Source organism: Arachis ipaensis, chromosome B3 (assembly GCF_059453495.1).
Source record: "Arachis ipaensis isolate K30076 ecotype BB chromosome B3, ASM5945349v1, whole genome shotgun sequence".
In the NCBI taxonomy this organism is placed as follows: domain Eukaryota; kingdom Viridiplantae; phylum Streptophyta; class Magnoliopsida; order Fabales; family Fabaceae; genus Arachis; species Arachis ipaensis.
The window spans coordinates 41,998,041-42,070,129 of NC_142438.1; the positions used below are offsets into that span (position 1 = coordinate 41,998,041).

The window sequence follows — 72,089 nt, forward strand, 5'->3', positions numbered from 1 at the left end:
AGGGAGGAAAATAAAAAAAAAACAACAAAGGCAACAGCTAACACCAGTAAAAATATGGATCATCAAATCTATTCTCACTTACTATATATTTATCTATTTCCTCTCGCCGCTCAGAGTGTGGGCCATTGTGCACGGAGTCTAACACCAATAGGTTTTCAGTATGCCGTTGAAGCACATATAGCCACCAGTGATCATCTTGACACACTGGAACAAACCACTTCATCGTTGAATAAAGCATGCTAGCATATAGTTTTTTTCGCATTCTTGTAATGAAAAATAGATTTTTTGTATAGATGATAAGTAAGTATGTGAATTACTTACATATTTAACTTGTTTCGCCTTCCTCGCATCGAACCAGTGTTGCCCGCGACCTATGAAGCTACTAAGAACAGGGACAAATCCAGTGTTCCTGCCCACACATCGTTCAATATTATTATCAGTCAATATTAAGGCCTACAATCCCATTTTGGATTAGTTAAACACCTAAGGAAATAATTAAGACTGATAACTCATAAATATAGATTTCGTATATCTTCAACAGTATCCTTTATGGAGGCAATTATGGATATTAATTAATATTAAGTAGGTAAGGACAAATTACACTAACCATTAGTCTCAGTGGAATACAGTAAAAATCAGTATAAAACCTTGCGTTGCTCGAAGCATTGAACATGGCACAACAGTAATCAACCACCTGAATAGAATAAACGCATTGCATTTCATAGCACTTTAATGCAGAATACATACTCACCAATTGATTACGATTTTTTTCGGTCTTACCGTATCGCTTACTCTTCTACGCCATCCCAGTGATTGCAGGTCCACTTGCTGCAACTGAATATCATCACTATTGCGAATACATGCGAGCGTGGCATTCTGTGCAGCCGTACGATCTGTCGCCCACTTGTATATCTTGTTCATGTCATCACCTGTAGGCCTTGCAGCAACCTCAGATGGCATTGGTGTGTTCACCACATCTTCTGATTTTCTTATATTTTCTGGTGCTTCAGGTTCCAGAGTCGCATTTCGTTCATTTGTTATCGGAGATCTGTGCGATGAGTCTGGTATGTGCATCTGAGTGATGCCAAGCGAGAATGACGGGATTGGAAAGTCAACCTGGATTGGGTCTTCTGGTGCAACATACACTACTATTGCAAGTTCTTCGGAATTCCTGCACATTCATTAACAATTAAGTGCTTTTAAGTGAGTGCTTATTGCAAGTTCTTGTGCAATTCTTTAATACTTTAGTTTAGTAGGAAGCATGCATTTCCAAAAAGGGTGTTAGCGTGAACTAAAGTAAAGAAAGTTGTGTAACCAGCATACGATTAGATAGATAACATGTTGATGGTAATCAGTGGCTAAGAGAAGGGGAGGTTGAATCTTAGCTTCCCTTTTCACAGAATATAACTTTTACTTTTCTAAAGAACCTCAGGAGATATTTTCACTTTTTGTCTCGTAACAAGTTAAGAGACATTTTTATTTTGTCTCGTAACAAGTTGAGAGACATTTTTCATTTTGTCTCCAGAAAACCAGAAATAGAGAAGAAGCAGAGAAGAGAGAATCACACCAAGATGTATCCTGGTTCAGCTGCTAAGTGCAATGCAGCCTACATCCAGTCTCTATCACAACAATGACGGAATTTTACTATCTTTAACAGATTACAATCACCAATTTCTTTCCCTAGGATCTACCCAATCCTATCTGGGATAAATCCAGATTCTAACCCCAATCTGAACTTGACTTGGACTGAAACCAAGCTTTTCAACTGCAAAGTGCTAACCCAACTTGCAAGGGAATCCCCACAAGATCATGAAACACAACAGAAAGATGTACAAAGAAATTCTGAGACATCTATGGCTTTTTCTCTAATTTTGATCACTGCCTTTTTTCTCTCACTGGCTTTTTCTTACAAATCTCACCATGTTTGCCTTTTTCACCATGAGACATAGACAGAAAAAACTAAGAAAAAGAAAACAAAATGAACATCATTGAAGGAGAAGAACTCAGGAAGCTCATGTAGCTATGAGAACTATGTGCTTTCACTTACTCTCCTTGATCTCAACCCTTGGCCGTTCACCCTTAATATAGAAGGGGAAGCTTCCAAGGTTGAAACCCTAACCCAGCAACTTCTTCTCCTACCAAAGAGTAGCAGCGGCTTCAACAGAGAGGGTTGAGAAAGCCGAGGTTGATGCATGCAAGCTTACCTCATCACTCTCATCTTTTTTCTTCAAGCTTCTTCCATCTTGGCCATTGATCTTGACTTTGGCCCCAAGAATGGATTCTGATCGTTGATGGGCTTCTGACTCTGGACAGCTTCAACTAACAACACAACTTATTAAAATTTTTAGAAAATTTAGCAGAATGTACCCTATAATTAGAATCTCCTGCCAAATACAATTATTACTTTCTGACAAATCAAATATGTTTTAAACAATAAATGATAAATAAATATAACATTTTCCAAAAAGAAAACAGCTGCAGGCATAAATTGTAACATGTATGCATTCAATAAAACATCAAATCCTAACCATTTTAGTGCGCAACCCCTTATAACTCCACAATTTTCAACAAATTTAACCACATATTTAACCAAATTTAACAAAATTTAACCACTAATTTAACAAAAATCCTAACAAAATGCTAAACTCATAAAATAATCTAGAAAAATAAAATAACCATAACAAAAATAAATCTGGTAATAATGGCTACATGGTCACTTTAACGTGGTGGTGACAGAGGCGGAAGTAACGGCGATGTGAACAGCAACTGTAGAGGATGCGGCGGGAACAGCAGCAGCAGCAGAATCAACGACGACGTGCAGCGGTGGCGACAGTGGGTGTTCTAGGAGGTGGTGACGATGATTACGTGCCCCAGCGGTGGCAATGACAATGACGTGCTCTCGGCAGTCGTGACGGTGACAGCTTCGACGATGAGGGAAAGAAGAGAGAGAAAGAGAGAGAGAGAGAGTGTGTGTGTGTGTGTTCGCATAAGTGAGGGAGAAGGGTTTCGCGTTTGAATTTTACCCCAATTTTGCTGTCGGATTTATTGGCGGATTAATCTGCCAAAACGACACATTTCACTAAATTGTGATACCGGCGGAATATACCAACGGTAAAATTGGCCCAGGTAAGTTACTTTTTCGCGTCAATAATTACCGTCGGCTTTAGTGGTGAAAAATTTGTTCCAATCGTAATCTTTTTTGGTGACAAATTTCTCCTCCTTTCCGTAAGAAAACCTAATGCTAAATTTGTCCGTACAAATTGACGCTAAATCTGATGGTAATTTCGACGGTACTCAGTGTTTTTCTTGTAGTGCAGATAATACGAGAGTTAATAGTATCATGTGAAGGAGTTCTAATACATTTTACATTGTGGTCTTGATGGGTTTGTAAAACGTCGTCCACGGTTAAATTGGGCTCTATGCTCCTTCTATCACTTTGACCTCTTCTTGAATTCGCCTAGAATAATGATGAAGACTGAGCCAGATTGTCTAAAGCAATGCCTTGTTTAGGCTTTCGAAATTTCAAGATTTAGCTTCTTGAACTAAAAAACCGGCCATGTTTCACGTTACAGATGTCATATAACCTTGATATTTCTTGGTTAATCCATCTAGTATGGCTTGAATGTGATCGTCCTCATTTAAGGGGGTAAACCAATAACAAACAATAAATCTACCAATTCCCAAATGGTTTTAAATAAGAGTGAATTTTTTCTCATATTTCATAGAAGTGAGAGCAATGTACTACCTTATTCTTGAAGGTGACTGATAAACCATTATTTTATGGTTTATATTGTGTTTAATTGTGTGGTTTTATCAAAATTTTACCCACTTATTCATTAAATAAGCATGCATTTATAATTCCTTCCTAAAAATACTTTATGGTTGAAAACTTGCTTCCTAGAGACTTTTAATTTTGTATTTTAACTCTCCTTTATTCCACTCGATGCCGTGATCTGTGTGTTAAGAGTTTCAGGCTTTATAGGGCGTGAATGACTTGGAGATTGGAAAGGAAGCTTGCAAAAATGGAAGGAACACAAGAAATTAAGGGGATGACCAGCGAGAAGTGACATGGACGCATAGCTCACGCGACCGTGTGATATAGACGAAATTGCAGTGATGCGGACGCATGGCTCACGCGACCGCACGGATTGGAAACTACACCAGTGACGCGAAGGCGTGGACGACGCGTACGCGTGGCAAGGCAAAATGATGGATGACGCGAACGCCTGGATAACGCGATTGCGTGACGTGTGCGATCTTCAGAATCTGTAGAATTCACTGGGGGCGATTTCGGGCCCTGTTTTGACCCAGTTTTCGGCCCAGAAAAGCAGATTAGAGCCAGGGAATATACAGAGACCGAGAACAACATTTATTCCACATAATTTTAGTTTTTTAAATCTAATTTTACCTCTCCTCTAGGTTTTCTCTCTACACATTCATAGTTCTTAGGATTTGATTTTATTGCTTTTTAGATTGGAACATTGGGAAGAGTTATTACCTCCGTCAAGACTTCGTCATTCTAGTTCGTTTCCTTACTTGTCACTTACTCTTTCATGTTCTTTATTTACTCAGAGTTACTCTTGGATTATTTCTAGAATTTATTTATACAAGAACTATTTTTATTTTTAATTGATCCTTTTAATTATTATTTATTATGTCTTTCAGTATTTCTCTTCCTTATTTTGTGAATTTTACATTCATAATGAGCGAGTAGTTCCATAACTTGATTGGGGGATGATTGAAAGGAAACCTTGAGTTGGATTACTCAAGAGAAAAATTGTAATTGGGTTTATTGTTGGATCGTCCTCTAGTTATTGACACTAGTCCTTCTCAAGGGAGAGGATTAGGACTTGTGACTAGAAATAGTTTTCCAACTTGCTTGACTTCCCTCTACCTAGTAAAGGGTAACTAAGCAGAACAACCTCCAATTATCAATTAATCTTGAGAGTACTCCAACAAGAATAGGGCTTCCAACTAATCTACTCCCAGTCAAGATTTTTATTTAAAATTACATAATTTCTCTAATTTAATTTCCTGCTTATCAACTCAACCCATTTTGGAAAACATCTGATTAATAAAATAGCACATCTTTCTGCAACTCGTTGGGAGACGACCTGGGATTCATACTCCCAGTATTTTTAATTTTAATTTTGTGACAACCCCATTCTAAATTGATAAGTGGATTTTTGGCTGGTTAAGAACTGTACTTGCAACGTATCTCTTATAATGATTTCTTAACTTGCCAATTTTCGCCACGTCAATTTTTGGCGTCGTTGCCGGGGAGTTGCAATAGAGTGCTAAGTTATTGATTGGAGTTTATTTATTTGCATTTTATTTTATTTTTGCTACTATGAGCTACATGTTTCTTTCGTTAAATGACGCGTTCACTTCCTGATCCAAGCTTGCCAGTATTTGATCCTGAGATTGAAAGAACCATCTCACGAATAAGGCAAGCTCGGTGTCGGTTAGTCCTCTCTGAGGGCGAATCTGAAACGTCACTTGAGAAAGAAACAAGCTCCCTTTCTGCTGATTCGGTTGATTTACGTGTAGGTGACATGGCAGCACCTAGGAGAATTACTATCCAGGAGGCTGGAGCCCCTGATTTCACAATGCAACCATTTCAAGCGCATCACCCAGCAGTGGCTACAGACTTTGAAATAAAAACTGCACTGCTCAATTTGATGCCTAAGTTTCATGGCTTACCTGCTCAAGAGCCTATCAAGCACCTGAGAGATTTCCAAGCAGCCTGTTCTACTGTCAGGCGTGATGGTGCAGATGAAACTTCAATTTTGTTAAAAGCCTTCCCATTCTCTCTTGAGAAAAAGGCGAGAGAGTGGTACTACACTCAACCCGCAACAACTGTTTCTGACTGGGATACGCTCAGAAGAGAATTTTTGGAAAAATTCTTCCCAGCTGAAGTTACTGACAAACTAAGGAAAGACATTTCCATGATTATTCAGGATGAATCCGAGACTCTCTATGAATATTGGGAGCGCTTCAACAACCTTCTGGAAGCATGCCCCCACCATATGATTGACAAGATAGTGTTGCTCGGCTACGTCACACAGGGCATGAGGCCCCAAGATAAGACCACATTGGAAAGTGCTAGCAATGGGTCTATGAAAAAGTACAAGACCACTGATGAGGCATGGCAATTGATCAGCGACTTAGCTGAATCTACTCGGAATCACAGGCAGAAAGAAGGCCGTTCAAAAGCTGTTGCAAAAGTATCCTCTAGCAGAGAGAGTGCTAGTCTAACTCAGAGTATCTGTGAAATAACCAACTTACTGAAGCAGATACAATTGAATCAACAACAAGTTCAGCAAGCTCAACCTTCTCCACCACAGCAAAGCCAACAGTTAGTCCCATAGAGAATTTACGGAATCTGTGCTGATTATAGCCATTACACTGATGAATGTCCGCAGCTCCAGCAGGAAGACAACACCGTGGCAGCCACTCATAACTTCTATGACCGCCCCAACCAAGGATACAATCAAGGTGGCAGTTACAACCATGGATGGCAGGACAATTCTAACCAGAATTGGAGAGATAATTCTAACCAGAATTGGAGGGACAGCAATAACAGAGGAGGCAGAGACAATCAGGAAAATCAGAGGTGGAATAATAACAACAACAGGCAGCAGAACCAGAACCAACCTTATAGGGCACCTCACCTGAGGCAATTCCAAGGATCATAGCACAACCAACAGCAGACTTCTCAGATCACTTATCCTTCTTCATCTTCTAATGATGAGTTACTACAATCTATTGACCGGAGACAACAGGCCATGGAAAACAACCTTAATTCTACTCTAAATGGTCTGAACTCTACCTTGCAAGCTCTTGTCTTATAGATTGGATCAATGAATAACTCCAATAACCAGCCTTTGAGCTCCAGTGAAATCCCCTCTCAACCATTACCCAATCCAAAAGGTGGCATTAATGCCATCACCCTAAGGTCCGAAACCACATTGCAAGAGAGGAATCAGGAAGAACCAAACCCACCAGAACACGCCTCAGCTGAAGAGGTAGTAGAAATAGAAGATGTTGAGGAGGAAGAGGACATACAGGACATGGCTGAAGAAGAAGAAGCTCAATCACAGGAAGAAGCACCAAAGGGCGCAGACACTGTAGAAAATGTCATTCCTATTCCATTTCCACAACTTGCAAGGAAGCCCAGGAAGCAGTTGGAACCTGATCCCAAAATGGTAGAAATATTCAAAAAGGTTGAGGTAACTGTTCCCCTTTTTTATGTTATTCAACAGGTACCTAAATACGCAAAGTTTCTAAAAGATTTATGCATACATAAAGACAAAATTAATGAATTAGAAACTATTCCTTTAGGTAGCTCCATATCTGCTTTAATGGGAGGTATCCCTGAAAAGTGTAGTGATCCAGGTCCATGTATGGTTAATTGTACTATTGGTGGTGTGGTATTTTCTGACTGCATGTGTGATTTAGGAGCATGTGTGAGCATAATGCCTTTGTCTATATATGATATTTTGAGGCTCCCTCCCTTAAAAAGGTCGGCAGCTCATTTTGTGTTAGCAGATAAAAGCATTATTACAGTGGCAGGAGTTGCTGAAGACGTATTAGTGGGCATTAAGGGACTCACATTTCCCATTGATTTTTATATCCTGGAGATGCCCCAAAATGACTTAGAGAAGCCATCATCAATCCTACTCGGAAGACCATTCCTGAAGACCTCGAAGTTCAAATTGGATGCTTTTTCAGAAACATACTCTTTTGAAATAGACGGTCGAGTAGTAAGCTTCAATCTGAATGGAGTTATGAAACACCCTCCAGAAGATCATTCTATCCTCCAATGGGACATCATAGATGAAACCGTGGCTGAAGTTCACCAGGAGGAGTTCGAAGAGAAGTACACAGGACAAGGTCCGAGTGTGGGGACACTTTCTGAGGACAATGAAAGTACTTTACCATTGTCACCAGCTCCAGACAATCCAGAGCCTGACCATGAGCTGAAGTTAGAATTAAAACCCCTCTCTCCACACCTCAAATATGCTTACCTTAAGGACAAGCAAAAGTTCCCAGTTATCATTGTACGGGAACTCACTTCTCAACAAGAAGAACAGTTACTTAGTGTGCTGAGGAGGCATAAGAAGGCAATTGGGTGGAGTTTGGCAGACATAGTAAGCATCAACCCTCAAGTTTGTGAGCACAGAATATTTTTAGAAGAGGGAGCAAGACCTGTTCGTCAACCCCAGAGAAGACTGAATCCTACTATCTTAGAAGTTGTTAAAAAGGAAGTAACCAGACTACTTGAGGCGGATATCATCTATCCCATCTCAGACAGTGAATGGATAAGCCCAGTACAAGTGGTGCCCAAGAAGTCTGGAGTCACTACAGTGAAGAATGAGCATGGAGAGCTCATAGCAACCAGAGTACAGAATGCCTGGAGGGTCTGCATTGATTACAGGCGCCTAAACCAGGCCACTCGTAAGGATCACTATCCTCTTCCATTCATTGATCAAATGCTGGATCGCCTGTCAGGTAAGTCACATTATTGCTTTTTAGATGATTACACAGGCTATTTCCAAATTCATATAGCTCCTGAAGATTAGGAAAAGACTACTTTTACCTGTCCTTTTGGGACTTATGCTTATAAGAGAATGCCCTTTGGCTTGTGCAATGCACCAGCTACTTTCCAAAGGTGTATGATGAGTCTTTTCTCTGACCTTATTGAGGACTGTATGGAGGTTTTTATGGACGATTTTAGCGTTTATGGTGATTCTTTTAGCCTTTGCTTAGATAGCTTATTTAGAGTATTAGATAGATGTGTCAGTACAAACCTTGTATTGAATTTTGAAAAATGTCACTTTATGATTAAACAAGGTATTGTACTAGGACATGTTGTGTCTAATACTGGCATTTCTGTAGATCCATCAAAGGTGGATGTTATTTCTAGTTTGCCTTACCCCTCCTCTGTGAGGGAAGTCTGTTCGTTCCTTGGCCATGCAGGTTTTTACCGAAGGTTCATTAAGGACTTTAGTAAGGTAGCACTTCCCTTATCCAGATTACTGCAGAAAGATATTGATTTTTCGAGTTCAGTGAGGATTGCAAACAAGCGTTTGATAAGCTGAAAACTGCCCTGACTCAAGCTCCAATTGTGAGAGGACCAGACTGGAGCCAGCCATTCGAAATCATGTGCGATGCTTCCAACCATGCAGTAGGAGCAGCGCTGGCTCAGCGTGAAGGTAAGGATCCTTTTGTCATTGCTCATGCGTCTAAGACTTTAGACGCCGCTCAGTCTAACTACACTACTACTGAGAAAGAGCTTCTGGCTATTGTTTTTGCTCTGGATAAATTCAGAGCCTATTTACTTGGTACTAAGGTAGTAGTGTATTCAGACCACGCAGCTCTAAAGTATTTATTAGCTAAAAAAAAATCCAAACCAAGGCTTATACGTTGGATACTGCTACTACAAGAATTTGATTTAGATATTAAAGATAGGAGTGGTAACCAGAATCTAGTGGCAGACCACTTGAGTCGCCTTGAGCACATTAGGGATACTGCCACTCCTATAAATGATAATTTCCCATTTGATGACCTGCAAGCAGTATCTGAGGTAGTCGCTTGGTATGCATCTGTAGCTCATTATCTAGTTAGCCGCACCTTTCCTCCAAACTTTACTAAGCATCAAAGAGACAAGATGAAAAGCGAGTCTAAATACTATATATGGGATGACCCATATTTATGGAGATGTGGCGCTGACCAGGTAATTAGAAGGTGTGTACCTCACTCAGAATTCCAGTCCATCTTAGAGGCCTGTCACTCTTCTGATAGTGGAGGACATTTTGGCCCTCAAAGAACAGCTAGAAAAATCTTAGACTCTGGATTCTGGTGGCCTACTCTTTTTAGAGATGCTGCTGAATTTTGTAAATCTTGTTTCCCATGCCAAAAAATTTGGTAATATATCCAAGAAGGATGAGATGCCTCAACAAATTATGCTTTTCTGTGAAATTTTTTATGTTTGGGGCATTGACTTCATGGGTCCGTTTCCAAATTCTAATGGTTATTTTTATATATTGTTAGCGGTGGATTACGTTTCTAAATGGGTGGAAGCAATTCCTACCCGCACTGATGATGCTAACACTGTAGTTTTCTTTGTTAGAAATCATATTATTTGTCGCTTTGGATCACCACGAGCAATCGTGAGCGATCAAGGCACCCATTTTTGTAATAGGAGACTAACAGGATTACTGAAAAAGCATGGGATAATTCATAAAATAGCAACAGCCTACCACCCTCAGACTAATAGGAAAGCCGAGGTATCTAACAGAGAGATAAAGCGCATATTACAGAAGATAGTCAAACCTCATAGAAGAGACTGGAGCACCAGGCTACAAGATGCACTTTGGGCATACAGAACAGCATACAAGACACCCATTGGGATGAGTCCCTTTCGCTTAGTTTATGGAAAAGCCTGTCATCTTCCAGTTGAAGTATAGCACAAAGCCTTTTGGGCAGTAAAGGAGTGCAACATGGGATTTGAGGAAGCCGAAGCTGAAAGGAAGTTGCAACTGCAAGAATTGGAAAGCCTTCGCTTAGAAGCTTATGAGAACTCAAGACTGTACAAGGAAAAGATGAAGGTTGTACACGATCAGCAGATCAAGAGGAAAGAGTTCCAACTTGGAGACTTAGTCCTCCTTTACAAATCTAGACTGAGACTCATGCCAGGCAAGTTGAGATCAAGATGGGAAGGTCCCTATAGAATAGAGAAGGCTGAGCCATACGGAGTCTTTCACCTAAGTCATCCTTCCAGCTCTGAACTCATCAAGGTTAATGGACATCGTTTGAAGCAATATCATGGCGAGAGTGATAAACCACTATTTCATAGTTTATCTTGTGCTCAATTGAGTGGTTTTTATCAATTCTTTACCCACTTATTCATACTATTTGCATGATTTTACATTTGCCTTCCTAATTATGTGCTTAAATTGAAAACATGCTTCTTTGGCCTTAAGTTTCCTATGTTTAATCCTCTCTTATTACCATTAGATGCATTGATATGTGTGTTAAGTGATTTCAGAGATTACAGGGCAGGAATGGCTCAGAGGATGGAAAGAAAGCATGCAAAAGTGGAAGGGATACAAGAAGTTGGAGAAATTGCTAAGCCGTCCAACCTGACCTCTTCGCACTCAAACGGCTATAACTTTAGCTACAGAGGTCCAAACGACGCGGTTCTAGTTGCGTTGGAAATCTAACGTCCCGGGCTTCGATTTAATATATAATATGCTATAGTTTCCGTGATGATAGATGACACAAACGCATGCTCTACGCGGACGCATCGCAGTGACAAAAAATCAGTGTGTTTGAATTCGCAACCAGCGAATTCTGGGCTGTTTCTGACCCAGTTCTCGGCCCAGAAAATATAGATTAGAGGCTATAAAGTGAGGGAATGCATCCATTCATAATCAGGCTTTCATATTCACAATTTTAGGAGTAGATGTAGTTTTTAGAGAGAGAGGTTCTCTCCTCTCTCTTAGGATTAGGATTTAGGATTTTTCTTAGTTTTAGGAGTGCCTCTCAATCCTAGGTTCAATGTTTCTTTTATTTATTTTTTCTAATTTAATTTATGAACTTTTCCATGTTAGAATTGATATCTTAATTTAATATAATTTGAGGTATTTCAGAATTATGATTGCTCTCTTTAATTTATTAATGCTCTCTGTTTATCCAAATTATTTTCATTCAAGTAGACTTTTTTTCCTTTTGGCTTTGGTTGAGTCATTAGAGACACTTGAGTTATCAAACTCATTGTTGATTGAAAATTGGAATTTTTCAAGAATTAATTTGAAGTTCCAATAACTCTAGCCTTTCCCAAGGAAAGACTAGGACCTGAGGAATCAAAATTAATTCATCCACTTAACTTACCTTCATAGTTAGAGGTTAACAAAGTGAAAGAAAAATCCAATTCTCATCACAATTGATAAGGATAACTAGGATAGGACTTCCAGTTCTTATACCTTGCCAACAGCTTTTTTATTTATTATTTTAACGACTTGTTATTTTACATTACTTGCTCCTTCTTTCGAAAACTCCCAATTTACAAGACTCATAACCAATAATAAGAACATACCTCCCTGCAATTCCTTGAGAAGACGACCCGAGGTTTAAATACTCGGTTATCAATTTAAAAAGGGGTTTGTTACTTGTGACAACCAAAACTTTTGTAAGAAAGGTTGATTGCTTGGTTTAGTAACTATACTTGCAACGAGAGTTTACTATGACTTCTAAACCATCAATCTTTCAGTTCTTCAAAATGGTGCCGTTGCTGGGGAATTGCAAACGTGTGCCTTATTATTGGTTATTGTAAATATTTGCTTTTTACTTGTTTATTTGTTTTTATTTTTATTTTTATTTTTTTTCGTAAATTAAGAGGTTATTATTTTTCATTTAGTTATTAAAAAAATTTTTTTCAAAAATTTGTTCTGTGTTCATCTTGACCTTCAAGTTGTTATTCATGTTCATCTTGACTTTCAAGTTGTTCTTAGTTGTTTTCTTTGTTTTGATCTAAAAATTTATAAGTTTGGTGTCATTTTATTGTTTTTCTCTTTCCTCATTAAATTCAAAAAAATTCAAAATTTAAAACTCAAATTTCAAATTTCAAATTTCAAATTTAAATTTTCAAAATTCAAATTAAAAATATTTAAAATTCAAATTTCAAATTTTCAAAATTTCAATTTTCAAACTTCAAATTTAAAAATTTAAATTTCAAAATTCAAATCTTTTTCGAAAAAAAATCATATTTTTTTTTCAAAATCTTATCTTATCTCATTTCAAAAATCAAATTTCAAAATTCAATATTTAAATTTCAAATTTCAAATTTCAAATTTCAAAATTCAAATTTCAAAAATTTAATTTTCAAATTTCAAAATTTAAATTTCAATAACCTTTTAATTTAAAATTTGTTTTTATTTTCGTTTTTAATTTTTATTTACTATTATGAGTTCTCACCCCTCTCGCTTTGAGTTTGGTTCCAATGTTGTTGTAAGAAATGGAAATTATAACAGGAATCTGCATCAAAGTCAAAACAATCAGAGATGGAAGGAGCCACGAGGATCTGATCAACCCTTCCGGCAACAACACCTTCCGCAGTACCACATACAAAGACCATTCCACGATGCATACCAAGACAATAGTTATGGTGAACCTTTCTGTGACAACCAACATCCACCAAATCACTATGGTCAAAAACCATTCCAAGGTACATACCAAGATGATAGATATGATGGACTCCCATCATATGCTTATGAACCACCTCCCCAACATACCTTTGAACCACCAAACTCACAAGCCCCTTTACACCATTTACCTCCATATGACCCTAACCCACATCCACCATACCAACCACCCTATGAACCAAATGAACCATACATAGATCCACCCCCAACCTCCATTGGATAATAATACACTCATCTCTAACATTATTGGTCTCACATCTACACTCCAAAATCTTATATCCCGCATGAACCAACCCTCTACCTCCAATATTCAACCCTCAAGCTCTAGTGCACTTCCTTTTCAACCACAGAATGATTTCTCCATCCTATCACCACCATCCATGGAAGAGCACCCACATCCATCAATCCAAGAGCAAGATGATCCCAATTATGCTATTGATATGGAACAGGAAAGAAGGAATCATCTTCGCGAATCCATACTTCATAAGGAGCTAGAGGAGGCCCTACGGGTAAAGGTAGGAGAGACCCTTGAAGATGAAAGAGTAGTTGAAAGGAGTTCTCATGGAAAGAAAATCATCAAGGATGAGTATAATTTTATACTTAAACAACTGGACAAAGCAGCAATTATTAAAAAGGAAGAAGTAGTTGCAGACTTAAGAGATGTTGTACCTCCATTGGAAAATCTAGTCATAGAGCCTCCTTCCACGGTGTTTGATGTTGATGTTGAGGAGAGCGTACAACCTCCAAGGCAGATCATGGTTGAAGACTTGGTAGAGGTTGATCAAGAGATAGAGATTAAAGAAGAAGAAGCACAGCCTCCCATGCCCTTGGAAAGCCGTGAAGAGGAGATTGAATTAGAAGAAAGCTACCAAGAGGAAGAGGTTGAAAGTGAAGAAGCTTGCAAAGAGGTGGAAGCTGTCAGAGAAGAGCACACGGGAGTAAAGCCTGCAACTACCTTGCCAAAGTTGTTGGAGACCCCTCACCCTAAGTTGCCATCATCCTTCACAACATTCAAGTGGGTAAAATTCATATCCCTTAGCTTTCTAATTCCACTTGAATATGGGCTACTGGAGACGGATGGTCAACTTAGAGCTCTTTGTGGCATAAAGAGTAAGAGGAAGATGGTCAGTGGTAAGAATTGTCCTGCAAGGTTCATTATGGTTGGAAGCTTTAAGTTTAAACGCAAAGGTTGGTATAGAGCTCTATTGAATGGGTCTGGGAAGTTGTTTGGACGCTTCAGTGAGAATTCTAAGGCTAAACCACCCGGATGGAACAATATTGCTCAACAAGAAGATGGGTACAAAAGCAAGATTTGGGACCCCGGAATTCATTCTGGCAATCAACACTCTTGGGGCCTTGTCACTTGCTTTAACTTATTTGAAGGCTTTCTGCGCCTAGTTTGGGATCCCGGAGGCTACTGGAATTACAAACATTGGTGGAGATTCCTGGATGAGTTCAAGCACAAGCCACCATAACAGGGAGCTCACCAAATGTCCAACTTAAGGACTTTAACTAAAAGTGCTAGGTGGGAGACAACCCACCATGGTATGATCGTCCCTTTTTCAGTTTTAATTCTAGTATGTTTTGTTTGTTTTTGAGTTTTGATTGGACCTGGAATCATGCATAACATTCATATTAGTATTGCATTCTGCATACTGCATTATTAAAAAAAAATGGCACGCGATGCGACCGCATCATTGACACGTCCGCGTCGCTGGTGATTGGAGAGACTAATAAAACAAACAGAGAGTCACGCGAAAGCATGGCTGGAGGCGTGCCCATGGCACAAATCGTCCCACGCGATCGCATTGCTGACGCGTCCGCATCGAGTGGGAACACTGGCCTCCCACGCGACCGCGTCACTCACGCGGCCGCGTGCCTTGGATTTCGACGTGAAAAGGGTGCACGACCGAAAGTTGTGCTAGAGTGGTGCTGGATTGGTGCTGAACGCATAATTCTTCCTACGCGGACGCGTGACCGACGCGACCGCGCCATATCCTCCTAATGGCCACTCACGCGATCGCATGCCCCACGCGATCGCGTCACCCAATATTTGGCAATTAATGATTTTGAACAGAGAGTTGTGCGAGTGCGAGGCTGCCCTCGCGCCAGTGGCATAAAACGGGTCACGCGACCGCGTGACCGACGCGACCGCGTCAATTAGTTTAAGCGCAAGTCACGCGACCGCGTGCCTCACGCGTCCGCGTCGCTTGCGCCGCACAGCTTATCCTAATTTGCCAATTAGCTTATCTTTTCTTCTCTAATCCTAATTTTTCCTCCCTCCTTTCTTACTTACTTCTTCTTCCCTCCTTTGCCTTCTCATTCTTCTTATCTTTTATTTTATTTTACTTAATTTATTTGCATATTTCATTCATTGCATCTTAATTTTGTGCATATTTTTTCTTTCTTTTCTAAATTCATTATTTTTCCTTTGGTGTTAAAATTTTCTTATTTAACTGTTGCATCTTCTCTTGAATTATTTTGGGTGCTTAGTGACTTGTTTTATTTTGAATAGGTAATATTGTTTATATCAATACCAATCTTTTATACCTGTATTACTTTTACATTGATATGAATTTATATTATCTCTCCTTACCCACACCCGCTTCCCTATTGTTGCAAATTTTTGCACTCTTGATTTGCCATGTACATCTACTGTTTTCTCACTTGCATGTTGTAGCTACCATGTAATTGAGACCCTCATTATTTGACATTAACCCAACCATATTTTATTTGTCTTCTTATCTTTATTTCTGGTTACTGTTCTTCTTTTTTTTTCTTCTTTCAGGCTGGCCACCGAAGACGGAAAAAGGGAGAAACTTCTATAAGGGGAGACAGACAAGTCCGTCTGCAAAATCTTTGGAGAAAAGCGCCAGTTGGAATAGCCCGTCCACTTGCACATCTTAGCATGCACCGAGGACGGTGCAATCTTTAAGTGTGGGGAGGTCGACACTGACTTCCAGGGGTTAGTTACCTTCTCTTCAACACCAATAATCTTATTTTCTTTATTTGTTCATTGTTGCATCTGCATATTTGATTGCATGTTTATTTGATTTTGTGCATTTAGTTACTACTTGGTTAAAGTAATAAATTCCTTTTTAGGACTCTATTTTTGAAAAATTTCACTAAATTAAAAATTGAAAAATTTTTTATGTTAAAACTTGTTTGGAAGTTGTATTTGGAACATGAATTATAGCTAAAGAACACACAACCTGTGAGATTTGAGCTTATTTACATGGTTACATTATTTAACCATAAATTTTTATTCTTGTGTGTTTTCTTCTCTATAATTGCAATCTTTGCTTTGTTCCATTCTATATGTCCATTATTTAGTGTATCTACATGTTTGCATATGATTGAGGCCATTATTTGTTATTAGCTCACTTATCCCAAATAAGCCTATCTTTTACATCACCCTTGTTAGCCACTTTGAACTTTTTAACCCCCTTTTATTTCATAACCACATTACTAACCTTAAGCAGAAAAACAAAATAAAAATCCCAAGTTGAATCCTTGGTTAGCTTAAGATAGATATTGTGTACAATTTAAGTGTGGGGAATTTTATGGGAATATGGGATGATATGAAAAAGTAGGGAATTAAATTGAATAAGTTATTTGAAAATTTGGGAAGCATGCTCATGTGAAATCAAAAAAATTAAATCACCATGTGCATTGAAAAAAAAATTATTAAGTAATTAAATAATGGGATACAAAAAAAAGGAGAAGAAAAGAAAAGAGAAGAAAAATAATATTACCCCAAATACAAAATAAAAAGAATCAATGCACATGGGACAAAATTCAAAAATAAGTTTGATACTTGAGCATGTAATACAAAAGTGGAAAAAATTTGGGTAGCTAGGTAAAGTATTTTTTAAATTATATAAAGTATGTATATGTTAGGTGAGATCTTAGACTAATCAAGGATTCACTTTGTTAGCTCACTTAGCCATATATATATATATATATATATATATATATCCCCACCCTTACCTTAGCCCTATTACAACCTTGAAAATACCTCATGATGTTTGCATTGGTACATTAAATATTTGTTGATTGAATAGATGAAGAACAAAGTTTAGAAAGCATGATTAGAGAAGAGTGGAGTGAATTACCCTATACACTTGAGTGATTAGAGTGCATATACACTACCAGTAAGGGTTCAATGCTTAATTCTATGTTCCCTGCTTTCATAAGCTGTCTTCTTACAAGTTTACTTGTCTTTTATTGTATGATTTAAATTAGTGGAATTTGATTTATATTTGTCTTGGAGAACTTATTTGCTTTTAACCAAGTAGGTAGAAACATTTTGCATGTAGTTGCATTCATCTAGATAGGTTGCATTTCATACATTCTATCATTCCTCTTCATTCTTTATAGCTTCTCTTGAGCTTAGCATGAGGACATGCTAATGTTTAAGTGTGGGGAGGTTGATAAACCACTATTTCATGGTTTATCTTGTGCTCAATTAAGTGGTTTTTATCAATTCTTTACCCACTTATTCATACTATTTGCATGGTTTTACATTTGCCTTCCTAATTATGTGCTTTGATTGAAAACATGTTTCTTTGGCCTTAAGTTTTCTATGTTTAATCCTCTCTTATTACCATTAGATGCCTTGATATGTGTGTTAAGTGATTTCAGAGATTACAGGGCAGGAATGGCTCAGAGGATGGAAAGGAAGCATGCAAAAGTGGAAGGGATACAAGAAGTTGGAGAAATTGCTAAGCTGTCCAGCCTGATCTCTTTGCACTCAAAAGGCTATAACTTTAGCTATAGAGGTCCAAACGACGCGGTTCCAAGTGCGTTGGAAAGTTAACGTCTGGGGCTTCGATTTGATATATAATATGCCATAATTATCCTGATGATAGGTGACGCGAACACGTGCTCCACGCGAACGCATCGCAGTGACGAAAAATCAGCGTGTTTGAATTCGCAACCAGCGAATTCTGGGCTGTTTCTGACCCAGTTCTCGGCCCAGAAAACACAGATTAGAGTCTATAAAGTGGGAGAATGCATCCATTCATAATCAGGCTTTCATATTCACAATTTTAGGAGTAGATGTAGTTTTTAGAGAGAGAGGTTCTCTCCTCTCTCTTAGGATTAGGATTTAGGATTTCTCTTAATTTTAGGAGTGCCTCTCAATCCCAGGTTCAATGTTTCTTTTATTTATTTTTCTAATTTAATTTATGAACTTTTCCATGTTAGAATTGATATCTTCATTTAATATAATTTGAGGTATTTCAGAATTATGATTGCTCTCTTTAATTTATTAATGCTCTCTGTTTATCCAAATTATTTTCATTCAAGTAGACTTTTTTCCCTTTTGGCTTTGGTTGAGTCATTGGAGACACTTGAGTTATCAAACTCATTGTTGATTGAAAATTGGAATTCTTCAAGAATTAATTCGAAGTTCCAATAACTCTAGCCTTTCCCAAGGAAAGACTAGGACATGAGGAATCAAAATTAATTCATCCACTTAACTTACCTTCATAGTTAGAGGTTAACAAAGTGAAAGAAAAATCCAATTCTCATCACAATTGATAAGGATAACTAGGATAGGACTTCCAGTTCTTATACCTTGCCAAGAGCTTTGTTATTTATTATTTTAACGACTTGTTATTTTACATTACTTGCTCCTTCTTTCCAAAACCCCCAATTTACAAGACTCATAACCAATAATAAGAACATACCTCCCTGCAATTCCTTGAGAAGACGACCCGAGGTTTAAATACTCGGTTATCAATTTAAAAAGGGATTTGCTATTTGTGACAACCAAAACTTTTGTAAGAAAGGTTGATTGCTTGGTTTAGTAACTATACTTGCAACGAGAGTTTACTATAACTTCTAAACCATCAATCTTCCAGTTCTTCAGAGAGGGTGACAAAAAACAAGGAGCTAGAAATCTTCCTCTTGGAAGATCCACTCACAGCAGAAGACTGAGCTAGTGGAGCGTCCAACTTACGGACATTAAAGCAAAGTGCTAGGTGGGAGACAACCCACCATGGTATGATCGTTCCTTTCCTTATTCTTAGTTTTCTTATTCCATGACTCTTCTCTTTATTAGTACATTTAGTTTGCATCTTCATTTGCATATTTTTATTTTTTTTTAAAAAAAAAGGAGAGCCGCGACGCGACCGCGTCGCAGGTGGCTCAGAGAGAATAATAAATCGAACAGAGAGTCACACGGGAGAGTGGCTGGAGGCGTGCCTTTGGCAAAAATCATCCCACGCGTCCGCGTTACCCACGCGGACGCGTGACCTGGAAATTGACGTAAGGAAGGGTGCACGACCGAAAGTTATGATAGAGTGGTGCTGGAATGGTGTTAAACGCACAAGCCTTACCATGCGGACGCATGGCTCACGCGTTCGCGTCATATCCCTATAATGGCCACTCACGCAATCGCGTCGATCACGCGACCGCGTCACCCTGAATTCTGGCAATACTAAGTTTTGAACAGAGAGTTGTGCGAGCGCGAGGCTGCCCTCGCGCCAGTAGCACAAAACGCGTCATGCATCCGCGTGACCGACGCGACCGCATCGATTACTTTAAGCACAAGTCGCGCGAACGCGTCCCCCACGCGTCCGCGTCGCTTGCGCCGCACAGCTTATCCTAATTTGCCAAATATCTTATCTTTTTCTTCCCCAAATCCTACTTTTTTCTTTTTCCCCCTCATTATTTTCTTCCCCTTTCTTCCTCCTTCCTTCTTTCTCACTTTCTACTTACTCTCTCTCACCACCATTGACAAGGTTTTCTTTTCTTCTTCCCTCTTTATTTTTCTATTCTTCTTCTTAATTTATGTTTTCTTCTTCTTTTCTTTTCCTTTTTACTTGCATTATCCATGTTTTCTTTCTCTTTCTTTTAATTGGTGTTAGATATTTAGTAGGGTCATTATTATTCCTTTTGTTTGCTTGTGGATTGTCAAGAACTTGTTTGGCAATTATATGTTAATTTCAAAAAAGGGTTGCTTGCATACTCCATTTATTATTTTCAAGAGCTCATCTACCATGCATGCTATGTGTTTGTGAAAAAGCCCATATGGCATTGTGAACTATTTTTGGATTTCTTTTATTCTACTACTCTAAATGTCTGCTTTTCACAAAATTCTTTTTTATATTTTATTAATTTAATATAATTATTATTACAAACAGGTTGTTAGTTTGAATTCTGTGGTAATTTAACTTGGACGTTGAATGCTTGATCTATGCTTCTCATGCCTTTGCCTGCATGCCAATAAACACCTTGCATTTAATTGTCATCCTATGCACCATCTATATTTCCATCTTTGATTTTTCACATGTAGTCATGACCATGTGTTAACATCATTTATCCTTTAATGTGCATTGATTACCACCTTATCCACCCTCTTCCTCGCTCTATCCCTTTGAATTCATATTACTTCCTCTTTTCTCCCTTTCAGGATGGCTACCAAGAACGGCAAAGAGAAAGCTACTTCCAAACCTCCAGCAAGGAGAGGAACAAAACAAGCATTAGTGGCAGAGCCCTCTTCGACTGCAGTTAAACCCTCAACAAAAAGAATAAAGAGGATTATTAAGGTTGATGATAAAGAGAAAGCCTTCCCAGCAAAGGACACTGCGCGATTTACCAATCGCTACTGTGAGCAGATGTTCCCCATCCTGGCAGAAAGGAGTTACAACAACGAATACCTTCTTATTCTCCCAAACCATATTGCTGAATTTGTTGAGCCACAAATTGTACGAAGACAATGGGGTTTCCTACAGAGACAGCCACGGCAGGTTAATCTTTCCTGGGTAGTTGAGTTATATTCCAACTTCCACCTGCCAACCCTGTAGTCTGTCTATGTCCGTCAGAAGCAAATCCCCATCACAGAAGAGGCCATTCAACGAGCTTTAGATCTTCCCCCTACTCCAGAAGGCCTGGATGCATTTCAAGAAGCCGCACTCAAGCGCCAGATGTACCAATTTGACTGGGACGCTGTTCTCAGAGTTATCGCACTACCTGGCAGCAGATGGATCTATGGATACCATCGTTCCCGTCCTAAGGAAATATCGACTTCCGCACTTACCTTGGAGGCTCGAGTATGGGCACAGATTATGTCCCATTACGTCTTTTCGAGCACCCACGAGTCCTCCTTCACTGCAGACATGACCGTTCTACTATGATGCATCCTTACAGACCAGCCTCTGAACCTACCAAGACACATCCGGAGTGCTATGGGACACGTACAAATTGCGGACAACTTACCCTTTCCCGCCTTGGTTTCAGATCTCGTCTCAGCAGCCGGAGTCTCCTACAGAGCTGGGGACACCAAAGCCATGCTTCCACGGGATGATCAGTATGTCCCTAACGGGAAATATCTCAGACCTCCAGCAGCCACTACAAGCCAGCCTACTGAACCGGCTGAAGAGATTCCTCCTTCAACACCACAATCACCTACAACAAATCAACTGCTCCATCAGATACTTGAAAGGTTGGATCGGCAGGAACACAAAGCAAAGCTAAGAGAGCGTCGTAATAAGCGCCGATTCACATACCTCAAGGAGCTAATTATGGGAAAATTCAAAGACTCAGACACCCCGGACTCCACTTCCTTTACCAGCACAGGGAGCCATGACGGTCCCGACTGTGGAGATACTGCTACCAACCCACCTTTGTTCCTGACAGATGGCACCGAGGACGGTGCAAAGCCTTAAGTGTGGGGAGGTCGGTCAGTACCTGACTTCCGGAGGTAATTTTTTCTTCCCTAACACCAATAAAATAGGATATTTAGTTAGTTTTTTATTTTGTAGAATAGGATAAATTGCATAGAATAGATTAGTTGCATGCATGTTCCACTTGATTGAAAAGATAATAAGTTTCTTCTAAGACCCTATTTTTAGAACAAAATTTCATTGATTTAATTAAAACTTTTGTGTTAAATTTGCTTGAAGTTATATTTGGAACATGGTTTTTGAGCTAAAGAACACACAACCTGTGAGATTTGAGCCTTTATACATGGTTACATTATTTAACCATAATTATTTTATTCTTGTGTGTTTACTTCTCTATGATTATAATTTATATTTTGTTTCATCCTATATGTCCAATGTTAATATATTTATATGCCTGCATATGATTGAGGCCATTATTTGTTTAGCTCACTTATCCCAAATAGGCCTACCCTTGCAATTACCTTTGTTAACCACTTTGAGCCTTTAAATCCCATTTGTTCTGCATTTTACCACATTACTAGCCTTAAGCGGAAAAACAATTTTATATCCCAATTGAATCTTTGGTTATCTTAAGATAGAATTATGTGTTAATTAAGTATGGAAAAATTGTGGGAACAAAAGATAATAAGGGAATGTGTCATGATGATATAATGGGAATTTGGGTACCTGCTCATGTGAAACTATAAGAATTAAACATCTATGTGCATTGATAAGCTATGTTTATTTTTATGTTTACTTTAAAAAAATAAAAAAATAAAAAAAATAAAAAAATAAAAAAATCCAAAAATATTCAATAATTAAATAAGGGGACAAAATCACCCCAATGTTAAGTTAAGAATTCAAAGATCAATGCATGTATGATAAAATTAAAATAAAAGTTGATACATGAGTAAGGAATGTGAAAGAGAAATTTTGGATAGCTAGGTATGAAATTTAAGTTATGTAGAATGTACACATGTGTGGGTTAAAGCTTAGATTAATTAAAGATTCAATTTATAAGCTTACTTAGCCATATATGTATCCTTACCCATACCTTGGCCCCATTACAACCTTGAAAAGACCTCATGATGCTTGCATTAGTATATTAATTGTTGTTGATTGGTTAGGTGAAGAACAAAATTTAGAAAGCATGATTAGAGAAGGATAGAGTGACTACCCTATACACTAGAGAGATTAGAGCATACATACATCATCAGTGAGGGTTCAATGCTTAAATTATATGTTCCCTGCTTTCATGAGCTACCTTCTTGCATTTTTATTTGCTCTTACTATATAAGAATTGAATTAGTGGAATTTGATTTGTGATTGTCTTGAAGAGCTTATTTACTTTTGACCAAGTGGACAAAAATCATATAGTTGTATTCACATATATAGGTTGCATTGCATTGCATGAGCTTTACATGTTCCTACTCATTTATTTTATCTCATTCAACTAAGCATGAGGACATGCTAATATCTAAGTGTGGGGAGGTTGATAAACCATTATTTTATGGTTTATATTGTGTTTAATTGTGTGGTTTTATCAAATCTTTACCCACTTATTCATTAAATAAGCATGCATTTATAATTCCTTCCTAAAAATACTTTATGGTTGAAAACTTGCTTCCTATAGACTTTTAATTTTGTATTTTAACTCTCCTTTATTCCATTCGATGCCGTGATCTGTGTGTTAAGTGTTTCAGGCTTTATAGGGCATGAATGACTTGGAGATTGGAAAGGAAGCTTGCAAAAATGGAAGGAACACAAGAAATTAAGGAGATGACCAGCGAGAAGTAACGCGGACGCATGGCTCACGCGACCGCGCGGATTGAAAACTACACCAGTGACGCGAAGGCGTGGACGACGCGCACGCCTGGCAAGGCAAAAGGCTGGATGACGCGAACCCCTGGATGACGCGATCGCGTGACGTGTGCGATCTGCAGAATCTGCAGAATTCGCTGGGGGCGATTTCGGCCCCTGTTTTGACCCAGTTTTCGGCCCAGAAAAGCATATTAGAGCCAGGGAACATGCAGAGACCGAGAACAACATTCATTCCATATAATTTTAGTTTTTTAGATCTAATTTTACCTCTCCTCTAGGTTTTCTCTCTACACATTCATAGTTCTTAGGATTTGATTTTATTGCTTTTTGGATTGGAACATTGGGAAGAGTTATTACCTCCGTCAAGACTTCGTCATTCTAGTTCGTTTCCTTACTTGTCGCTTACTCTTTCATGTTCTTTATTTACTCAGAGTTACTCTTGGATTATTTCTAGAATTTATTTATACAAGAACTATTTTTATTTTTAATTGATCCTTTTAATTATTATTTATTATGTCTTTCAGTATTTCTCTTCCTTATTTTGTGAATTTTACATTCATAATGAGCGAGTAGTTCCATAACTTGATTGGGGGATGATTGAAAGGAAACCTTGAGTTGGATTACTCAAGAGAAAAATTGTGATTGGGTTTATTGTTGGATCGCCCTCTAGTTATTGACACTAGTCCTTCCCAAGGGAGAGGATTAGGACTTGTGACTAGAAATAGTTTTCCAACTTACTTGACTTCCCTCTACCTAGTAAAGGGTAACTAAGCAGAACAACCTCCAATTATCAATTAATCTTGAGAGTACTCCAACAAGAATAGGGCTTCTAACTAATCTACTCCCAGTCAAGATTTTTATTTAAAATTACATAATTTCTCTAATTTAATTTCCTGCTTATCAACTCAACCCATTTTGGAAAACATCTGATTAATAAAATAGCACATCTTTCTGCAACTCGTTGGGAGACGACCTGGGATTCATACTCCCAGTATTTTTAATTTTAATTTTGTGACAACCCCATTCTAAATTGATAAGTGGATTTTCGGCTGGTTAAGAACTGTACTTATAACGTATCTCTTATAATGATTTCTTAACTTGCCAATTTCCGCCAAGTCAGTGACATTTATGGAGGCTACAATCTACTATATCATAAGTGCCAAGTTAATCTATTTTCATTCTTTGAACTTTGTGGATTCCTTTTGAATTGTGATGATTGTTACAGTAAATATTGAAGTATATTTCTTGCAAGCAACTGAATCATCTTTTTTCTTTTGTTATTTTCTCGATTCCGAACTAAAGAGAGATACTGGAAGATTCTAAATAATCCTCCATTTCTAATCTCTGCACTATAAGGAATGATGTGTGTTCCCATGTAGTGAAATTATCTTCTTCAAGTTTGTCTAGAATCTGCAACAAAATGTATTCTTAGTGTTAGAAGTCAAATTTGTGAGAGAAGAAATTCGATGGATGTTCAAAGACATGTTGAGATTTGTGCAGCAAAAGTAGTATGCCTAACTATAAAGAACAAAGACATGTCCTGGTGTAGTCTTGGAGCACTCAAGAACTACATAAATTGAAAGCAATGGTAATATCATAACTCAAAGAAGAAATCAATAGGAATGAAAATGCATTATTGAATGTTGATTTTAGAGTATTCTCTGTTATCATTGGAAGATGAACAATACAATTTACTGCTATGCCTAAATATATAATTTAGTTTTGGAAAAAAATAATTAAAATTTTTTAAATTATAAGATGTAAAATCTAGATGAAATATATATAAACTATAAAATTTAAATCATGATAGTTTGAATTAGATATGACTAAAAAAGATATTCAAACGTATACAATGCAAATTACAAACATTTGAATAAAAATTTGATTAGATTAAATAAAAAACATAATAAATTATATTGATTATATTTTTTAAATTAATTCAAATCACATATCTCATTTGTAGCGACAACAAGAAAAACAACATATATATATATATATATATATATATATATATATATATATAATTTTTAAGTACATATAAGTGTAACTATAAACTTTTAATTTATTTATTTATAAAAATACACTATTTAATTAAACAGTTTTTGTTGATAATTATTAAAATAAACATCATTTCAGCTACTCCAAACTAACTTTTTCCTGTACAAATATATATATATTTTTTTAAAAAGTGCTAATTATTTAAAAAATTATTTATTTAAAAAATTTAAACTGATATATGTATATTTATCACATTCTTTCAGACATGAACTTTATTTTTTAAACTCGTGTGTATGTGTTTGTGTGTGTGTGTTTTTTTTTTTTTTTTTGCACATATATTTTTTTAATGAACTTATGCTAAAATTATTTTCATTTTGAAATAACAAATATTAAATTTTATATTTTTATGTTATTAAAATTTTGATATCATAAAATTATTTTTTAGTGTAGAATTACTTATTCAATAATTATTATTATTATTATTATTATTATTTGTAATAGATGGATAGCTAGATTTTGGATTACTGGGCACCATGTATATGGTTTTTATAAATAAACTCTACTACGTACATCTTCTACATCTGAAAGAATCAAGACTTCTCATGTTATTAATTAGGATGCGGACAAAGTCTGAATCCAGAAGAGGGACACAAAAAAGCTGCTTCCAAAACAGGGAATTATCATTGTCATGAATCACGATTGATAATAAGCTCTTGTTATGTCAATGTGAAATCGAAAACTTCAAAAGATCGATAACGGTACGTTGTTGGTGGAATAATTGAAGGAGATAAGGGAAAGACCAAATTAATTTAAAAATTATAAATAAAAAGTAGTTATGTTGCTTTCACCTCATCTGATCAAGATCTAAGTAACATTCCCCTTGAAGAAGCACCTTTATGCATAGTGCTTAAGGAACATTTTCACTTTCAATTACTTAAAAGGAATATTTTCTTATCACAACATTCTCATCCACTCCGCAAATATAGTAACTTAGCTTGGTCAAACAAATATATTAATTTATACTATATTATATGATATTGTAAGGCAACCACTAAATATCAAATTTTATAACTAATATAATGAACATAACCTAAAAGATAAATTAACAATAAAGACAAACTAAACCTTATATATATGATGAGAAGTACAAATGTAATTTTATTGAATTAGGATACCCACACAGAACAAGAGACTCATCGCATTTGTGTTTGTCTACTTGCTCAAATCTAACATAATAATTATATATTAATGGTTACAAAGTTCATATAAAGTCACCGATCCAATGATTTATTTCCTCTATTATATATTAATTCCTAAATAATAATAATAAAGTACTATAACTTCATGAATGCGTCCTATTCTTCCACACACCACAAAGCAAAAACTAGTCTCATACAATAATAATATTAATAAGTACTTATTCATATAAAATAAAAATTTCATTAATCTAAGTAACGATCTGAGGGAAATCCATGAAGTAAACCATAGGATAAGGCCATGAGCAAGATTGCAGCCTCTTTCTCATCATGAGGGAACACATTTAAAGCCAAGTTCTTGCTCAAACTTATTGTCAGGTCTTCAAAACCAACCTTCTTTCTTCCTCTATGAGATAATTTATTGTTATTGGTTCCAATTTTGTGCTTCTTTTTCAACTGATTTGGTGCACTACACTTGGCTTTCAACTTCTTATCTTTGTTGTTGTGCTTGTGTAACTTCTTTTCCTTCTTCTTCATACCATGAAGAGATCCATCATCATCATCAGTAGAAGCCATGAGAGTTGTATCGTTCTCTGATGCTGCAACCTCCGCCGCCGCCGCCGCCGCGGCAGCTCTCCTCGCCTTCCTTTGTCTAATTCCACAAGCATTGCAAAGAGACTGATGCATCATAATGATTAATAATCAGCATACTTATATATACAACATACTTAATTTAAATAAAATAATTCAATATTTCTTCAAATTCTATACTTTACTTCACATGGTTGAGCCAATTTAACTGAGGAATTTTTTTTTTCTCTACAAAGATAATATATCTATAAATTATTTGTAGAAAAACTAAAGGGAAGATGGGCATCCAACACAACCTTAAATTAAGTTTTGAGTTTGTCAGAGATGTCTGTTTCCTCTTGTCAATTTAAATATTTTGAAAGAAATGATTTCATAATATATTAAAATTATATAATAAAAAAATTTAAACTTTATTTTTGCTAAACAAAAAAAACAAATTAAAAATTCTTATTTAAAAAGACGTAGTAGAGATATAACTCATGTATCTTTTATTATACACTTAATTTAAAAAAAAAATAGTTTCATAACAGCGTTGATAAGCTTAAAGTTAAAAATCTCAATTGTGTTAATATAAATAGTTATTATGAATATATAGAGATTTTGTGTCCTATGGGGGAAAGTTTGGAGAAAAGGGGATTATTATTATTATTTATCATGAGAATAGGAAAAGAAGTGCTTTTTTTTTTTTTGGGATACATTGAGTGAGAAAAACTATTTGATAAATTATATGAGAATACATAAAAAAATAAAATGAGAAAAATGATTTATTTATTTAGTTTAAAACGAAAAAGAAAGTACCTTGGGGCCTCTTGGTCCACTTCTCCAAAGAGGGGTCTTTGTGGTGTGGCAATCAGAACAAACCCTAACAATCATATTATTATTATTTTCATGACGGTTTGAAGAAGAGTTGTTGTTGTTACTGTTGCTGCTGCTATTATCAGTTCCTAAAGGGGATAGCGACGGTTGCTGCTTTGGTCCCTCTTCATCAAACCTTAACCTGAAATTATTAGTATCAGAACCACCCATGATCCTCATCTTTGAAGACATCCACTTCACCGAACCATGGTCCTCCTCATCATCATGAGCTTGATTTTCATTCCTTTCTTCTTTCTTCAAAATTTTCAACTTGAGCAGTTTACTACTCTTTTTGTTTCCATCCTTCTCTTCTTCTTCTTCTTCTTTTCTGTGGTCATGAATATGATCCCATGATCCTCCACTAGAAGGAACATGAATCTTCTCAGCCTAAAATATATATAATATATTATCAAAATCCAAGTTAGAGCAATAATTAATATAAGTGAGAGAGATCAACAATTTTTGCTTCAATAATTTCTTTTACAAGTGTTGTTAGAGTTCGGCTAGCTAATTAGTAAAACAATTATGTTATATGTACACAAAAGATCAATAGTCAAATCAATTATAAATATAAAATAGACAGATATAAAATATACGTTAAACATAAATAAACAATATATGTATTTAATAAATCTACAGTGATTAATTTAGTGGCTAATTTTAATTATATATATAATATTTTTGTTAATATAGTAACTGACCTGTTGATGAGTTATTTGTAAATGGTTTGGATGTTGGTCCAAATAAGAATAAGATGATAAAGAAGAAGAAGGAGAAGAAAGTTGAGGATATGTAGTAGTAGTGAAGAGGTGATGTTCTTCATTGAGATCAAAAGGAATAGGATGATGACTTGGTATCATCATGAAGGTGAGGCACACGCATAATACAAAGCAAGGGTATGGAGAATTGGGTCTGGATCACTCTGCAAATGCAACGGCTTATCTTTTGTCCACTAATAAGAGGAAGAAGATAGAGAAAACAAAGACAGAAACCTATGCAAGATGGCAATTATATGGTTCTCACTTCTGACCACTACTTATATATATAAATATTTTTTATGTATTTAATATAATGTATTAAAAATTTAACTTATTATTGTTTCAAAAAATTTTAGTCAAATAATTTTTATGGTATCTTTAAAATATATTTTTAGGGCACGTATACCTATTAATGATTTTTTTAATAATATTATGTGCAGAATTTTATATCATTAAGACATTGGAAGGTGTTGTTTAGTTTTTCATGTGATACTTTTTGTTCCTTTTATTGAGGGTTAAGTATTTATTTAATTATCGGGAAAAAAGAATATATTGTAACTTTTTTTTTTATATAAATAAAAATGTGTTATCTATCATTCTATTTAAAAAGCTCAGGTATTCACATGTTTTTCATTATCACTAATATATAAATAAGTTTTTATGTGTTTATTAATTTACTTTTTTATCCGTTAAATATGTTTAAATATGAAAATAGAAAAATTAGTTATAATGATAAGTGATTTATAACTCAATTAGAAAGTCTTGGAACTAGAAATTTCTTTATATAATAAAAGATTTTTAAAAAAATTCTGTGTATCAAAAAGAGAAAATACTTTGGTCCTGAAATTATATTCGAATCTCAATTTAGTTTCAATTGTCTCAAATTAGTCTCTAAACTTTTTAAATTTTAATCACGTTAGTCCCTACAATAGTTTTCGTCACAGAGTTAATTAAAAAATTTAGAGATTAAATTGACGCAATTAAAATTTCAAGGACTAAGGACCAGATTGAGTAAACTTCTTAAATAAGTTCTTTTAAAAAACAGAACTTAAAATATAAGAACTTTTATTAATAGCAACTTTTAAATAAGTTATTTTGTATTTGAAAAGTTATTATAGAAATACTTATTTTAAAGTTGTATATTAAATAGGAGTGATAAAATAGCTTTTGAAAATAAGAAAAATCAAATTTTTTAACTTCTTCAAAAGTTCTTAAATAACGTTTTGAAAAGTTAAAGACATATCTAAAAAATTTTACCAAACACTATTAATATAACTTTTTATAAGTCAAAAACTAAAAACAAAAAAAAAAAAACTTTTAAAATTTTTCAAACGAACCCTAAATTAAAATTCAAATATAACTTTAGACACTAAACTAAATATTTTATCCAACACTTTTTATACTCCCATCTTATATAGTATCAAAGGATAGAAGTATCAATTTCACTTATATCATCGGTTACAAATAATGATTTTGTTAAACATATCCATATATGAGTGCGTTTTAAGAAAATGATAATTTCATTCTATTTTTAATAATGTCATTTCACATATGATATTTTTATATTATATATTTGTATAAATTTATAGAAAAAAAAAACGTTATTATCAAAATAGAATTGACAATATCTATTTTTTGTTTTCTAAATGCATTAAAGTTAATAGATCCTTTTTTTAATGAATGTGTGCAAATGTGATGTGCTAATTAAAATTGTATTTACAAAATAAATAATATTAAAATTAAAAAGTAATAATTTAAAATTATCTTATTTAATTTAATATTTATAATTATATTTAATATTATCTATTTATTACAATTATAATTAATAGACTAATTTAAATTAATTTTTATTATCTGCTAGACATTCTTGAATGTTGTCGAAACACCTAGTCTGTCACTACCGGATTTAGTGCTAATTTTGATTGGCTTTTTTAAATAAAAAAAATATTTTTTAAAAAAATAAAATATTTTTATTTAATTTAAAATTTATTTAAATATATCTTTTACCAACATCAAACTTAAAAATTTACATTAAATTTAAAGATTAACAGAAAAATGAGTGTACATCATGAATAAAAACATATGTGCATAAAAAAAAAAAATAGATAAACCCTAATCAATGTAATTTTAAACGAAGGGTATTTATTTTAAAAACGTCCTGGGAGCTTCCTTATTCATATGCCAGGTGTGTGAATATGGCTGCCTGGCGTGTAACTCCAAATTTTTTTTTTTTTTTTGGATTAATAAATACGTAAATCAAAGCAAAAATAAATATGTATGGAAATGAATTGAGCTCACCTCCATAACTCATGAGTTAATTTAATTATATATATTATTTATTATAATTATTTTATTAATACATATACGATGTATTTTATATTTTTAATTTATAATAAAAATGATAATTTTAAACACATAATTATAAAATTCATGTTAAATATATGATAATGCATTAGTTTTTATTTTTGTCATATCTAAATTTTAATATATATTTATTTTATTAAAAATTGAATGGATTGAGCTAAAAACATGACAAATCTAATTAATTAAATATTATTTATGATAAAGAAGAGTACCATATCTATATATTAATGTTTTGATATAAAATTTTATGATTATCTTTTAAGATATGATTTTGTTAGAGAGAATAAAGTATAATTGATAGATAGATACTATAACTATAATTTATTTATATAAAATTATTGATTATATATGTTTATGTTATTTGAGCTTGTTTATGAGATTGAGTAAATTCGTAAGTTTTTAGTAAGTCAATCTTAAATTTTATAAATAAGTTCGATTGTTAATGAGTTGAGTTCAATTTTAATTTTGTAAGTCAAGCTTAAATTTAATCTCAATTGACTTAACTCGACTCACTTGTAACCCTAATTATATAGTTCATTTTTCACTATATTAGTAATTTATTCTTACTATATTTATAATAATGTAATCTTATAAGTTAAACTATAAATAATATAAATCATTATTATATACCTTAAACATCTAAATTGATTTTCAAATAATTTTAGATCCAATACTTTGATTTACAATTAATTTTTATTTTTTTAAAATATTCGAAAATTAATTTCATTAGAAAGATCCGTCTTTCAATTATTTTAAATAAAAAGTAATTTGTCTTACAGCTAGCGATAACTTTTTAAATTTAATTGTCCTATTATAATAAAATTTGTGACGGACTTATTTATTCAAAACGTATATTAAAAATTTGACTGAAAATAACATAGAAATCAGTTAATTTGACAAAACTAATTTTTGAATACTTTAAGAGAATAAAAAATATTTAAAAACCAAAATGTCCACTATAATTTTTTCTGGAGATTAATTTATGTACTTTTTCTTTCAATATATGATGACATGTAAGAAATTTTTAAATAATGTATGGTAAAAGTAAATAAAATAAAATAAATGCAGAAAATAAAAATAAAAACAAAAGGCATCATCACTATAAGACATTCCCGTGACCTCAATAAGATACTTTTAGAGCAGACAAATTAACAAGACAAATTGATTCAGCTCAGGACTCAGGAGTGTGTGGGATGCTACTACGCTGACCCCCCCATACTTGCTTGTTGCTTATGACAAAAACCTTATTTGCAGAGACAATCGTATTTTTTTATTTTATTATTATTATTATTATTTCTTTTTTCCTTTTTAACACTGCGCTATGCATGTGTCTGCTAAGTACAAACCCTAGCTAGTTGGAAAACGGTGGAAGAGACAGAATTTGATCGTAGCCACACAAATATACGAGAAGGATAATGTTGTGTACTGTGTACTCATAACATTCATCTCAAGCCAATAATTTGATCACAGGAATAGAATAATATATTCAAGGTCAAATTCTTTTCCGCCAAAAACATAAATCATATAAAAAAGTTTTTAAATATATTTAAAATATCGGTGTTCTAATAATTTTAATAATTAATTTTAATTATATTAAATAATTAAAATTAATGATTAAAATTATTAAAATATTTGTGTATTTATATACTTGAAATTCTTTCAATAATGTTATTGTTCAATGACAAAGATTAATGTGAGGCGAGTATTGTATATATATATTGAAAGTTGTCTGGTTGGCTATCAACTCAAAATAAATATTGTGTGACTAAGATAAATCATAAACTTTGTTCCACATATTTGCGGGACACAATTCTTCATATAATATATGTCTTATTTATAAATTTTGAAATACTACTTTTGTCCCACTTATTATAACATTTGTTAAGTAGTATTATTACATTTTTTTTAAATTATTTATTCCTAGTATAATATATAAAATAAGTCTAAGAAAGATAATAAGTATAATGTTAATTATATTAGTTGTTTATACCAATTCATCTATATATTTTTAACTAATATTTTTCTTCATAATAATATTAGAAATTATAAAAATTTTGAAATTATATTCTACTATTTATTATTAAAAAAATTATTTTTAGCGGCTATTTATTTTATTTTTAGTGATAATAAAAATAGTCGCTAACTTATTTACCAACAATTAAACATTAATTATCTTATATTTTATCACTAAAATTTTTTTGTGACAATTATATAATTGTCGATAAAAAAATTTTTAGTCACCGTAAAAAATATATAATTATTATCATAATATATAGTAATAATAATAAATATATAATTATCGTAAAATTATAAATTAAATAAAATATATAATAATCATTATGTTATTATTATCACTAAAAAATTGTCACTAAAAATGATTTTATTGTAGTGATTATGGATTATTTGAGAATAGATCCACAGAGTCAAAAAACAACTTTTATTAAAAAAAAAGTGTGGAAATAAAAGTCCCAATCGACCATAGAAAAGAATATTGTCGACAAAAAAAAATTAAGTGATAAATTTTTTAATTATTATTTTTTATATAAGAATCTTATTCGCTTATTTAATTTATTATCATATAAAAGAGTTTAGTTTTTTCACGAATAATTAATTTATTAATTTTAACATTCATTGTTTCATATTTATTATTCTCTCTCTATCTATATATATATATATTGACGCTAGGATGTCGCTTGGGTCATTAATTTTGGCAATTTCACTATGGTGAAAATAGCCAAAAGTCTACTTTGGTTAGTTAAGCCAAGGATGCACCTCTTACTCATAAAGAACTTAGAAAAAAATAAGTATACAGCTTATTTAAATATATAACTCAATCAATTCAACTCATAAATAAAAAAGGTACATACGCATATTTATATACTAATAGAGGAGAGAGCATTTAAGTATTAGGCGATGTGGGACTAATTCATATGCATATTATAATAACATAACTAAACTTTACTACTTTAACTAATATTGCTAATAACATAATAAATGCTCCATATATATATATATATATATATATATATATAAAAGAAAATTTAAATTGATAGGTATAAAGTTACCTGAAAATTATTTTTTTTTGGAATAATTGAATCTTAATTCTAATGATAGTATTAGCATTCTTTCTAAATTATATGTAATAAATATTTGAAGGAGAAAAAGAGAAAATATAGTTTAAAAAATAAGTCGTGAAAAATTAAAGATAAATAAAAAAATTGAAAGAGATATGCATATAAAAATTACTACAAGAAAAACGCCGAGTACCGTCGGATTTAGCATCGCAGAGTAGCGGCTAATTTATCGGCGGTAACAACGTCGAATTCATAAGGTTAAGCAATTACCGGCGGATTTTGAATTCTGACGGTAAATCCGCCGGTAATATTTAGAGGGAAAAAAATAAATTGGCACGTCCTTTACCGTCAGAAAAATCCGACGGTAAACCCAATTAGTGAAATGCTGCGTTTTGGTGACCTACAATGATTTACCGTCAGATTTCTTCGACGGTAAATCCGATGGTAAGTAAATTCAAATTGCGAACTCTCTTTCCCCTCATTCGAGATACTCTCTCTCTCTCTCTCTCACACACACACACACACACCCATCTGCCGCCGCCGGCACCACCACCATCATAGACCCCTCTCTGTCACCGTCAACCTATCCACCCGCTGACACCCCTCCCTTCTACTTATTCTCCCTTTTCTCTCCTTGCCACTTCACCGTTCACCTTCTCCCTTCTTGGAATTGACACGCCACATCACAGACCACCACCACCACTGCCCAGCTTCGCCTCTCTTCCTTCACACGTCTCTGTTACTTAACTTTTCTTCTTGGTGTCCATGCGCCTCCCTCCTCCTCTCCTCCGTCTTTGTGGGTGGTTGTTGCTGCTCGTCCCTCGTCGTTTGTGCCTCTGTGGTTGTGCTGCTTACACACTGCCATGCGTCGTCCACCTTCTAGAATCGATTCTGGCTCTGCAGCAATAGGTAACCATTTTAATATTTTGCATGCTATATTAATTTTAAAGTAGTTGATTCATTGATGTTATTGCTGTTAATTTTATTGTTTATTGGTTTATGATGCTGATTAGAATATGGCCGTGGTTGAAATATTGAATTGGTTTATGAATTTGTTTATAAATATGAATATGGAGTGATTTTCTGATTTTTGTTGGTTGTTGAATTGGTTTTATATGAATTCATAATGTAAAGAAAAAATTGACATTATTGAAGTCTTCTATATTTTCTGATTATTTAATTACTAAAAGTGTTTGATTATTGATTCTAGTTTAGTAGATTTAGGACTATAGGTTTGAATGCCTAAAAGTATTTCATGTTTCATGTTATTGAATTGCTGAAGGTATATGATTATTGAAAAGTTTAGTGGATTTAGGGCTGTAAGTTTAAATGGCTGAAAGTATTTCATGTTTTTTCATTAGTGAATTGTTGAAAGTGTCTGTTATTCATTAATTGTTGATATTTGGTGTTGTTTAAGTTAATTGTTGATAGAAAGAGTTTGTGGCGTATTCCAGTTATAGACAAAATTCTGCCAGAATTTATAAAAAAATCTCTATATATTGTAGTTGTTTGCTTCTGAAGTTTTAATCTATATTGCCATATTGGTTTGTCTATGGATTGTTGATAGGTTGGCGCCAAAGAACAATGCATGTACTCAAGAGATGACCAACATCATCAAACTGATGTACAACCACCTTTGGTCCAGCTACAAGAAGATCCCATCTGAGACTAGAGAGTGATGATTTCAAAAATTAGCGGTAATTAATATTCTTTTTTAGTTTCAAATCCTTTTAGCTAGTTTATATCTTCTATTTTGATTAACTAATTTTAAAGTTTCTTTGTGCAATTGCACTTTATATGGAATGCCTCTCATGATGCCTTTATTAGGAAGACATACGACCATGAAATGGGTCGGTAGCTGCAGCAGATGCTTGAGGATGTTCGTGAGGGGCGGGACCACCTGACAACCTGGTTCCGACCGAAAATAAAGAAGGCTTTGTTAGTTCATTGGGAGACTGATGAGAGGTTCAGGCATCGGCGTCTCACCAACAAAGCCAACAGGGCATCAGCCAGGCTCTCGACTACGTAACGAGTTGCCGTTTCGGGTCCTATCAATACAAAACAAGTGATATCAAGATGATCAGTCTCAATATCTCAAGTTAAGTACTTCAATTTTCCAAAAGTATACTCACGGATTTCATGCTAAACATATTAGTCAGATATTCTAAATAGCACAGGCACAATTTAGAGTATGCATCGAAGCATAAGGAGTCCATCCCTCAAGCTCACGAGGACGAACTACTCTGGTACCATAATATAACACTCTAATATTCAAATCTTTATACTCGAGTCATAAGTCATTGATAATAAGGTGGTATGACTGTTAAGGTAGATTACAATACATATTTATAAATATAATCGAAAGGAAGTATTAAACGAGAAGTCTGAAAAGGAGCAAAATAAAATCGCGAATCATAATGCTCACGTATCGGTAAAACAAAAGATAAAGTGTGGTCAAAAGCAATGAAGAGACAAAGCAGTAAAGGAGAGTAAGATAAAGAAAGAATATAGATATATAACATCCTATCACGCAAAGTTTTATGCTTGAGCCGTAAAATAGAGGTGGTGTGGTATTACGACCTCTAAAATAAAATATACATACATAATATAATGGAAAGAATATAATAATCGATGAGTCTTGAAGGTTGGTTAAGCAAAAACGTGAAAGATAAAAGCACAACACTCAAGGTAATGATTACTTGCATTAGGAAGATAAGTAAATATACATATAGGTAATAGGAACAGAGTGTCAAGGATACAAAATAATCAAGCTCCGGGCTCAACCTGTGAAGCTATGTGTAACACCCTAACTTTTAGCACCTCATGATCGTACTAAAAGTCCGAGCGCTACTAACCTCTATTCCTTTAATTATTCACTATGTTTATTTAATATTGAGCCTTTGCGAATATAAAACGAAACTTTAATTAAGAAAATAAAATGGTTTTTACTTTTACTTACTTAATCACAAATATATATATACATACAGAGACTTGTTCAAAAATCCTCAAATACAATTCCTACCCCTCTAAAAAATAAAAACAATAAATGACGAGGGGAAAATAAAATCTAAGAACTCAACTTGTAAATAGATTCTTCTATACTCTTGTAGTTCCGCACTAAGTCTTCGCACCTGTAGCTGAAAGGGGTGGAAATAGGGGGGTAAGAACTGGGGAGTTCTTAGTAGGGTCAGGGTGTATAGTTATATCCATTTTATATATACTTCGTTAGCAACAATAGTCAACAAAGTACGAGCCAATTCAACAATTATAGAACACAAAACCCAATCACAAGCAGACACAATCATAGAAAACACACTCACAAACAAATATGTGCAAACAAGTATGATGCATGTCTATCCCTAGTGCAGGTAATGAGCTTATTTTTCGGTTTCGACCCGCTCCTGATGCAACTCAGCAACCTTTGTCTGAGTTTGGTTTTCAGTGTCATAACCTCTGTAAGCAATCTCTGTCTTACAGGTGCGACTCTCTTGAGCCGATGTATGTAAACATAATCTCCGTAAGCAACCTCTGTCTTACAGGTGAGGCTCTCTCTAGCCAATGTATGTAGCGATAACCTCTGTAAGCAACCTCTATCTTACAGGTGCGACCATCCCCTGAATTGGCTGATGTATCTCTGGAAGTAAATCTCGGTGGACTCACCACCATATCTCTGCTCGTTTTCAGCATGTACAGAATCATCTTAGCTCGTTCTTTTCTTCGTTTCTTTTATTCCTACTCTCTGCTTTCCTGTGGCAGAGGTTCTTTAAATTCTTTTAATCTTTTCTCTCTACTCTTCTGTGGCAAAGGTTCTTTAATATTTTTCTTTTCTTTTCTTTTCTTTCTTCTTCTTTCTTATCGTTCATAATATAAATTATCCTCACATTGTTCCCTCACCTTTCCCTAAGTGTCTTATGGAAAAGAATTATAAATTTCTTTAATTAAGGCTGCATTCTCTAAAGCTTTTAGGATTACTTTGCTTGCTTGCTTACTCATTAATATTACACATTATAATATTTTTACAAAATAATGTCTTAGATAAATACTAATTATAATAATAATTTATTTTAATATAAATAATTTTAAAGAAGTATTTAAAATAATATTTATAATCTTCTTTTAAAACTTAGTTTATAAAATCTTATTTTTAAACTTTTATTAATTACTTTCTAAATCACGAACTTTTTAATATTCTATTTTTAACTTTGATATTTTATAAAATTATATTTGAACCCCCACTTGTTTTCATATTTATAAAAATAACCCTGAATTTTTTTATAAAATACCCATTTTTATTTCCATACTTTATTTATTACCCAAAATACCCAAAAACTTATATAATTACAAATTATACCTCGATTTTTATATACAAATACAATATTATCCTTCAAAAATAAAATGTAATTACTAATCTTTCTTTTATACCAAAACCGAAACCCTTAACCCTTCCCTTTTAAAATATTACTTGTATTTTAATCCATTTTTGAGTCTTTTAGTTACCGATTTTTCACCGCTTTTAATTTAATCTTTCAATCACCAAATCTCATCAATTTTTTCAAAATACCACATTCTCACAACAATCCAAAAATCATTAAAATAACCACAACTGAGCTATTCCTCAAATCACAAGCAACAACAATAATTCAACATAAACTCATTCAAACTCAAACAATAATCAACCAAATCAACAATTACTTATCAAATTCATATTTAATTATTATAAAGTTACCAAAATCCTACCTCTATATGAAATCAAAATAACGGAAGCTCCAATCGGACAATATCGCATACGCTGAAAAATCATTGATTGTCCAAAGAAGTGCGGCATGCATTTGAAAAGTTTCATTTAAAAGAATAATATGTAATTATCCCTGACACCCGTAGCTCCTTCAGCTCTTCGATTAGTGGTTGCAAAAAAACATCAATATTATTTCCTAGTGAACAGGTCCAAGTATGAGCAAAGAGAGCTGCAATATTTTGACTTCAGGGACATCCAAGGAGAAAAGTTGTACACCATTAAGACAACTGGCTATGTGCTATGTGACACGTTCATAGTTCAAAAAGGATTAAAACCATTACACCAAACCAAGCCTCAAGTTGCGAAGTTCTTTTGAAAAGTTGGGTACCGACTGTCCAGGTTCTTCCATGCTTGGCCATCAGTAGGATGCCTTATCCAACTGTCTTTCAAATGCTGCTCATTATGCCACCTCAATGCTCTGCTGTGTTTGGGCACATAAAAAGCTTTTTAAGCCTTGGAATTAAAGGAAAGTATCTTAAGGCTTTTGAAACAACCTTATGAATTTTCTTTGGAAGCGCAAAGTCATTTTCGTTGCCATCCATAGTAGGAGTCTCATTATATCGAAACTCTACAGATATGGTAAACTGAGTTATTTATATACTCATTCTGATATAGCATGCAATCATTAGGACATGCATCTATCTTTTTATAGTCAGGACCCAAGTCTTTAACAATATTTTTAGCTTTATTAAAAGAAGTGAAAATATTCAAATTAGGTATTAGATTCTTTCAATAACTCCAAGAGGGAGGTAAAAGATGTGTTACTCCAGCCATGTAGATACTTTAAGTGGTAGAGACAAATGATAAACGATAATCTCAAAAATTCAGAAGTACAATTCAGATATAATTCTAGATTTGCTTCATCTACCAACTTATAAAATCTCTTCACATCTTCACTCAACCCGTTGTTCTCCTCTTCAAGATTTGTCATATCTCTGAATGCATGACGCAGCAATCGGTCAATATCATGAAAGCCGCTTCGATCATTCATGTCACATCCTACAACTATTAGGATTATTGGTTCCCCATGATTAATCTATCTTTTATAACCTTCGACAAACCCGTAGCAAATAAGATGTCCATATACATCATCTCGTTCACGCCAGTAAGTGTTTCCACACTTTGCACATGGATACTGGATTCCTTTTCTAACCGGTTGTCCAATTAAAAAGGCAAAGTCTAAAAAAATATTAACATCATCTATATACTTATTCTCAAATCATGGTAAATCCATCCAATATTTTGACGGCATATGATTAACCTAAGAATGTAAATATATGAACTTACTAAATATGATCTAATAGATCAATTATAATCCAATCTAGCTAGCATATATCCACTTACTACCTAAATAAATGAAAGAAAAAATTATTTTATATGACAAGTATGATATTAACTTTTGCTTAGTTCCTTCATTTTGAGATACCATATGAAGTTGTTATAAACAGACCACAATAACTAGTCAACTCCTTTTGTCTTTATTAGTATAAAAAAATTATCCTATATACAAAACAAAGCAAAACGAAATTCAAGAAAAGGTAAAGAATATTCAAAAGACGGTAAACAAAATAATCAATTAACACATATTAAACCTAAATTAATATAAAGTACATGACAACAATCATATATCAATTTTTAAAAATACCTAATAGAAAAACTTCATTTAAACCTACATTCAAATAGTAATAATCAAGTATTAAAACTACAACAATCAATAGCAACAATCAAGTATTCTATACAAATTTTAATTAACATCAAATTTCTATTTTAAACTTACATTAAAGCAACAACAAGGTAATTTTAACTTTCTTTTAGTCTTGCGCTTCTACTACTTATCCATTGCATGTATTCTAATTTCGACTTTCTGTGTCTTTTGTTGATGGTTTTCAAGAATTGTAAATTTTGTAAAATTATAGGTTAGTGATTGGTTTTAGGATTTATATAAGTGAAAAGTTTCATTATAATATTGGCAAATGAAAGGGGTGTCATGTAAATTAAGGTGGTGTCTCAAGATGAGTAAGAGAGTGATGAACAAGATAAAATATTGATAAAACTATCATGTTTTCACTTTAAACCCACGTCGGTGAGACAAAGTGTCCAATTACAAGCCCCTTATAGATTTCTATTAGGTATGATGCTGTTTCACATTTAGATTTACATGGCAACTCGAAGAGGAATAAAACAGTAGAGTTTTTCATAGTAACATTAGATAAAAATGTAAACTCATAACTTAGAGACACCTAATACAAGAAAATAGACCATAAAGCTACCAAAAAAATTAAAATAGATGATTTTGTATATGTTACCTAAGTTTAGGTCCAACTACTATGAGGAGAAATATAGGTTTATAAATTATTTTGCAACTAAAGTTTCAGAAAATTTCTTGCTTGAAGAACTGCAAACCAATTAGCAGTGACAAGAAAACATTAAAGCGGTGATTTTTCATAGACAAGAGGGTTGGCTAAATAAACAACATTAATATTTAAATATATCAACAAAGTAATACCTCAATTTGCAACACTGAATCAACAAATTTATTAGCTTGAAATTGATGAACTTGTAGCAAGTCAAATTTGAATAGAAGTTCAAATTATTAACAAATGCATTAGTAAATCAATTTGTTAACCAAAAAAATAATTATATGAAGTTTGGTATTTCAGGCTGCATGAGAAAAACCAGCATCAGCATTTGTTTCTAAAGAGTAAAGAAGCTAATATCATCATCATCATCATCATCATCATCATCAATTGTTGTTTACCAAGAACGAATTCAAGAGGGAGACCAAGCACATACGCAATTATCCGACTAAGCAGACAATGCAGAATGTAATTTGTAGAACGCTGACAATGCAGACGGAGAGAAGAGGGAGATCAAGTACATTGATGATGCAGACGGTGAGACAGAGAAGAGGCAACAACGACCACGAGCAATGCTAGACGAAAAGGCAATGACGACGACAACAGATGCACAGGGAGCAACGAGATGCGACGACAGATGCACTATAGGCACATGTGCCATGCGGTGGTAGTGGCCGTTGGCAACGATGTCTTCTCTTCTTTTCCTCTTTGAGTGCTAGTGAGGCTGTGAGTGAGATTGAGAGATTCGAGTGATGGGGAATTGGGGATCAAGGATGGGTTAGGTTTTTTTTTTTTAATAGAGGCAAAACGATGCCGTTTTGAGAGGGCCAAAAAAAAAACCTTGGATACTTTTAGTCACCCACCAAAACTGTGACTATAAATCCTTTTAGGTCATTTCTAAAACTATAATCATAGACTTCTTTTAGGTCACTTTTTTGAAAAATCATAATCATAGACCTTTTTAGGTTACTCTTCAAAATCGTGACTATAGACATCTTTAGGTCTTCCACAAAAACTGTGACCATAGATCCTTTTAGGTCACTCTTCAAAATCGTGACCATAGATCCCTTTAGATCACCCCCAAAAACCATGATCATAAACCTCTTTTAGGCTACCCTTTCATAAAACTATGACTATAGACTCTTTTAGGTCATTCTGCAAAATCGTGTCCACATATACCTTTAGGTCATCCTCCAAAACCGTGACTATAGACCCTTTTAGGTCACTCTTTAAAATCGTGACCAAAGACCACTTTAGGTAACCCATCAAATCTGTGACCATAGATCCTTTTAGGTCATCCTTTCATAAAATCATGACCATAGATCCTTTTAGGTCACTCTATAAAATCGTAACTATAGATACCTTTAGGTCAATTCTAAAACCATGATCATAGGCTCTTTTAGGTTCTCTTAAAAACATGTGACCATAGACCCTTTTAGGTCATCCTCCAAACCGTGATTATAGAACCTTTTAGGTCACTTTCAAAATCGTGATCATAGACCCTTTTAGGTTACCCCCAAACTGTGATCATAAACCTTTTTAAGTCACCTTTTTTAAAAAATCGTGAACATTGACCCTTTTAAGTCACTCCTAAAATTATGACTATAGACCATTTTAAGCCATTTTTAAAAAAAAAAAAACCGTGATTGTAAGTACTCTATGGTCACTCTTTTTTAAAAAATCGTAATCAAAAAATTTTTCTTTGACCGTGAACATAGTTATTTTTATAGGGAAAAAGTTTGGTAACAAAAAAATTTCAGCTATAATTAGCCAAAAGTTTCTATAATTTACTTCATTTATATCATTTAATAACAGTTTTATTTTTTATCTCATTCTCTTATCATTCCACTTATCATATTCTTATCAACTCTACTTATTAATGATATTAATTATAATATCATATTCCTTACTATTAGGCATTCTTGTAATCAATACTTAATATTTCTTTTATAATTTAATTTTTATATTTAAGAATACATTAAATATTAATAATAATAAGAATGGACGGTAATGATAATATATATTAATTGAGTTAATTATACTTGATTCTTTGTTTTCTTTAAGGCATTTAATATCAATCAATGGAAATACAAAAAAATCATTAATTCTTCGTTTTCGTTAAGGCATTTATTTGCACTTGATTCGTTGTAATATATACCTTCCATTAATTTAATTATAATCATTCAAAAATCATGACTATAATACCATTGCAAGCAAAATAGTGTATAAATCAATAAATTTTACAAGAAGTCGCGTTTATCGTTACAAATAGTATTGCATTTGAATTCGACCTTAATACGGTACCTATAGTAGAAGGTGCTGATGAAGAATTTGAACAACAGACGGAATTACCCGACGAGGTTGTTGTCAGTCAACCAATTCTCGAGAATATAAAAAACCACACTAGCTTTGATGAGGTATGGTAATAAACTGATTTAATATTTTTTTGTGCTTTTATGTGCATTTATAATTATATTGTATACTAACTAAGTTCATACACATAACATTCATACGTACATATACATAACATCCATAATTACATACAACTAACATCTAAAAATTAAATTCATGTTTATTAGATATTACATCCATACACATATCATTTTTTAGTTATTGCATATGTAAATATAAAGTTAACATAGATGTTTTTTAAATTTTATCATAATTGAATTTAAAAAAATATCAAATTTTTAAATTAATTTATTCAATTGATAAATTTACACATAATATCTATAAATTCATACACATAACATCCATAATTTCATGTTAATAACATCAATAATTTGTATTCATAATATTTATAATTTCATACCTATAATGTTTATAATTAATAAATTTTAATAATTAATATTATCAAATTTTAAACTATACGTCTTATTGTATTTTTCAAATTATCTCATATGTGCACTAATAGACCATGATTTTAATTATTTTAATATTTTTATTTAATGTTCATATATATGCTTATTTATTGATTTTAATATGACGAGTTAATAATTATTTTTAAAAAATTATTTTTTAATTTTTGTTTATATTTTATATTTTATATTTTATTTTTTATATTTTATTTTTTAATAGTCTATATGTAAAATATAAGTTGTATAGTAGAAGTTGTCAAAACTTTTTAATTTAATTTCTATATTTTTTGTAGAGAATTATTATATTTTAATAGATAATAATGTGATTGAGAGATATTAGGGATTTGATTTGGAAGAAACTGAAATTAATTTTGGAAAGAACATTAATGACTCCAAACATGCAGCAAAATAGTAAGTGATAAAGAGAATAAGTGATAAGAAAGTGTATGTCACTTACTTATCAAGAGAATAAGAATTTTTATGTAATATTCCTATATTATAATTATTTTTTAGCTACCTAGCATCACTCTTTTTATGGTTGGTTCTTGCATGTAATTCTTGAAATTTTCTCTCTCATACCTTCACTATATATGTCCTGCAGTATGAGTTTGTATACACACAACTTACATATTAGTAATATAAATCAATTCACTTCTCTTAGTCTCTCGATAACTCTGGTCTTCTTTCTCATCAATACCTTCTTCACTAAGAAAACTCACAAACACATGAGAGACATACGTGGTTTTGATTCTTAACAAGAATTATTAACAAGAATTATTATCTAAGTCCAAATATACTAATCTTCTTGTGATCTTTATTTTGGACTTAGTTTTTTGTTTCTTTTGTTACTTTTCTTATTGTTGCACATACCCTCAAATACTTATGTTGTACTTCATCAAGATCAAACACTTAAGTTCATTGATATATATATATATATATATATATATATATATATATATATATATATAAACATCTAATACATTGACTATTAGTTTTTTAAAAGGAAAAATTACATGAACAAAAAGTTATTCAATGATGTAAAATTTAGATATTAAAGATACATTATTATTATTATTATTATTATTATTATTATTATTATTATTATTATTATTATCTCTCTCTTATATATAATTTTAAATTAATCAATATAGGATATTTTTTTAGGGCACACAAATATCTATTTTATTACCCTGACATATGTAACATATGATATGTGTATCTCTTACATGTGTATGTACAAAATAAGCATAGAAATGTTGAAGCATAGTAGATGCTTATTGAGGGTCAGATCCATGTGCACCAAGCAACTCACATTCCATATTTTAGAAGTTATAGAGGGTAATAATTAACTTGTTCCAATAGATAAGTTAAAACAGATAACTGTATGAATATCCATACCTTGTCGCTATATATATAATAACTTTTGCAATGTATGCTATCAAATTAAAGCTTTGGAAGGAATGTTGAGGATACCAGTAATTTTCACTCATAACATTAGAACAGACCTAGAGTTATATCTATATGAAAAATTGTTATACGTACTATTTTTGTGTATATTTTGTTTTTTTAATATTTTTTGAAAAATATACGTACTTAAAATATGGGTCATTTCAATATGACGATGATTATGGTGATTATAATATTTTAAAAATATTGTTAAATTAAAATAATACTTTTTATAATGTTGCTTAGAAAAAATTTACTAAAATATGAAAAAGTTAAACTTTAAATTTAACAACATTTTTATATATAGTTATCATACTCACCGTAATATAATCATACCAAAATTTATTTTAAATATATCAAAAAGTGGAAAAAGTATTATATATATATTGTATTGTCTTTTTCTAATTTTTTTCAGTTGGTATTCTCGCTCGTGGGTGCGTGGGGGCAAAGGGTGAAAGAGAGAGTTGCATGGGAACGCATCCTTGTGAGTTATAAGTACTCTAACATTGCCAAAAAGCATTGATTTATGGTCCCATCTTCATAAGATTTTCTGAATTTTGTGGGGTACACATAAATACATACATATGCAAGAGACACAACCTTTAACAGTCTCGGTAAGCCGCCTCGTCAATGTTCATATTTATATATATGTAATCTAATAATTGATAATTATTATTTGCTTTGTGTTCGTTGAATAACTGATTATTAAGGTTAAAATTCTTTTGTTCAATAAATCTTTTTTTATTTCCGCTCATATCAATTTTACTCTTAATTAAATAATTTCAAGTTCGTAGAGGAAAAAAGTACAATTTTCAACTTCCAAGCAACAATGACAAAATAAGACAATATATAATCAAAATTTTACATAATTATTCTAATTTTATTCATACTGTGGGTCAAACATAATAAACAAAGGAGAAAATATTCAATCGTTCCATTGCCACTATCACATCCAATAGTAATAGAATAGTTGGCAAAATAGTGTTACTTTCATAATTTAATTGTCCAAATAACATGATCTTATGGTTAAGTAGCAGTACTATTTTTGTTTTCAGACATGAGTGGGGCTAGGGCATGCATGAGCCCCTACACTAATACACATGGATCCGTCCATCCGATCCGTCCTTGCCATTTGGTTCTTGTTTCTCTTTCTAAAGAGTTCCCGGTTTTTTTTTTCTCAAATAAAAAAAAAAAAAGAAAGAAACTATGAGTAGTATATATACGTAATAATTATTCTATGTCTTTGAAAATAAAAAACACAACAAAATTAACGAAGAAAATGGGAAACGAAAAGCTATAGGTGATGACTTTATATTTTATGAGTAACAATAAATATTCAGTGCTCTGTTAGGATTTTATCAGTATTTTACTAAGGTTTTATCAGTGTTCTGTTTAGAGTTTTAATCTTTTCACCTCTTTTCTACTTTTTCTATTTCTATCTTCTTCTTCAATCACAACAATTTGTACTCCTAGTTTTCGTTACCATATAATCAATTTCTCCTTAATTAGCATTCTCAATCATTGAATTTGAGTGAAGAAAGGAACTCTGATGTAAAATTGATTTAGGTAGCGAGAAAAATGAGGAGGATATTGTGGTATTGAAGAAAAAATATTATTCTCAGGGGTTGGAGGCTTGTATTAAGAGTCTCTCGGGGAGACTCTTTGTAGATAAGGTATTTTCGATTGGCACAATTGACAATTCCCTAAGGGTGATACGGGGTAAATCGGAGGGATTCCGATCGATTGAGAGAGGTCCTAATCAATTCCAATTCTTTTTTGAGAATGATCTTGATGTTCTCAGAATTGAAAAAGGATCTCCTTGACTCTTTAAGGATTATATCTTGCATGTGAGAAGATGGGTTGAATCGGATGAATAGGACCAGAAAAACATTACTTGTTTTTCAATCTCGATCCACTTATAGGGTTTGTCTGAGCAATTCAAAACTATTCAGGTTGAAAAAAGACTTGGGGAAAAAATTGGAGAGGTGATAGACATTGGATTTTTCTCTGTTTGTGGAAGAGAATCTCGAATTCTCAAGACCAAAGTCTGGCTGGATAGTGATAAAAGGGTGAAAGACAACATTCGTATGGCTGAATTGAATGGTAAGGTGCTGGAAGTTGGATTGCAATACGAGAGGATTGAAATTTTTTGTACCTAATGTGCTCATTTATGACATGATTCCAAACATTGTTCTAAATTCATGGAGAATTCATCAGCGGACGCTATTAAACAGGATCGTATTGGCGAGTGGGTCAAAGCAGATCAAGTGGGCAAGAGGATCAAATGTGGAGGATCTTGTGATAACTTCAGCTTTAATAACTCATACTCAAGTACTCCTCAACCGAGAAAAAAGCCAACCTGAAACTGGTTGATAGATAATTTTGCCAGCTTGAGTGTCAAAAGGACAAAAAATAATTCTATGGAGACATTTGGAGGTAATAAGGAGGATGATAATTTTTCGAAAGTGGTTTGGCAGTCAATTGAGAAGACTAGTGAGGCATTAGTCCTGCAAGATATTACTAGTACTATGAACACTGATGAATCTGCCCCATAAAACTTACCTAATGAAGGAATGACCAGCAGGGATTTTAAGTGGAAACAACTTGCTAGACAAGGGACTTGCGCTGCTAGTCCTCTTTTTGCACTTCTTACTTCAACTCCTCTTCCTCACCTTGAAGCTTCAAGTTCACTTCCTCACTAAGCTCCTTGATTGCTCATCCACATTCAACAATGGGAGTGCCTTGATCGTGTAAGCTTAGGTGGGATGAGACCATGTTGCTAACGGCTTCCGCCACGGTAGCAATCTTGGCTTGTAGCTCCTTGAACTTCTTGTCCTTCTCCTCTTGTTGCTTTAGGATAAGAGATCTGAGATCTCTTTGTTCTAGCATGAGAGCATGGCGACCTTCATCCATTAGGGGTGAGTGTGGAAGAGAAGGTTCATTGTTTGAGGGAAAGGTATTATAGTAGGAATGTGGTTCAAATTGGTGTAAGTCTTGAGATGGTGTGAATGGAATTTGTGGTTCATGGGAGTATTGGGGTTGGGAATGTGGTGGTTCCAGGTATGGTTCATATGGTGGATATGGATTAGAATCATATGGAGGTGAATGGTGGTAGGGGGCTAGTGAGTGAGGTTGATGATAGTGTTGAGGTGTTGGTTCCTAATTGGATACATTGTGAGGTGAATTGTAACCATGAGAGATTGAAGGAGGTTGTTGCCATGAAGGTTGACCATAAGCATGTGGCTCCTCCCTAATTTGATATCCATTCCCACAATGTGGTTCCTGATTGAAGTTTTCATTCCCTATAACATAAGCGTAACCAAACTCATAGCTAAAGTGGTGATAATTCATAGTGACAAGAGAAAATAAAAACAAACACTAATAAGAAGTAATAAAAACTAATTCCTAAAACAAGCAAAAACTAGCAAAGAAGCATATTCACAATATTCACATATGTACAATAGCTAATAACATAACATCATTGCAATTTCCCGGCAACGGTGCCATAAATTTGATTATGAGATTTATTGTTGGTCTAGAATTTCTCTTTTAGAAAAGAATTACTTCGTTGTAAGTATAGCTCCAAACCAACTAACAATCCTTAAATCAAATTTAAAAGATTGGTTGTCACAAGTACAAACCCCAATGAAAATTAACCGAAGTATTTAAACCTCGGGTCATCTCACAAGGAATTACAATGAAGTGGTCAATTATTGGCTATGAAGGAATATGGGGGGGGGGTTTGATTTGGTAAAAGGGACAAGAAAACAAATGGCAAACAACTAAAGAAAGCAAGTAATAAAGAGAGACATTCATGGCAAGGAATGAGAATGTAGGCTTTCTATCCTAGTCATGCAATGAATAACAAGAATTTAGCCTATTTAGTCAACTCAAACCAGGAAGAAGGTATATATTAATTTCCACGAGAGAACGTCAAATAAGCCTAACTAATCTCAATCCAAAAGTCCCAATCAACTTACTAAGTGCGTTAGCAAGAGATTAGTGTCAATGGAATTAATATTATCTAACAACTCTAGATCACCAACATAAATTGGGTATTCATGACTCCGGATTGCCTAATTCCTCTTTCCAAACCAAGAATGCTAAAAAATCTATTCTAAAACCCAACCAAGCATTTTGTCAAACACTTGGAAGGCATAAAAGGAAAGCATGGTAAAAGTGCAAGAATAATAAATCTATCAACTACCCATGCAAGGAAACAACAATAAACAACTCAAATCAACAATAAAAGAACATAAAATATAATTTTCATTAAAAGAAATCCAAATCCAACATGAGCATTCATAAAACTAAAGAGAGGCATAAAAGGAAAATGAACAAGAAAACTAAGGAGAACAAAGATGTAGAAACAAGAGATCATAAAGGAAACAAGATGAAAACAAGAATTAAAGTCTAGATCTTAGATGCAAAATACCCTAAGAACCCTAATTCTAGAGAGAAGAGGGAGCTTCTCTCTCTAGAAAACTAACCTATATGATGCTATCCTACAATTAAGTGCTCCCCCCTTTGCTCAATCCTCAATTCTGCATGAAATAGCTTCAGAAACGAGTTGGATTTGGGCCTGGGAAGCTCATAAATCGCCCTTAGCGAATTCACTTTAAGTGAGTCACATGTCTGACATCACGCGTGCGTGTGGACAATGTGTGCACGTCGATGGCAAATTTCTCCTCATGCGTACGCGTGGGTGATGCGTGCGCGTGGCCCTGGATTCTCCAAATGCTCATTTCTTCATGCATTCTGCACTTTGTATGCTTTTCTCTTCACTCTTTCAATCCAATACTTGCCTTATGAATCTGAAATCACTCAACAAACATATCAAGGCATCGAATGGAATTAAGGTGAATTGAAATTAGCAATTTAAAGGTCTAAAAAGCATGTTTTCACTCTTAAGCACAAAATCAGGGAGAATTACAAAACCATGCTATTTCATTGAATAAATATGGAAAAAGGTGATAAAATCTCCCGAATTAAGCACAAGATAAACCACAAAATTGGGGTTTATCAATGATATGCGTACATCACTTGCTGTTACCATGAATATTTCACACATTGGTGCTCAAGACAAGTATTTGGGACTGCCTTCTTTAGTAAATAAATAAAAAAATGTCACCTTTTCTACTGTCAAAGAAAGGGTTATCAAAAAGGTCCAAGGCTGGAAACAATGTCTTTTATCTAATGAAGAAAGACAAGTATTACTAAGGGCAGTAGAAGAAGCAATCTTGATATATTCCCTGTCTTGTTTCAAACTTCCAGATAATCTAATCAAGGAAATCCATGACATTCTTAACCAATTCTGGTGGAGTCAACAAACTGCAGAACGTCGTATGGTTTGAATTAGTTGGGATACAATGACAAGGGCTAAGAAAGAAGGAGGGCTTGGTTTTAAAGACCTACATGCACAAAATTTGGCTCTCCTAGGTAAACAATATTGGAGAATTACCACTAATCCTAATTCTTTCTTATCTAGAATCTTAAAAAGAAAATATTTCAGATATAATTCTATTCTAGATGCAGAGTTGGGGTCCTTATCTTCTTTGGGATGTAGGAGTATCCTTGCAGGTAGAAATGTCGTTGAAAAGTGGTTAAACTGGAGAGTTGGTTCTGGAACAACAATCCAAATCTTTAGAGATCCATGGCTCCCCTGTATCCATTCTCAGTACCAGCTCGTACAAGTCAGTCCCAAGCTGGACATTCAATATTCTTAGTTCGTGATCTGTTCTCTGCACATAAGCAATGGAATCAGTCCATAATTAATTCAATATTCTCTCAAGATGTTGCCTAGAAAATTCCATCTACAATACCAAGAGAAGGGGAGGATGAAATTCAATGAACACTCAACAGATCCAAGATATATGATGTAGTTTCAGGATATAGGGTTGCTTACCTTTTTCTCTAGAATTTTGTCCAAATATCATGCAACAACCGAAAATTTGAAATTTTCTTTGGAGTCTGACAGCCCCACACAAGATTTAGGTATTCGGGTGGAAGTCCCTCCATGAAAAACTCCCCGTCATGCAACTCATAAATCAACGATTTCTAAATACTTCACCAACTTGTCCCATTTGCAATGCTGAACCAAAATCCTTGTTACATTATATCTTCAACTGTCCAGATGCTTTAGAAACTTGGAGCAAGAGTCCAATAGCGCACCTGACCCCAAATCCGAATTGCATCTCCTTTTTGGATTGGTGGAGACTCTAAATTGTTGCCCCGAATTACCGATCTGTGAGTAAGAACTCGGGCCGTTTTGCTTTAATTATTGCCTGGCATATATGGAAAGAAAAGTGTAGGAGGGTGTTCGAACGCCAATCTATGAATCCTGAAGAACTTCTGGCAATTGCTACCAAACAAAATTAGGAACTTGTAAATTTACCCATTGAAGCCCCAACTTAATTCCAACTTTACTTTCTTTAGTTTCATTCTTTTACTATGTCTCACTAATGTTTAAGTAAAGGATGGGAGAATCCCACTTTCTTTTATGTAGTCCTAAATTTTGGACAAAATATTTTCTTTCATTTGAAATAAAATAACCTATTGTCTTTGAGAAAAAAAAAAGAGTAACACTAGATACCTCTTACAAAAAGTATGTAAGTTCATTCATTTCAATACTATTTTATTTTAATTTTAATTTTAAAAAAATTATAAAATTACCTTTTTTCTTCTTGTTGTTGCTAGTCTATGTGTAGTTTACCAATGTTGTTGTTATTATGTGTCTTGTGTATAATGATTAGTTTATAATTAGGCTGGATTTGGTTAATGATTGGATTAGAAGCATATAACTATAGACAAAGAAAAGACACACAAAGAGTAGATATAGATATTTAATAAAAAATTTTTTAAATATTTATGTCTATATTTTAAATAGTGTCACATAATATGTCATATTAGTAAATTCTGAAGCTATGAGTAATATAACCAAAAACCGGTGTCATGTAACAGAATGACTAATATAACCAATTTTAAATTTTTGAAAGACGAATTTAATTTAAAAAAATTTAAGACTAATTTAGAGAACAAAAAATCTTTCAAAAATGAATTTAACTATTTATTCAAATATTTTTCGTGACAGCAACGCCATGACCACAAAAACCACGGTCTTTTTTACTTTTCCTTTAAAGTTAACACAAACTTCCAAACCATAGTTGTAAGAATCCAACCGATGATCAAACTTGTCAGACTATTGGTTTATTGGTTTATTGGTTTAACCAATAAATCACTGATTAAACCGGTAAAACTAGACCCATGTAAATAAAAAATAAAAAATAGTTAGAAATTTAACAAATTTCAAATACATATCTTCAACATTTCAAGAATAACCAAGTCTCAAATTTTAAAGACAACCAATACAAAGATAGACATAAAATTAATTAGTACTACTACAATAGTATCTTAATTTGACACAATAAGAATAACAATCCATAATATCAGTAAATTTCAATACTAGTATTAAAATAGATAACTTTAATCACAACACTAACATTGAAATAGATAAAGTAAATTAATAAATTTTTAGTAAAGTTTATATTTCTATTAATAATGGTACATAATTAAAAATATAATTAATTCAAAAAATAGATAATACAAAATTAAAATTAAATTAGATATTTATAAAATTTTTTAATTCAAGAGTTTAATATATAATTAGTTTTTGTCACATATATTAATAAGAAATACAGTAATAGAGTGGTCACTAGGAGACATTGTAACTAAAGATGTCCCTGGTTCAAACCCTGGCTCTACACAACCTAACAGGTAGAGTTATCAAATCGAATCGGTTGGACCAATTTTTGTCGGTTCTTACCAAATTTGACTGGTTTTGCCAATTTTTATCCTTAAACGATTCAAAAAATGAGCCGAACCAGTTTGTAGTCTGATTCACTGAGTTGAACCGACCAGTCCAATTCGATTTTTACAACTATGCTCCAAACACCTTCAACTACCCAAATAATCGAAAAACTCAAATATAAATTCTTAAAAAAAGAAAAATAAAAATAGAGACAAAGGAAAAAGTTCTGGAAGCGATGGTATAGTATGTCCTCTCTATGAGGAATGACAATGATTATGTCTTCTTTTGAGAAATCAAATCTATAAAAATGGTGAATACATGAACACTAAGGGCATTATGGTTGCAAAGATGAAGGCAGAAGAACATCGAATATGAAGATAAAGGCGGGTTGGAAACAAAAGTGGAAGAGCACATGCTGCAAGGGAGAATGATGAAGGCAACATTATAAACTAAAGATGATGACAATGCAAACAAAAGAAGTGAACAAGAAAGGTGATGCACAGTGTAAATATATATGAACAGAGAGAGAGAGAGAGAGTGAGTGAGAGAGAGAGATGGGGTTTTGTCGTGAGAGGGAAACATTGAGAGTTTCACAACTGTGAATTATAGAGGGCGATGGTAGATCCGAGGAGGCTGAGGTAACTACAAGAGAACAAGATGCATAGTTATCAAAATTGACTTGCCAATCGACTTGACTAAGACACTAAGTCACTGGGTTCGTGGTTCAACTAGTCAATCACTATTCAAAGTGAATAATTCAAAATTAATTAATTTAATGTATAAATATAATTTAATTACATATATGTATCATATTTTATGAAAAACAATACATTTAAGAAGCATAACAACCTAGTGGTTCCATACTTATTGAAGACTTTTTAGAGACTTAAAAAGAGAGTTGAATCAAGAAAATACAATATGTAACTTAAAATTATTAGTGCAGTGGATCTGATAAATTAGGAGATTATTTTAAATTTTATCTCCTCTCAAATAATGCAAAACAAAGATAAAGAAAAAAGATAACATATTGATGTATCCTGGTTGAGCTACTAAGTGCAATGTGATCTACATCTAGTTTCTACTAGAAACAATGGTAAAATTTTTATTATAATCAAGAATGATTATCCACACCAATTCTAAAAGACTCACACTCTTATCACTCACCTAAGCTAACCCAAGCTTAGTAACCTCTAAGTGCTAACTTAGCTTAGATATGAAAAACTTTATGAACTCTATCCTAGTTCACACCTTCAAATCACCACTAGGTTCAAACCAAACTTAGTACTCTCTAAATGCTGACCCAACTTAGAGAAAGGAGAACCAAATATACTCTCATCTAGTACAATTTCGAACAACACTCAAACAAAAAACAATTTAGCTTTTGTGTGATTTAACTCTCTTTATATTTTGACGCTCTTATGGTTTTTTTTTTTATATTTTCACTCTCAAAGCAAATTCAGTCTTTTAACAAAAGAAAGATATAGCCCACTAAAACATGGAAGAAAATTTTTAGTATGTGCTTCAATAGTTGTTCATATGTTTAATTTTCTTGCATTCTTTCTTTAATGATATTCTTCTTAGATTTTTGGTTTGGTACGATAATAAATTCATACATATCGGTATGATAAAAATATGGATAAATTAGAACACAACATGTGAATTATATTTTCTACATCAGTAATTAATTTTTTTTAAATATATATCATATCAATACTTTTACTAAACTACCCTTATACTTTAATAAAAATAAAAAATATTTTTTTATTTAATGTTATAAAAGGACTTAAATATCTTTTTTATATTGGACAAAAACTACCCTAATCCTTTTAATTTAGTCAAAATTCAATTAATCTTAGTTTTATATTTTTAAATTTGAAACAATTTAAAAATCAAAACAAAAAAAATATTTGATTATTCATATACACTAAAAGATTGCTTCATTTCTCATGAACCTTTATCTAATCTCTTGTAACCCATTCATACCAAAAAGAAGAACACATCTGAAAAATTGTTCTTCATCATTGTATACCAGTCTACCAATAAAGTGCAACTTCACCCCTAATTCCCTACCCGGACAGCAGCAGCGTATCCTTACCCTCTCCCTTCCTCGTAGCCGTGCTCTCTCTTGATCATTCTTCACGCAGTAGAAGCACGCACCAGCAGCCGCTTTGTCGTTCTCCACGCATCAATAACCCTGTGTTGCCCGCTGCACGAATCCCCATGCTTCGTACAACTGAACCAGCAAGTGCACTAGGTCGTCCAAGTAATACCTGAGCGAGTCAGGGTCAATCCCACAAGGATTGTGGTTTGAAGCAAGCTATGGTTATCTTGCAGATTTTAGTCAGGTGAGTAGGATATTTGTTGGATTTGGTTAAAAGCATAAAAGGAATAAAGATGGAATTACAAGGTTTGATTATAAGAATAAGAAGTTGGTCAAGGCTTGGAGATGCTTTGTCCTTCTGGATTAACTCTGGTCTTACTGTCTTCTTCAATTGTGAATGATTTCTTTTATGGCAGGCTATATGTGATTGACGCTGGTTTGAGCAGCCGCCAATACTCCTCCAGATCTGAACCCCAGGATTAGTGCAAATCCATTCTGATTGAGGGTGAAGCTCCTACAGTTCCTTCTTTTTGGTGATCCTACTCAAAATGCCACAGACAAGGTTGAATCTTCCGGATCAGAGGATGATGTGCCTTGGTTCTAGCCTCTACCACAAAGACCCTAATCTCCCCATACCTCGGCTGAACTGGTGTCTCGAGAAGTCCCCAACGAAGTCGTGGATTAGTCGTCTAAGAGATGTATAATCAAGCTGGCGGTTCAATGCTTTCCACTTAAGTATTCACACGAACCCAAGAAGAACACGGGTGGTTGTCAAGCACGCGGTCTTAGTATGAAGAATGAAGATGATTGTCACGGGTCATCCCGTTCATCAAGTTGAAGAACGAAGATACATCTTAGAATTAAATCAAACACGGATTGAAGAGAAATAGTAATACTTTTATTAATCCATAAAACTCAGCAGGGCCTCCCCTTAACCTAGAAGGTTTAGAAACTTATACTGATAGAAAATACAATGATAAAAGAAATAGGGTGTAAAGTGCCCTTATGATTATGTAAAATATCCCTTAAATACTAAACTAATGACTAAGAATTACATAAGAAGGGTAAAACAGTCTTTTAGTGCTAAAATTCATTTCTGAGACCCACTTGGTGAGTGTTTGGGCTGAGATTTGATGAGATTCACGTGCTATGAGGCCTCTAGGACATTAAACGCTGGCTAGGGGGTCCTCTTTGGGCATTTGGACGCCTAGTCTCCTCCTTTGGGCACTGGACACCAGTTTTGAGCCTTTAATTCTGAAGCAAAGTATGAACTATTATACATTGCTGGAAATCTCTTGAAGTTAGCTTTCTATAGCCGTTGAGAACGCTCCATTTGGATATCTGTAGCTCCAGAAAAGCTCTTTCGAGTGCAAGGAGTTCAGATCTGGACAACATCTGCAGTGCTTTCTTTGTCTCTGAATCAGACTTTTGCTCCAGCTTCTCAATTTCAGCCAGAAAATACCTGAAATTGTATAAAAACACACAAACTCAAAGTAGAATCCAAAAATGTGAATTTTACACTAAAACCTACGAAAACTTAATAAAAATTAAACAAAACATGCTAAAAACTATATGAAAATGATGCCAAAAAGCATATAAAATATCCTCTCATCACAACACTAAACTTAAACTGTTGCTTGTCTCCATGCAACTAAAAATAAAGTAGGATAAAAAGAAGAGTAAGATACAATAAATCTCAGAGTTTCTAATGAAGCTCAGTTTCAATTAGATGAGCGGGACTTAGTAGCTTTTTGCTTCTGAATAGTTTTGGCATCTCACTATCTATTGAAACTCAGAAATGTTGGTCTCTTTAGGAACTTAGAATCCAGATGATATTATTGACTCTCCTAGTTCAGTTCTTTTTTATTCTTGAACACAGCTTTCAGAGTCTTGGCCGTGACCCTAAGCACTTTGTTTTCCAGTATTACCACCGGATATATAAATGCCACAGACACTTTAACTGGGTGAACCCTTTCGGATTGTGATTCATCTTTGCTAAATCCCTAGATAAAGGTGTCCAGAGTTCCTAAGCACACTCTTTTTTTCTTTGGACCACGACTTTAACCGCTCAGTCTCAAGCTTTTCACTTGACACCTTCACACCACAAGCATATGGTTAGGGACAACTTGGTTGAGCCGCTTAGGCCATGATTTTATTCCTTGTAAGCCCTCCTAACCATTGATGCTCAAGGCCTTGGATCATTTTATCCTTGCCCTTTGGTTTAAAGGGTTATTGGCTTTTTGCTCTTGCCTTTTGGTTTAAAGAGCTATTGACTTTTTCTGCATTTTATGTTTTTAATTTTTTTTCTTTTTCGCATGCATATATATTTTTTTCTTTTGCAACATGCTTTTTGCGGCTTTTTCTTGCTTCAAGAATCAATTTTTGGATTTTTCAAATTACCAATAATACTTTTCCTTTTTCATCATTCTTTCAAGAGCCAACATTCTTAATTTCAACTTCAAATATGCACTATTTATTCATACATTCAGAAAATAAAAGCAATGCCACGACATCAAAATAATTGAACTATTCTTATTATAAACTTGAAATTCATGTATCTCTCAATTCTTTTCAAATAAAATTTTCTTTTAAGCAAGGTGAGAGACATATGGAACATTTTATAAGTTTAAGACATAAATAAAATTGATCATGCAATAAGAACAATAGAACAGATAACACAATATAACAGAAAACAGAAAAATAACATAAGAGAAGGGTGGTAAAGAGAACGAATCCACCTTTAATGGTGGCGGCTAGTGCTCCTCCTTGAGGATCCAATGTGGTGCTTGATCTATTCAATCTCACTCCTTTGTCTTTGTTGTTCTTCCCTCATATCCCTTTGTTCTTCCCTCATGGCTCTTTAATCTTCTTTTATTTGATGAAGGGTGGTGGAATGTTCCTGATGTTCCATCCTCAACTGATTCTTGTTAGTGATTAGTTCTCCAAGAGAAGTGTGCCATTGATCCTAATAGCCTTGAGGAGGAAAAAACATCCCTTGAGGCATCTCAAGGATATCATGCTGAGGTGGTTGCACAGGTTCTTGTGCATGCTCTCTAGTTTGCTCCATCCTCTTCTTAGTGATGGGCTTGTCCTCCTCAATGAAGATGTCTCCTTCTATGACAATTTCAGCTGAATTGCATAGATGACAAATGAGGTATGGGAATGCCAACCTTGCATTGGTAAAGGGCTTCTCAGCTATCTTGTACAATTCTTGAGGGATTACCTCATGTACTTCCACCTCACTTCCAATCATGATGCAATGGATCATGATGGCTCTTTCAATAGTCACTTCTGACCAGTTGCTAGTGGGGATGATAGAGCATTGGATGAATTCCAACCATCCTCTAGCTATGGGCTTGAGGTCAGGCCTCCTCAGTTGGATAGGCTTGCCTTGAGAATCCCTTTTCTACTGTGCTCCTTCCACACAGATGTCTGAGAGCACTTGATCTAGTCTTTGATCAAAGTTGTCTCTTCTAGTGTAAGGATGTGGATCTCCTTGCGTCAAAGGCAAGTTGAACGCCAACCTCACACTTTTCAGGCTAAAATCTAAGATTCTCCCTCGGACTATGGTGCTCCAATTCTTGGGATTTGTGTTCACACTAATGTCATGGTTTTTCATGACCCATGCATTAGTATAGAACTCTTACACCATTAAGATCCTAACTTTTTGGATGGGATTGGTTAGAACTTTCCAACCTCTTCTCCAGATCTCTCTTCGGATTTCCAAATACTCATTCTTCTTGAGCCTGAAAGGGACCTCAGAGATCACTTTATTCTCTGCCACTACTTCATAGAAGTGGTCTTGATGGGCTTTGGTGATGAATCTCTCCATCTCCCAAGATTCAAAGGTGGCGGATATTGCCTTTCCTTTCCTTTTTCTAGAGGATTCTCCAATCTTGGGTGCCATAAATGGTAATGGAAAGCAAAAAGCAAAACTTTTTCCACACCAAACTTAAAAGCTTTGCTCTTCCTTGAGGAAAAATAAAGAAAAGAGAAGAATAGAGTAGAAGAAGAAGAAAATAGAAGGAGATAAAGGTAGAGAGAGGGCTCGGCCGAATGGGGATTGATGATGTATAAAGGATGTGTGTATGAAGGGTTAGAAGGAGGGGTATTTATAGGAGTGGGCTAGGGTTAGGTTCGGTCATGGGTGGGAAAATGGGAGGGAAATTTGATTTTGAAGTGGATAGGGGTTGGTGAGATTTATAATGGTTTTGGAAAAGTGATATGGATGTGATTGGGCTAGGGTTTATAGGGAAGAGTGTATGGAAAAATGTGAAAGTAAGAAAGAAAGAAGTGGGGTAGGTAAAGATGCTATGGAACCCACTGATCCTGAGAGGTTAGGGAATTCAGATTTCCTGCCCTCTGCACTGGCGTTTGAACGTCCAGGGTTTGCTCCCTGGCTGGCGTTCAACTCCAACAACACAACATCCAGAGTGTTATGTTTTCACTGCTGAATTTTTCTGTCTCTGTTCTGACTGATGCACATGATCATGAACCAAAAAAAATAAATTAAAGAAACAACAAAATTAATAAAAGAATTTGAAATAAATAGAAATAATTAATTAAGGTTGGGTTGCCTCCCAACAAGTGCTTCTTTAACGTCATTAGCTTGACGGTTAGCTCCTTATGGAGGTAAATATAGGCTCAGAATTTCGCCCCTTACAGTGAACTTTCTTCCTGTCTTCTCATGAATGAGCTCCACATGCTCTAGAGACAGGATACGACTCACTGTATGTGGTATGACTGGTTTCTTGGTGAAGACAACTCTCATACCAGGTGAGAGGCCTTCAGTGGAGACTTTCTTGTACCTCCAGCCTTTAGTTACTTTCTTCCTGGTACCTTTGATTTTAGAGCTTGTTGATGGCTGCCCAACACCAAACTTAGATTTGATGTTTGGAGGCTTAGTAAAGCTCTGTACAGAAAAAGAGGGTTAGAACACTAGGTGTTGCACCACTGTCTCTTTCTTATCAGAGGGGGAATTGGTATTGGACATCTTGAACAGGATGTAGTCCTCTCCTAGTTTGAAAATCAGTTCTCTCTTTGCCAGATTAATCATGGCATTTGTAATAGCTAGGAAAGGTCTTCCGTGGATGATAGAATCATCCCCATCCTCTCCTATGTCTAAGACTATGAAGTTTGCAGGGATGTAGTGGTCCTCAACCTTTACCAAGACATCCTCTACTAAGCCATATGGCTTCTTCATGGACTTGTCTGCCATCTCTAGTGAGATGTTTACAACTTGTATCTCAAAGATTCTCAACTTCTCCATTACAGAGAGTGGCATGAGGTTTATGCTTGACCCTAGGTCACACAAAACCTTTTCAAAGGTCATGGTGTCTATGGTGCAAGGGATCAGAAGGCGTCCAAGATCTGGAAACTTCTGAGGTAGCTTCTGCTAAACCAAAGCATTGAGTTATTTGGAAAACACTGGAGGTTCTTCCTCCAAAGGCTTTGTACCAAATAACTTGGCATTCAGCTTCATAAGAGCTCCTAGGTACCGAGCAACTTGCTCTTCCCTAGTGTCTTCATCAAAATCCATGCACTGCAGGAGTGCATGCAAGGGAACCTCTATGGTCTCTATATGAGCCTTGGCTTTCTTTAATTCTTGGATAAAGATTTCTTGAGTAGGTATTGAGCATTCAGAGGGTGTGCCTTTGCTGGCATTCAACGCCAGCTCTGATGGCTCTTTGGGCGTTGAACGCCCATGCTGTATACCCTCACTGGCATTAAACGCCAATTTTCTTACCATTTTGGGCGTTGAACACCCAGCAGGGATGTCCTGGCTGGCGTTCAATGCCAGCTTCCCTGCCTGTTGGGGAGTTGAACGCCCAGTGAGGGGTTCCTCATTGGCGTTCAACGTTAGGCTTGCTACTAGGTTGGGTGTTGAACGCCCAGTGAGGGCTTCCTCACTAGCGTTCAGCGCCAGGCTTTCTACCATTTTGGGCATTGAACGGCCAGTGAGATCTTCCTCACTGGCATTCAATGCCTTCCCAGTTTCTCCAGTTTCGGCCTCTACCTTTATGGTGATGGCCTTAAACTCTTCTCTTGGGTTCACTTCAGTGTTACTAGGAAGAGTGTCAGAAGGAGTCTTAGGGATCCTCTTGCTCAGTTAAACAACTTGTACCTCCAAATTTTTTATGGAGGACCTTGTTTCTGTTATGAAACTATGAGTGGTCTTAGAAAGGCTGGAGACTAGAATGGCTTAGTCAGAAAGGCTCTACTTAGGGGTCTCCATATTCCCTTGAGAAGATGGGAATGGTGGCCTGTTGTTGAATCTATTCTGGTTCCTTCCACCTTGATTATTATTGAAGCCTTGCTAAGGCTTCTGTTGATCCTTCCATGAAAGGTTAGGATGGTTCCTCCATGAAGGATTGTAGGTGTTTTCATAGAGTTCTCTCATGTAATTCACCTCATCCATGGTGGGTTGATCAGGATCATAAGCTTCCACTTCAAAAGAAGCTTCCAGAGTGTTGCCAGTTGCAGCTTGCATTCAAGTCAAATGCTGAGAGATCATATTGACCTGCTGGGTCAAGTTCTTGTTCTGAGCCAATATGGCATTCAGAGTGTCAACTTCAAGAACTCTTTTCTTCTGAGGGATCCCATTATTCACAGGATTTCTCTCAGAGGTATACATGAATTGGTTGTTTGTAACCATCTCAATGAGTTCTCTTACTTCTGCAGGCATTTTTTCAAGTGGAGTGATCCACCTGCAGAGCTGTCCAATGATATTTTGGACATCTCAGATAGACCATCATAGAAAATTTCTAGGATAAACCATTATAAGAGCATGTCAGGAGGACATCTCCTGATCAGTTGCTTGTATCTTTCCCAAGCTTCATAAAGGGATTCACCTTCTTTTTGTCTGAAGGTTTGAACTTCCACTCTGATTTTGCTCATCTTTTGAGGAGGAAAGAATTTAGCTAGGAAAGCATTAACCAGCTTTTCCCAAGAGTCTAGACTCTCTTTAGGTTGAGAATCCAACCATATCTTATCTTTGTCTCTTACAGCAAAGGAAAAGAGCATACGTTTGTAGACCTCTGAATTTACTCCATTGGTCTTAACAGTATCACAGATTTGCAAGAACTCAGCTAAGAATTGATGTGGATCTTCTAATGGAAGTCCATAGAACTTGCAGTTCTGTTGCAGAAGAGATACTAACTGAGGCTTAAGCTCAAAGTTGTTAGCTCCAATGGCAGATACAGAGATACTTCTGCCATAAAAGTTAGAGGTAGGCATGGTGAAGTCACCAAGAACCTTTCTTGCCTCTCCTTCAGGTTTGGCCATGTCTTCAGCTTCTTGTTCAAAGTTTTCTGAAAGGTTTCTTCCGGAGTGTTGTGCTTTAATTTGTTGTAAGTTTCTCCTTAAAGTCCTCTCAAGTTCAGGATCAAGATTAAAGAGAGGCTCTTTATCCCTGTTCCTGGTCATAAACAAGAAAAGAAGAAAGAAAGGAAGCTTTTATGCCTGATTTGGGTCTAGAAAATTCCCAGTGAGATGTGAAGAAGAAGAGAAAGAAGAGTGAAGATAGAAGAGGTAGAAGAAGAATTCGAATAAATAGAAGTAGAAAAGATAAACAATAATTAAAATATTTTTATTTTTGTTTTATTTATTTATTTCGAAAATAAATTTTAATAAATTAAAAAGAATTTAAAATTAGTTAATGAATTTCGAAAATAGAAGAAAGAGAAGAAGAAGAGAATTTTCGAAAATTAGAAGAGAGATGAATTATTTAGGAAGTTTTGAAAAAGAAGAGAAAAGATAAGTAACTAATTAAGAAAAATTTTGAAAATAAGATAAGATAGAAGATTAGAAAAGATTTGAATTTAAAAATAATTGAAAAAGTCAAAGATAAGATAAGAATTAAAAAGATTTGAAAAAGATTTAATTTTAAAATTTAAAGAAAGGTAAGATAGAAAAGGTAAGATAAGTTAGGTAAGAAAGATAAGATAAGGAAGTTAAGAGAAGATAAGTTTTAAATTAAAAAGATTTAAAATTTAAATTTTAAATTTGAAAATTAAATTTTAAATTTTGAATTTTTGAAATTTGAATTTTGAAATTTGAAATTTGAAATAAGATAAGATAAGATTTTTGAATTTTTAAGAAAGATAAAAAGATAAGATAAGATTTTGAAAAAGATATGATTTTTGAAAATATTTGATTTTGAAAACTGAAAACTAAGATAAAATAAGATAAAAATTTTGAAATTAAAATCTGAATTCTTTTTTATTTAAAATTTTTGAAAATTAATTAAAAAGTAAGAAAATATATTTTTTATTTTTGAATTTAATGAGGAAAGAGAAAAACAACAAACAGATACCAAACTTAAAAATTTTAGATCTAATAACACCTAGTGTGCAAAAATTTGAAAGAAAAACACAAAGGGATACCAAACTTAAAAATTTTAAGATCAAAATAAAAAGAAAAAGAACACTTTGAAGATCAAGAAGAACGCCAATAACAAAACTCAAAGAATTCAAAGAACACAAGAACATGCAAAAGACACCAAACTTAAAATTTTTGAAAATCAAACACAAAATTTTCGAAAATTATAAAAGAAAAACACAAGAAGACACCAAACTTAAAGATTGACACAAAATTCAAACAAAGAAACTATTTTTGAAAATTTTTAGAAAGAAAGATTCAAAAATTTCGAAAATTTCAACAAGAACAAAAACAAAAGACTCAAACCAAGAACAAAGATTAAACAAAGAAAAGAAATCTTTTTTTGAAAAAGTTTTTTTTTTTGAAAAAAATAAAATAAAATAAAAGACTCTAACAAAATTAAAGACAATACATGATTTAGGGAACAAGATAATCTGTCAGTTGTTCAAACTCGAACAATTCCCGGCAACAGTACCAAAAACTTGGTGCACGAATCTTCACACTTCGTACAACTGAACCAACAAGTGCACTGGGTCGTCCAAGTAATACCTGAGCGAATTAAGGTTGATTTCACAAAGATTATAGTTTGAAGTAAGTTATGGTTATTTTGCAGATTTTAGTCAGGTGAGTAGCAGATTTGTTGGATTTGGTTAAAAGCATATATACATGTTAGTTTTTGTGCTTAAAAGTAATAAATTTATATTTATTGTAGATATAAAATTCACTAAAAGAAAGAGAAAGAAAATATAAATTGCATAAACACAAGATTAGGAAAACGATATTTTTTTATAAAAAAATATATTTTCATATTTATGTTAAAAAAGAGAAAATAAATGTGTGCATATATATAGGGCCAAGGCCATACTCTCCCCAAGAGTCCGCCTCTGGCATTTGGGGATCAGGTTCACAGGAGGAAAGAGACATTGAGTTGGGTCCGTTATAGGAACAAGGTATGTGCACGTGCTGCTCTCATGTGACTCCTCTGGTTTTGGGTCTTATGAGAAATTTTTGTTGGCAGGGACAGATCTTTAGTCTATTGTGTTAGGAGATATAGTGAATGATAAAAAAAATTATAAATTAATAAAAATTTACAAAACAATCCAAAAAAAAGAAAAATATACTGATTCCCAAAAGATAGAGAGGCAATGCATAAAAAACACAAATAAATAAATAAATAAATAAAAGTCTTCTTGATGCGATTACGTAATTACTGTGAGATTGATAATAAAAGTTAAAAAGCTTATTTTTTCATGACACTGTAATTGGTGTTGCATGTCTATAACGAAGACTCATTTTTTTCATTTTTTTTGGAATTTTTTTCACTTTTAGTTTTTATTATTATTCTTTTAAATTTTCCTGTAATAATAATAATAACAATAATAATAATAACTTCACATATAAACTACTAAGTAAAGCAGGGTAACTGATATATTATCTATTTTCTAACAAAACGGCTAAAGTTTAGAAATAAGTCAGATAATAATCAAATTAACTAGTCTCTTAGATTGAGATTTTTTATTTAAATAAATAAAATAATTAAAAGCATTAATTATCGAAATAAATAATTTTAAAAATATTTATCGATTTACATTTTTTAGTCATATCTCGTTTACACTATAAACAAGATAATATTGCGTGTATCTCGTTTACAGTATAATCGAGATATGATACGTCAGCTATCTTGTTTATAGTAACGAGATACAGAGTTGTGTCCCACCGGCTATAAAAGGATGTGTAACTCTTGGTATTTTTGACAAACTTTTCGTATCATATTTCTCACAAACACAAAGCATGGCCAATAATAGTCCGTACATAGTTGTGCTTGTGTATCCCAATTACTGTATGAGAAACGGCGACAACGGGGTTACATTTGAGTGCGAGGATCCGATATTGTTTCGCACTCAACGTGTGAATACGTTGTCGGATTTGAAGAGTTTGATACAGAGCAAGCTCGGTGGTATAAAAGCGAGGGGAATCGGAAGGGTGGCATATAGGTTACTGGTCCCCATGGGTAATGGAGTCTTCCGCTTTCGACTATTCCGACTTCAAGGGGACGAGCATGTGCGAGTGATGTTCGACAACCATGGGAGGATCATGGTGGAGCAAGTAATGGAGTTGTCTGCAGAGGTGGGACACAGTCGCGGTGGTCCTTCCGTACACTCGACCTATGTGTAGGACGACTGACCTCTCGCACCACCGCCCATTCATGTCGCCGTTCCAGTGGATGAAGCGGAGGAGGGCGAGGAGGAGTCGGACGAGGATTACGTGGCAGATAGTGGTGATAGCAAATTGTTCGATAGTGGGATGAGAATGAGTGTGTTCCGGAGACACCCGTTCTGACTGCGGCTCACCATGTGCTGCCTCCACCTCTTCCGATATCAGCGCTTTCGGCAGTTCCGTCTCATTATCACAGTCTGGATTTAGACGCTATGCATGAGAGGACTTCGTTTCTTGACATGAGTGGAGAAGACTCCATTCAGCCTTATCTCGTTTACAGTGTAAACGAAATAGACACGACGCAGTTGACGTGTCATATCTCGTTTACACTGTAAACGAAATATACGCAATATCATCTCGTTTACGGTGTAAACAAAATATGACTGAAAAATACAAATCGATAAATATTTTTAAAATTATTTATTTTAATAATTAATGCTTCTATTTTGTTTATTTAAATAAAAAATCCTATTAGATTGAGGGACCAAATTGATTGAAATATATTTTTGGCTATGTCAGCTTATTTGATAATGGTATGCCATGTTGTTAATGTTTCACATAAGCTCTTAGTTAATGTTTCATTTTTGACTGGTCAACTAACGAAGACATTAATTTAATGACGATTCAAAAAATTATAGAAAATTATTTTAATTTAGAATTTTGTTATACTCTGTCTTAAAAATATTGATTAAGTATCATAAAAAATATTTAATATTATTTATTATAAAAATAAATTTTTTTATTTTTTCAATGCATTAAATATATAAAAAATATTAAAACATTTTTTTATGATATATTTAATCAATGTATTAAATTTAATTAATTTAAACGTCCAGAAACCAATTTAATTATCTCATAAAAATTAGGAGATTGATTTAATTGTTATTTCAAAAATCATTACTTAAAATGTCGGTTATTTTTTGTCATATAGCTGATAAAAGTCTGAACCAATAATAAAAAATATAAATATATAATGTTGTAGGCTAATAAGTAATAAGGCAATTTAATCTAATATTACCCAACAAAATAAATAAATAAATATTATTTATAGTAATTTTACATATTATGTTATATATACCAAATTAAGAAATTATTGTAACTAATTGAAAAGAAAAACAAAAATCAACTGATGATGTCACATGAGTTAACGCTTCATAAACCCTTTTGTAACAACCAGTTAACCACATTTTTTAGGTCTATTTGAGAAATTTTAAAAGTTAGTTTTTTGAATTTTTTATTTAAAATAAGTAGTAGTATTAATGTTTAGTATAATTTTTAAAATTAAATTGTAATTTTTTAAAGAACTATTTAAATACTTATAGAAAAGTAAAAAAAATAATTTTTTTTATAATAACAAATTTTTTATCGCAATTTTTTTAAAAATAAATACTTTTAAAATTAAAATACTAAATACAGAATAATTTATTTATAAATTATCTTTAATATAAGTATTTATAATTTAACTTATTTTTTTTAAAAAAAATTAATTAAACTATTTATTCAAACTGTAGCTTAGTTTGTCCAAAACATGTATATATGTCTCTGATGACCCATAAAGTACAATAGGGATCATATGCATTATAATGTGGGGAGCTTCTTTTTTAATCAATATGATCAAAACAACATGCATGCTTTGTTATCTATATGTCCTCATATAATGATGATGTAATTATTATAACTCTAATAACAACAACAACAATAATAATGAAGAAAATTTGTAATAGTAGTATATATTTTTTACGATATGGAGGTAGGCTACGTATGCATTTTGTAAATGAGCCCTATCCTTGTACACGTTTGATAGGAGTGTCCGAAAGGGACGTGAACTATATATATCAACAAGTATTTGGTGTCTCATATATAGTGACTGCTAGCGAGTCCAAAGTTATGGTACTTTTCAAAATTGGTAATAGGGCCACATATTTTTGAGTTATGTGACACTATTTTAATTTTACTCTCAATGACAGAAGGGCCACGGCCCCCCCCTTTTCTTTGCTCTCTCTGTCTCCATGATCTCATTTAGATCTCAGTATGTTACGGTGGGTGCAGGATTATTGTCTATCGTCTTATTGAGATTTATTTATATCAAGTTTAAGTGTGTGCAAGTATGCTAGAGTTTTTAAATTGTGGTCCTGGATTATAAAAATTGCGACTGCAGTAGTATTGTAATTGCGGATATGATAATATATGTTATTTTGCAACTATAGTGTTATAATTATTTATTTGAATTGACCATATAATATTATATTTGTAATACATTAGAAATACAATAGAATGTGTAGTTTTGTCATTAATAAGTAATATATATAATAAGTTGCAATACATTAGAAATACAATAGAATGTGTAGTTTTGTCATTAAACAACTTCTTCCAAAAGTTAAACTGATAAGAAGACTCATAAATTATTCTATTTCACACTCATTCACATAAAATTGTAAAAACCTCTTTTTAGTTTTGTATAATCTTTTTAAAATATAGAATATCTTTCTCTTTTTATTCGTCTTATATTAAACTTCTTTCTTTTAAGATCAATAGAGATCATATTCAAGACCGTTAAGTTATAAAAATTTTGATATCATATAACAAAATTGTATTTTTTTAAAAATTTAAATTAATAAAAAAAACATAAAAATGATTATATTTTAATAAGTTTGTAGCAAATAAATTGTCAAATTGTAACGTAGAGTGTTACAATAGAACATAAATAGAAGTGGAGCAAGTAGAGTGTTACAACTAAACATAAACAGAGCAAAAATAAAAACAGAGCAAAAAACAAATCCGTCCACATGTCATCTCCGGCATAGCCATCAACAACTAAAGGGATCCCCACCGCTCCACTCGTTAGTACTATTCGAAGACATGTTGATGATTTCTTCAACTCCTTTGCTTGTTTGCTGAAAAATCCGTCTATTTCTTTCCAACCATAAGTTCCAGATGATCGCGCAGAAACACCTCAACCTATGATTACGCTCTTCTTTCCTCATCGGTTCTTCTGTCCAACTAAGAAAGTATTCTTTCATCGATCCCGGATAAGACCATCGTCGGCCAAAGGCTGAGATCCAAGCACTCCACACCTGCCATGCAAATACACACCCTAAAAACAAGTGATGTACATCCTCCACCTCGTTGTTACAAATAACACAAGTAACATCTTCCTGACTGATGATTCCAAACCGGCTCAATCTGTCCTTTGTATTCACTCTTCCTATCAGAACAAACCAGACAAACAGCTCCACTCTAGGCGGGACCAACCCCTTCCAGATAGTCCTGGCAAAGCTGTAACTAGTTATCTCCGCTGGGACCAGTTCCTCCTGTAACACCTGCACAAATGAGTTAGTTGTAAAAACACCTCGCCTATCATATTTCCACACCACTCTATCCTCTCTGTTATGAACTAATTTCACAGGTCTCAAAACCTCATGCAACGCACTCAAGAGTTCTAACTCCCATTGGAAAAGCTCTCGCCTCCATTGGAAGTTCCAAATCCACTCAAACCCATCCCAAAACCCACAGTTCCTTATAAAGGATCCACACTGGTTTGAAATAGAGAAAAGCCTCGGGAACCGGTTCTTCAGAGGTCCACCAAGCACCCATGCATCCTCCCAAAATCGCGTCCTACACCCATCCCCAACCTCCATGGACAGGCCTGCGATCATCTTATCCCTTAAAGGTTGGTTCCTGATGTGTAACTGGCAGATATCCTTCCATGGTCCTCCTCTAGTAGGCGGGTCATGAGTCGACAGAGGCTCATTGGGGTTTAGATTATGACAAGAGACTACAATTTTTTTTCATAGTGGGCAATCCTCCTTCGCAAATCGCCACCACCACTTAAACAGTAGTGCTGTGTTGCGAACCATAGCATCCCCAACTCCCAGCCCACCTAACTTCTTCGGTGCCTGTACTACTTCCCACCTTACTAATGCCATACCAGTCCTACCCTCTTCTGAGCTCCACAGAAATCTTCTCTGCAGCGAAATCAGTTTCTCAGCAACAACTCTCGGCATCTTGAACAAGCTCAAATAGTATACTGGCAGACTGTTCAACACAGATTTGATAAGTACCAACTTCCCAGCTTTGTTTAGCACCTTGGCCTTCCACAGGCTGAATTTCTCCTCCACCTTATCTATGATAGGCTTCCATGTCTTCACCAACCTCGGATTAGCTCCTAGTGATATTCCAAGGTATTTGACTGGGAGGGCATCCCCCTTACACCCCAGTAAGTTACACATACGATCGACCCATTGCTCCTCACAATTAATTGGAATCAGGCTAGACTTATCAAAATTGATACTCAGGCCTGACATCAACTCGAAGACTCTCAGAAGCCTCTTGTAATTTTTTATAGTCTCCTCTTCTAGAGGGCAGAAGAGAATAGTGTCATCAGCAAACTGAAGATGTGACAATGCTACACTATCTCTACCAACCAGTAATGGTGATATACGACCATTCCTGACTGCCTCTCCAATCATTCGATGCAACACATCCACCACCAGTACAAACAGGAACGGAGATAGTGGGTCCCCTTGTCTCAACCCTCTTTCCATGTTGAAAGGCTTAGATGGCGATCCATTTATCAGTACCGACATAGACGCAGTGGCTACACACTCCATCACCCATGCTCTCCATATATGCCCAAATCCCATCTTCTGCAGAACAATGTTCACAAAGCTCCACTTAACTCTGTCATATGCTTTTTGGAAGTCAAGCTTAATTAGGGCAGCCTCTTTTTTCCTCAGTTTAAGCCAAATAACTGTTTCACACGCAATAAGCGCCCCATCATGGATTTTTCTTCCCTGTACAAACGCACTCTGAGTCTCTCCTACCAATGCTGGCATCACTGATCTCATCCTCCTAACTAGCACCTTCGAAATAACCTTATACACACACCCCACCATACTGATAGGTCGCAAGTCTTTAATCTCCTTCGCACCTATGAATTTAGGTGCCAACGCCACCCAAGTGATATTGGCATCCTTCGGTAACCTGGCCGTCTGGAAAAACCCCATCATTGCAGCTGTGAATTCAGGGTCAATCTCATCCCAACATCGCTTGATGATGTTCATGTTGTATCTGTCACACCCTGGCGCCTTAGAGGACTCACAGTCCCACACGGCCTCTCTGATTTCCTCTGCCGACGGCATCACTTCTAGAGCCATAGCATCCTCCTCACCTATTCGAACCACCAGGCCATCCATGAACCCCATCATAGGAGAGTCTTCCTGATGGTATAAGTCCTTATAAAACTCTCTGATAGCAACCTTTATTCTAGCCTGATTCCGAACCAACCTGCCGTTGATAACCAGATTATCAGTCCTATTGTTCCGCCTTCTAGCTGAAGCTATATTGTGGAAGTATCTTGTATTTCTGTCCATATCATTCACGTGTCGAGACCGCGACATCTGCTTCCAATGTACTTCTTTCCTCACATACCATCGCTCACAGCACTTAACCAACGCCTTTCTTCTAGCCTCCAATGTTCCATCATATACTCCATTGCTGACCATATCATCAATCCTCTTGATCTCTTCCTCAAACTTTATAATCTTGTTATCCATGTCACCAAAATTTGCCTTATGCCATCTTCTCAGTGGT

At 34.2% G+C, this 72,089-nt stretch overlaps 1 protein-coding gene and 2 non-coding genes across 3 annotated transcripts; 1 reads left to right on the forward strand and 2 right to left on the reverse strand.

Moving 5' to 3' along the window:
* Window positions 1-5,927: 5,927 nt before the first annotated feature.
* LOC148570415 (small nucleolar RNA R71) lies at window positions 5,928-6,035 on the reverse strand. Its single transcript, XR_015908749.1, has one exon. It is a non-coding gene; the product is annotated as a small nucleolar RNA R71 (small nucleolar RNA).
* A 20,797-nt stretch (window positions 6,036-26,832) lies between these two features.
* Window positions 26,833-29,360, reverse strand: GNC (GATA type zinc finger transcription factor family protein). The gene is made up of 3 exons (XM_016333477.3): window positions 29,043-29,360; window positions 28,285-28,728; window positions 26,833-27,573 (listed from the first exon to the last, which is right to left on the reverse strand). Exons 1-3 carry the CDS (start codon window positions 29,202-29,204, stop codon window positions 27,142-27,144), a joined length of 1,038 nt encoding a protein of 345 aa, XP_016188963.1. The 5' UTR covers window positions 29,205-29,360; the 3' UTR covers window positions 26,833-27,141.
* Window positions 29,361-62,683: 33,323 nt separating this feature from the next.
* LOC148570416 (small nucleolar RNA R71) lies at window positions 62,684-62,792 on the forward strand. Its single transcript, XR_015907877.1, has one exon. It is a non-coding gene; the product is annotated as a small nucleolar RNA R71 (small nucleolar RNA).
* The last annotated feature ends 9,297 nt before the right edge of the window (window positions 62,793-72,089 follow it).

Coding starts and splice junctions, on each gene's coding strand:
- GNC (XM_016333477.3), bottom strand. CDS start 29,204: ATGATGATACCAAGTCATCATCCTATTCCTTTTGATCTCAATGAAGAA. Junction 28,729..29,042: donor TACAAATAACTCATCAACAG/GTCAGTTACTAT, acceptor TATATATTTTAG/GCTGAGAAGATTCATGTTCC. Junction 27,574..28,284: donor GTGGACCAAGAGGCCCCAAG/GTACTTTCTTTT, acceptor ATGATGCATCAG/TCTCTTTGCAATGCTTGTGG.